At 47.2% G+C, this 60,948-nt stretch overlaps 2 protein-coding genes across 2 annotated transcripts; one reads left to right on the forward strand and one right to left on the reverse strand.

The window, feature by feature from the left end:
* Positions 1–34,366: 34,366 nt before the first annotated feature.
* Positions 34,367–43,153, reverse strand: LOC149361902 (uncharacterized). The gene is made up of 3 exons (XM_089568177.1): positions 42,752–43,153; positions 39,628–40,904; positions 34,367–34,721 (listed from the first exon to the last, which is right to left on the reverse strand). Exons 1-3 carry the CDS (start codon positions 43,142–43,144, stop codon positions 34,367–34,369), a joined length of 2,025 nt encoding a protein of 674 aa, XP_089424303.1. The 5' UTR covers positions 43,145–43,153.
* Positions 43,154–46,332: 3,179 nt separating this feature from the next.
* On the forward strand, positions 46,333–59,824 carry LOC149361903 (3-alpha-hydroxysteroid sulfotransferase-like). Its single transcript, XM_089569618.1, has 2 exons — positions 46,333–46,416; positions 58,732–59,824. The coding sequence occupies exon 2, from the start codon at positions 58,760–58,762 to the stop codon at positions 59,714–59,716; it is 957 nt and encodes a 318-aa protein (XP_089425744.1). The 5' UTR covers positions 46,333–46,416; positions 58,732–58,759; the 3' UTR covers positions 59,717–59,824.
* Positions 59,825–60,948: the final 1,124 nt, after the last annotated feature.

Raw genomic sequence — 60,948 nt, forward strand, 5'->3', positions numbered from 1 at the left:
ACCACCTATCCCGGCAACATGCCTTACTGGCTGAATATCATCCCTTCAGTGCTCAACTCTGCTGCATGGGCGATCATGACGCAGCCCTTGTACTTCGAGCGATTCATACGAGTGCAGACAAAAAAATATATCAACCAGCTGCATGTCGCCGGTTCCGTGATGCTGTCTGCGAAAACATCCAAACGAAAAGAAACGAAACTACAGGTGGCACCAAGGACATGCAGCAGACCTCGCCATCCGGCTCGGTGCTGCATCCATGAACAAGAATATACAAAATTATTATTGCACTCTTTTCCTGAGCTCCACATGGCAGCAATGACAGCGTGGTGCTCGCTACAAAGTTTATACAGCAGTACCTTTTGTCAGAATGCTGAATCACTGGCACGCCATTTTTCTTGAAGGGAACTGAAAGCTACATGCTACCCTTTCATTCAGCGCATGTTTGACTCTCGGGCCCGTCTTTGCGAATCAAAACTTTATCGGCAACAAGAGCTCTGAAAAGGGAATTCTTTATGGACGCACATATGCATTAGTAGAGGCAAATTACGGTTCGGAGTACCCCATAGCACATAATTACCACCGAACACCACAAGACTCAAGTTGAGCATTTTTTTCAGTTGGCGACAAATGTACCACAGTACTTTAAATGTCAAAGCACCTGAGAGGAAACCTAGGCAGTGGCTAAATGTCTTCTTTTGCAATGAAATATAGTCTTCTCACGCAACAAGCTCTCATCCACGGATGGAATTAGTGGAGCAGAAACAAAGACCGTGATGAGAAAACTCTTGCGGAAGTATCGCAAGCTGATTGAAGAAAGCTAGGATGCATCAAGAGCAAGACAGGAAAATTTTCCTTAAAGCCGACGCTCGTGCGAACTCCTTAGAGGCGCGAAATGTAGATTCGAAGAACAATTGAACAACTATTAAAAAGGGTGCAGTCACTGGTCATCATCACAACAATCGCAGTTTGTGAATACTGAACAATCGTGCACGTTTTCAGTAAACATGGAAATATTTGCTCCTGTTGTGATTACGTAAACTAGCCATTTGCTACATTTGAAGCAACACCCGTTGCCACGTGCGGGAGAAATCTTCGCTGTACTTGCTAGAGGCAAAGAAGAATTTTCGAAGAGTGGTTTAGGTTGGGCCTGACTACAGATATGACTTCCTGAAACTTAACTTCCTATACCCGAAATCAACACCAACTAAGGACTGTTCACCATGAACAGGTTGCATTTTGGGGCTTCATCCGCGCCTACAATTTTCAGAGAATGGTAAATACAACGCTGAAGTACCTGAAGGACGACGACTATTTTCTGGGAGGTATATTAGTGACTGGAAAGTCGACAGCACAGAACCTGCAGAATTTGGAAACAGTTCTGAAGCATTCGACTGAAAGAGAAATACGAGTGAAACGCTGAAAAGTGTCCATTTCCTCTGAGGGAATTTACTGTTTGGTGTCAAACTCAGTCCAACTGACATCCAGAATAGAGCAGAGAAAACAGAAGTTGTCATAGAGACGTTAGTTCCAGCCAATACTTCTTCGTTCCTGGGCACCATAAAGTACAACAGAAATGAAATAAAACAGCGCAAGGAACGGGACGAAACACGAGTAGCAAAGCTCTCAGAAAGCTCCTTCCCTGACTGTCGCAATTGGCATACCCGCTGCTTAAACCTCTCCCAGCAGGCGAGCCATTAGCATGAACCTGTACTTACCAGAGAACTCTTGCTAACATCGAGAGAATACTGCCTTTAAAATAGGTCATTTGACCCTATGACCCGAAAAAACTTCCATTTAAATCGTGATATATCACGGTGCACTGTTGCCGAAGTCCTTCCGCATGTATTTTTTCCGATGGCATCGCGCAGCTAATGGCATAAGTCTCAGAAAATTTCGAGATACGAAGCAAAGGTACACGAAAAAAAGCACTCCGGTTCATCTTCTCCGTTTTAAAATTCAACTCCTTAATACACGTGCGTTCTTTCACACTTATCATTGACCGCAAGTCGCTGCAGACCATACGGGAGCGAAAACCAGTATTCCAACTATAGGTGCGGCAAGGCCACAACGTTCGGCACTCAAAATTCCTGCGTGCACACATGCGCTGAAACTTTCTATTCCAAAAGTGTAACAGCAGATGCCGATTGTTTTTCGCGTTCGTCCTGCAGACGGTCGGCTCTAGTGAGGGTGATGAAAGTTCTACTCGCCTGAACGCAGAATTTACAAACGGCTTTCGATAACGTTTCGGACAAACGAACACTCCGCTCTGTGACAACTGTGGCTCGGTCGAAACTGCGGAGCATATCCAGCTTGAGTGTCCTGCGTATGCTGGCGAGCGTGCGCACTAAGAACAATGCATGGAGGGGATCTCTCCAGTGCCTCTAACATTGAACAGTGGTTAGGTGCCTTCGCAGGCCTTAGGCAACAAAGACATGCAATGAACTTTTTGTTTTCATATCTAAATTGCATTGGGTATCACGAATGGCTCGAATTTCAACCTGGATATTGTCGTCGCTCATTTTCAGGTAGGGAATTTTGTTGGCCTATTTTTCGGACTATGCACTTCATCATTAGATACGTAACATCATTAATCGCCGATGCACTATACTATGGTTTCAATGGCCGCACTTCATCTTCTCCCCTTTTTATTTTTTTTTAACCTTTTCTGCACTGCTCTCCTTCCGTCTTTGCCTCCCAAGATCCGTTCCTTATGCAGAGTAGCATGCCAGTGAATTTAAATAAGGCAGAACAGTGCAAGCTACACACGGACAAGAAGGTAGACGAGACACACACAGCGCTGTGTGTTTCTCGCTGTGTGTGTCTCGTCTACCTTCTTGTCCGTGTGTAGCTTGCGCTGTTCTGTCTTGTGATGAACTAACTAGCCGCGATGTGTTATTCAAGATTTTTAAACGCTGGCTAAATTCTCTGCTTTTCATTAAAGGGTTCTCTGCTTTTCATTAAAGGTTCTCTCTATATCTACGAATTGCCAATGCATCGATACCGTTAACTTTCGAAGACATTGCGCGAGCAAAGCCCGAAGATCCACTTCTATGCAGAGTCATGAAGCTTACGCGCACAGGTTGGCCCAGCTTTGTTTCCTATGTGGATCTGAAACTATTTTCCGGCAAACGCAACCAACTGACGCTCTATCATGAATTGTTCTCGTCGGTATGAGTGTTATCACCCCGCTCAAGCTGCGACGTGATGTTCTGCATGAGCTGCATGAACGACGCTGCGCTATAAAGGACGAAAGAGCTAGCCCGTAGTTATGTTGCAGAAATGCCTTTAGGGCAGCATGAAAGACATACCGAAGATGGTGCGACCAACGGGAACAAAGGAGATACACAAATGACAGGACCAGCGCCAACTGGCAACGGATTATATCTTGCCACAAACCTGCCATTTTATAACGCAAAATAGCGCTATGAGATATGCAATTTAAATGGGACCAATTTTCGTTTCAAGCAGTAAAAAACTACTCAACACTGACATGTGGAAACGTCAATCAAGTTCTGTGCAGAAGCTTTGGAAGAATAAACGGCTCAAGGTACAAGAAATACGCTTAAGTAATCCTATTGTTTAAGCTAGCTGGTTCATGATGAACGATATTCACCATCAAACGACATGCTGTCTTCGTTACACCAGTCACCATGAACCAGCTACCACAAACAAAAGTGCTACTGGCGCACCGTAGGTAAGCGGAAGGGTCGATTTTCCTACATCGTAAAGGTGAGAACATCTCAAAAGTATCTTCTCGCGGGCTAGTTGGTCTGAATCGTTCATAATTTAAAACTGCGCAAACAAAAACAAGGACCAAGCAACAACACAGTAACACACACAACCACAGACTTCCAACTTTTATTCGAAAAGATTGCCACAGTCTTTTTATACCCTCTGTGGATACCATCAGATAAGCGCACGTGTTTCAAATGTTACGGATGGGTTGGGGTGTGGTGATGATATCCACCGAGGGTATAAAAAGACTGCGGCAATCTTTTCGAATAAAAGTTGTAAGTCTGTGCTTGTGTGTATTACTGTGTTCTTGCTCGGTCCTTGTGTTTGTTCGCGCAGTTTTAAAATAGGAAGAACATCTCAAGCCGCCATGATGTGAGACCGAAACAAAAACACGTTCCTCCTGGCCCCGAACTTAATTTCAGTGCTCAAAAAACCCAGTGGGAGAGCCAAAAGTTCTAGGTGCAGCTGGGATGACCACTCGGTGTGCCCCAAACATGTGTAGTGCGAAACCGCATCCGAACCACACATCCGAACCATCTTCCAGACTGTTAAAAATGATAAAATACGAATTCTACCGGTGCGCTTGCGCTTAAATGTATGCCGTAGTAGCAGCCCCCGGAATAAATTGTCCACCTCACTTTTTTCAACATGCGCAGACATTGGACTACACAGTGCATTTTTTTAAGTGTTTTTGTCCTCACCCTGCTAGGTAAAGCCGGGCATCGCCGTGTGTGCAACATGACTGTGGCAGGTGGTGTCCAAAGAGCATCCTAGGAGTCAGGTTGGCCACCTAGGTCACGTGACCTTGCGGTATCATCACTACCCGCCCACCGAATAGTGGGCAAACTGCCCGCCATCGAAGCAGGCAGTTAAAGAAATGATTGCTCACTCGAGAAGATCAACCAGGGCTTCACAACACCTTCCACAGCATCGCTTAACCACGGCAGCTCCACTGCGTCAGGAGTGGTAAGAGGACTCTGAGGCATCTTTGAATGCAAAGTAGAGAATCACATTCTACATACGTGAGAATTAACTCATTACGCTTAAGGCGGAGCTTAAGGCGGCGCTTAAGTGTCCCTTTTTGCGCTCAGCCTACATGCAAACATGGCCGGCGCCGGCGGGATTACATCCGCGAACTATGCATCAGGTGCTTCATGCCGAAGCCACTGGGCCACCGCCGAGGCCGTTCTTCCAAACTCTCCTAAAGGGTTGGCGCATACTCAATTCGTTCGCTCAGTATCGCAAATAAAACCATAGGTTCTAGAGAAAGCTTCACTATTCTGCAGACGGTGTATTAACTATCACGAAGGACACATGTGAAGAAACGGTAAAATAGTTCAATATTATTACTTCAGTGCGTAACTGCGCTGCATAGGCAGTTACAACGCAGCCACTCCTGCTTCCAGCTGTGAGTACGAATGCAAGCATAACAAAAAAAAATTGAAAGTGCGGCTCACGGGCTGCGAGGTGACAGTCGATAAAAAAAAATCAAAACTAAAAAAAACCACAGGTGGCGTCAAGGACATGAAAGCGTCGGGCTCGGTGCAGCAACTGTTGCCAGGAACAAAAATATAAAAAAATATATTGCGCTCTTTTCCTAAGCTCCACATGGCAACAACGAGAAAGTGGTGCTTGTTGAACCGTTTATAAAGCAGTACCTTTTTCCACAACATTGACTCGGCAACAAATCATTTTCCTTAAAGGGAACTTAAAGATACACCACGGTCATCACGCCTGACTTTTCATTCACCTCTTGTTTGAATCTAGAGCAAGGCTTTGCGAATCAGTGCTTTCGGACAACAATTTTGCGCTCTAAGATTACTAAAATGAAGAAGTCAGTTTTGGATTAACAAGCAACAATGAGCATTACTGTGCTAGCATGTGAACCTCGAAACATCGCACCTGTATTTAGCAATTCTGCCACAGGCTCCAAATCGACACCATTTTTATGGACCGTATTTATGGATCATAGAGACGGTTTACGGATAGAAGTACTTAGCAGCAGAGACCTCCCATCTAGGCCGCAGGACTAAAGCTGGCTTTTTTGTTCAGTTACCGACAAATTCACCACTGTTGTGTAAAGGTCGGAGCACCTGAGAAAGAATTTAGGCAGTACCTTAAATATCTTCTTTTGGACTGGAATACTGTCTCCTCGTGCAACATTTTGTCAACAAACTTGAGTGTGCCCTTAATACAAAAAAGCCATGACACTAAATTCTAAACCTCCTTTCGCCGCGCACACAGGTCCATTATTTGAGGAACTAAAATTGTTAAAATGGCATCTCTGTATAACTACAGACATTCCCTACGGTAGAGACAATATATCATCAAGAAGGACTACACGCTAACATTATTAGCGGCGCTTCAACAAAGTGTTAATGCACATGACTTCCGAAATACAGAACGTTGTCATATTAGTGGCTGTCGCACACACTATGGAAAGCAGATGCTTCGCCACAGGCTTCCTGATTCACTCAATCAGCACTCCCGCAATAGTCGCAAGGATTTTATATCTGTTTCCGTACAACAATTTCGTGACATGTTTTCATGAACAGTTTGCCTATGTCCTCATTTAGTGCTTTGAACATAATGTACTTTGATTTCCTTTGTGCTTTAACTCAAATTGCGTTCAATTTTAATTTATTGATGTAAAAATTTAATCAGTTGATTTACCCTGCGCTATCAAATGCCGTCAGTAAGGGGGCAGTCGCCCCGTCAAGGTGCTCTCCGAAACAGCTTATTCTCGGTTGCTCCTTTGCTTGAAAAAGAGTAAAAATAAACGATCACTTTTCCTATTATTATTATTATTATTATTATTATTATTATTATTATTATTATTATTATTATTATTATTGTTGTTGTTTTTCCATATAAAATCAATTGTTCCTTTTCACATAAAAAAAAATATTGCGCATGCTCTGGTTTACAGCATTCTCCGATATGGAATTACTATTTTTGCTTTTTGCTCAGCCAGATGGCAAAACAGAGTTGACACTTTATTAAGAAACATACTGACAAATATAGCATATAACGCCCCCTTTTCTGTATCCGATAACATTTTCACAGCCCTTGGTCTTCCATGCTTTCGAACTCTCTTTCTACAGACTGTAGTAGTACGTCATTTCTGGGACAGCATTTTCAAAGTGCATCATGTAGCTTCCCGAAGCCTACGTAGTACCATTCGTTTTAAGGTACCGCGCTCCTCTACAAGGTATGGAGAAGCCAGGCGCTGTGTTTATGTTCCCCAAATTTTTAATGATTTGCCAGAGGAGGTGCTTTCCGCAACATCAAAAAAAGCGTTAAAAATCATGGTTCAGTCATTGTAACACGGTTCTTATTTGTCTAAATTTTCATGATCAGGCACGAAGTGTTAAATTACTATTGTGTTAACATAGGCTCTTGCAGTTTATTTTATCTCTTGTTGATGTCACTTACCTGAACAGTTACACCTTGATCACTACTCATTTCGTATTATTGTTTTGATATGTTGTGTTAATATTATGCTCATATTTCATGTTTGTATTGCACGTCCGCCTGCCGACTTTGCCGGGCCTAGTCCCTCAAGCCACTAGAGGCTTTGACAGGCCCGTTTCTTTATTATGTATTTACTATGTGCAATAAAAGATATTATTATTATTATTATTATTATTATTATCTACTAGCTGGCTTCATTCAGCGGGGCACCTGCACAAGTTGGCAGCTGTAGCGGTGCTGCGGCGTGACTTTGGTAACGGCAACTGCTTCGCCCGGTGTGCGCACCCACCCCTTCATTCTTTCGAGAGTTGTCCTGCACGCCGGTAACCCCTGGCTTACGTTGGTGCGCGTGAAAGCTGTGCGCTGCTAGCTACCTTCGAACGGAAAAGTTGCCTGCCCCGCCCCTGCTCGTCTTTTTCGTCACTACTAGCTGGCTTCATTCAGCGGGGCACCTGCACAAGTTGGCAGCTGTAGCGGTGCTGCGGCGTGACTTTGGTAACGGCAACTGCTTCGCCCGGTGTGCGCACCCACCCCTTCATTCTTTCGAGAGTTGTCCTGCACGCCGGTAACCCCTGGTTTACGTTGGTGCGTGTGAAAGCTGTGCGCTGCTAGCTACCTTCCAACGGAAAAGTTGCCTGCCCCGCCCCTGCTCGCCTTTTTGGTCACTACTAGCTGGCTTCATTCAGCGGGGCACCTGCACAAGTTGGCAGCTGTAGCGGTGCTGCGGCGTGACTTTGGTAACGGCAACCTCTTCCGCCCGCTGAGCACCCACCGCTTAACGAACACTGTTCCCCTGCATGTGTTTGTAAGAGATATTGTGTTTCGATTCCTTTGTTAATTTCCTTTTTCATGCCGCCGATTGCTGAGTGTTATTTCTGAACATTGCTGCGTTGATATGGGTGACAGCGAGGAATATATTGTCTGTCAGAAGACATTGCCGGATGACGGCCGTTTTATGAGATGCATGGATTGTAAAGAGCCGTATCACGGCCGCTCGATCTACCTCTCTTGGGGGCGGCCTGCCGAATGCGCCTCGCGGCCTGTGATGGCGGAAGTACCAGCTTGCGCCGCCGCGGCGGTCGTGGCGCTGGCTATCGGTGAAGGAGTAGAAGCGCTGGCGGGGCGGTGTGCGCATTTGTAACGGAATCGTTGCCTGCAGTTTTGCGGTGTATGGACTGCACCTCGCGGTATGCACTGGGCCTCGGAGCCCTGTGAGTTAGGGCTCCGAAATTTAATAAACTTTATATTTCGATCTACTGGTTCTTTATCCTATAGTATTCATAATGGTATAATGTAGGGAACGGGGTGGCCGGGTATAATTTCACACCTTTGGAAACGCAAATAAAATGAGCACGGTCACGTACGCGGATGCTTGTCGATATCCGCGTGGTCGGTAAATTTCGCAGCACAGAAAGCTATGCAGAACACGCAACTGAGATTGCCATAACGACTACTGACATTGTTTTGTCCACGCATGCTCAACTCATGCCCTTTGTTGACGGCACAGACGCACTTATTACTTTTTTCGAGGAGCGCCCTCAGAGAACAAGAAAATTTTTTTACTCAGTATTTTTGATGTATAAAAAAGACGGCGAGCAGTAACGATTCTCCGTACATTTCCGCTTATGCAGGCCATAAATACATGTTGTAACGTGACGGCGAGCCGAAGACAGGACTACACGGCGAATGGCCATGGCATGATTTAATGGAGGTGGTGGGCCTTGCGCAAGCGCTCCTGTGCTCGCCACTGCTCGCTCTGTAGTCTTGTAGTTGGCGACAATATTGTGAATTATGTCAAGGAGGAGGGGCTAAAGGTGAACCATGTGTCTCCTCACGAGAATTTCACATGTGTCTCCTCACGAGACGAGCACATCTGACAACAGCACGAGGATACTCGTGTACCTTTGATACAGTAATAAATATACGCAGCACACAAAAATGAAAGGGAATAGCTAGAAACACTTTAATAAGACCACTCGTCAAGCATGTGCTCTCTATAGACGCAAGACTTTTCGGGACAGAGGCTTCCGCGAAAGTTTCAGGATACTTTCCAGCGAGCTATTCACGTCTCCTGCCCAGTTGGCTAGGAGTGGCCTCAACAGCTTCTTCTGCAGCGTGCTTCGGCACGGTAGTTTCAGAAGCTTTCTTCCGCGCACCAAGTCGTATCCTTTGGAGGACGTTGCTTTCCATAATATACACTCTCTCAATGTTGGCTCGTCCCAAGCTGGTCCTGCTTTATCAAAGTTCATGACCTGTTCCAAGACAAATTTCGCAGTCTTGTCACCGTCTGCTGCAGCCTTGCATATGTTCACTGCGGCCTGCACAGCTCGGTCATCTTGGTAACGTTTCAATCGTTGGCGGACTTCGTCATAACTTTCTTGCAGCTTTTGCAGTCGCTCATTATGTCTTCAGGTTTTCATTTCGAAGCGATGAGCTCTTGTTTTAGTCTCGTCGAAAAAGCCCGCCAAATTGAATGACGTCTGACAATCTTCATCTTTACACTCCTTTATCCGACATACCTCTACACCAATGCAATCGTCCGAAGAACGGCTTTCTGCATCAGCTGACTGGACTCTGAAACTTTCGCTTCCGCCGTGTTCAGTGCTGAAATCTTAGTGTGCAGATTTCTCTTCCGCATTCATTCCTCTCGATTTACCTCCTAAAGTACCGGTCGTCTGAGATATGAGAACGTCAGGTTGCGCACAACAAAGCGTTCTTCGCTTCTTTGAAGTCACCGGCTGTTTGTATGTGGGATAGAAGGGAAACTTCGTCGGAACCGCCGTCAGCCTGAGCACTTGCGCTTCGTTCCTTGTCGATAATCCTCCTGATTTAAATGCAGTGAGCATACAACAGCTCTGGAGCTCGGTTGCCACTGGCTGCCCTTGTCGCCACCTTGCCGCGAGATGTTGTGTAACCACTCCTTCCGAAGGCTTGCATTGGACGGTAGCTCATGGAAACAAAGTTCCGGGTTTCTTGCAGCATTTGATAAGCAGCGCGGCACACAACAGTTTTTAGGCATTATCGAAAACCCCTTAGAGGATCTGGCAAAAAACGTAGCTTATACGCCATCGTGGTAGGAGCACGTGCAGCAGAGCTTACCGAGGAGCATTCTTTCGCTCGACGAAGGCATACGACAAGGCACCGCGTTTACGGTTATTCGCCAGTATTGTGCGCAGCTACACTCAGAAAAAGAGTTCACAATGTTTGTTTTCGACGCACGTACAGGCGCGGCCATAAGTAAACGGAGCACGCTATTGCGTTCGAAGTGCAATCACGCCTTCTCCATTGGTAATGAAGAAGCGTTGTCTGTCTACAAGAAAGCCTACCAACCTCCGCTACCAGCATGCGCGTACCACTGCTGGAAATTTCAATTAGGTGGCACGTGAAAAATATTCGAAGACAGTTGCGTGCTCCGTTTACTTTTGTCCGCGCCTGTACGTGAGCGTAGTGAAGTTCGAACTGGAACACCACGTAAACGCAAGAGAAAACACAGAAAGCCTCAGCTTCCGAGCCTCCGACCGCGCCGGCCTGCCGGGAGCGTTTCACCGATGCTTGGCGCCCCTAGCGGCCGAAATGGTAAGCAGCCGCATCACACTCTCCCCTTTGTCTGCTCCGCGACTCGGCAGGCCGCTCCCAAGGGAGGAGAGATCGAGCGGCCGTGGCCGTATCATTTGGGACAGAACTGCTCAGGTATCGCTCCAAATACGTTCAGTACGATGGGCCCGCAAAAAAGAGACGTTTGGGTGTGCAAAACCTGCCGTACTAGCAAAAAACGCAGTGGCTCGAATTCGCAGCAGCTGACACAAGCAGCGGACAGCTCTGACCTACTTGCAGCACTTATGGCAGAGATTAAAGACATTAAACGAAATGTCGAATCCATACCAGAGCTCCATGTAAAAGTGGATTCTTTGCTTCTGCTAAAAGCAGAATTCACTAAGCTTTGTACAACGGTTCATGAGGTGGAAGAATCGGTAAGCTTCCTTTCTGCCAAGTATGACGCAGTGGCCGAACAACTTAAAGCCGATAAGGAAGAAACCTCGGCTCGTAATGAAGAAATATGCCAACTGCAGGAAAAGGTGCACGCTCAGGAATCTTTGATTCAGCGACTGCAGAATGGGCTTAACGATTCTGAGCAGCATAGCAGGAACGCTAACATGGAAATTCATGGCTTGGAGATGGAAAGAGGTGAAAATCTGATTAAGTTCCTTGACGAGCTGGCTGAGAAACTTGAACTGCAAAAACCTTGTAATGGGGAAGTGGTGGCTGTCCACCGTCTTCCAAGCAAGAAATCATCGCCTCCGATCTTGGTACGATTCTCCTCTGTTGCTGTTCGAGAACGCTGGTTCGCAGCGAGGGGCAAGCTCCAGAACCTTTCTGGTCCGGAATCATCGGACCAGCTTTACTTCAATGAAAATTTGACAGAGGGCAGCAGGAGGTTGTTTTGGCTAGCAAGAACCAAAGGAAAGAAAGAACACTACAAATTTGTTTGGGTTAGAGGCGGCAAAATCTTCGCAAAGAAAGACGAAACCGCAGCTCCCATTCGAGTTACTTGTGACTCTGACATCGATAAGATAAAATGAATCACGGGTCCTTCACAAATTCACTCGAGTTTACAGACTTTGCTGCTTTTAAGGCAAACCTTGGCCGAAATGCAGGTCAGGAATTCACGTTGGTAAACTTCAATATTCGTAGTCTTCGCAAGTATTGGGAAGAATTCAAGATGTTAGCAGAGGAATCGGTAGGTTTTGTTGACATATTTGTTGTCACCGAGATAAATTCACCGGAATCCTGCGTACATTTGTTCGCCGTGAATGGTTACCGTGCTAGTTTTGCCACACGCGCGGCGCGCCGTGGTGGAGGCATTGCTGTCTTTGTGAACCAAAAGTACGATGTTTCTGTTGCCGACATCTCGTTTGCACATGCGGAATGTTTAGCCTTAAAGATAGATCTATTGCATGCGTCCCTTACATTATTGGCTGTGTATAGACCACCATGTGCTAGCATAACACGATCTGTCACTGAACTCGAAGAGATGCTTCTGAAGCACAAAGCAGATGACTTGTTCTGCGTTGCAGGTGACCTGAACATCGATATTTTATGCCCAAATAAGATTTCTGTTTCCGATTACCTGTCCTCTCTGTCGGCTTTTGGAATAGAAAACATGATCAGTGCCCCTACGCGTGAAGATCTCATGAACGGTCGACTGGTGAGGTCTTGCCTTGATCACATTGCTGTTCGTGCACTCCATCACACCTTGTCCGCATGTATTATTTCACAGCGGTTAGCAGATCATTATTTCACTGCCTGTCGTTTTTCGCCGAAATATAAGCTACCTGGAACCACTGCATCAAACGGCAGGGATGCTAATATGCTAACTGTCACAATTATAGATGACAGAAAATTGGATATGCTGATAGGGTCCTTTCGCTGGGCTGGATGGATGGATGGATGGATGGATGGATGGATGGATGGATGGATGGATGGATAGGAGCGCCCCCTTTGGAACGGGGTGGTGCCAATTTCCACCATGCTCAGCTTTTCTTTATTTATTATTCTTTTATTTACTGTGTTGGCAATTATCATTAAGATTCTCCATCACCTTTGCCTACGGTTTCCTACTATTCTAACCTTATGCCACATCTCTGCTTTTCAGCCACCAATCCTCCAATCGCTTTTTGCTGACTTCCACTGCAGATTTATTTACATGACCATTGTTATCTTTAAACCCTAGGGCCTCAGAAAGAGTGACTGTGCCTGCAACGACATCCGGATGGATACCATCACATTTTAGTACGAGGTGTTCATTTGTTTCCACAGATCTACCACACACTGCACATGTGTCATCTTCTTCGTTAAATTTCTTTTTGTAGCTGCGCGTTCTGAGACACCCTGATCTAGCTTCAAAAAGTAGGGCACTGCCTCTTGAGTTATCATAGAAAAATTCTTTCCTGATCTGCCTTTTCCAGAATCGATATAGTTCTACACTATGTTTCTTTTCCATTGAATTCATCCAATTTTTAACTTCCGCGTTTTTAACCTGTCGTTTAATGCTCTTTCTTTCTCCGTCCTCATGACCGGCATACTTACTGGTTAGTTTTCTAGTTCTTTTCCGCCACTGTGAGTCAACGTTCTTTCTGTATAAATATTTAAATACCTTAGCTGCCCATCTGTTATCGTCCAATTTCCTCAGGCGTTCTTCATATAGTATTTTACTCTTAGCTTCCCGTGCCTCGAACGATGTCCAGCCCATATCCCCTTGTACTGCCTCGTTTGTGGTTTTGCCGTGGGCACCTAGTGCTAATCTTCCAACAGCTCTCTGATTTACGTCTAATCTCGACTGAACTTCTGCCCTTAAGCACAGAACCGCATTGCCGAAAGTAAGTCCCGGCACCATTATTCCTTTCCAAATACCTCTTAGTACTTCATAATTGTTGTACCCCCATAATGCCCTATGTTTCATTATCCCGGCGTCTCTTCGTCCTTTTGCCCTAAGGGCCTGTTCATGCTTTTCCGTGTATATCTGCCCTTCGTTTAGCCATATCCCGAGGTATTTGTATTCGGCCACTTTGGGTATTTCGTGGCCTTGTATTGTAAGCACCTGATCAGTTGTATCGTTAAAAATCATCACCCCTGATTTAGTTGCGCTAAAACTGAATCCTAGAGCGTCTCCTTCGTCTCCAAAGCAATTAACCAAAGTTTGTAAATCTTCCTGGCTATCTGCTAACAGTACAATATCGTCCGCATACATTAAACCCGGGAGTCGCTGCTCAACTACATTTCCGCCTAATCTGTACGATAGATTATAACCCAGATTACTTTCTTCTAGCCTTCTTTCCATATTTATCACGTAAAGCATGAACAGCAGCGGTGAGAGAGGGCAACCTTGCCTTAATCCTTTGTGCACCCCCACCGTTGTGGTACTTTTTTTCCCTTCCCATGTAATTTCAACTTCATTATCTCGGTAGATTTCCTGTAGAAAATCAATTACCTCATCACCAATACCTAAATCTTTCAATATGCTCCACAGGAGTTCCCTGTTCACGTTATCGTATGCACCGCTTATGTCTAGAAAGGCTATAAACAGAGGTCTATTTTCCGCCTTAGCTATTTCTATGCATTGGGTAAGCACGAACAGGCTATCATCTAACCGCCTACCCCTTCTGAACCCATTCTGAAGTTCTCCGAGTATCCTATTCCCTTCTACCCATGACTGCATTTTTAATTTCACCGCCTGCATTGCCAGCCTGTACATAACAGATGTTATCGTAATCTGACGGAAGGATTTTATGTTCATCTTATCTCCTTTCCCTTTATAAATCAAATTCATTTTACTCTGTCTCCAGCTGTGCGGAATTTGCTGATTTGTTATGACTGCCTCCAATGCTTTTATCAGCGCGTCCTTGCTTCTTGGGCCAAGTTCATTAATCAGCTTAATTGGAATTTCATCTATCCCTGCGGATGTGGTTTTAGGAATATTCGCTTCCGCCTTTTCTCAGTTAAGACTAGTCAGTTCTAAGCTGTTCTCTTTTGTGCTGTCCTGTGTTGCCGCCTCACTTGGGGAGATTACCCCATTGGCGTCGCTAAAAGACGCAGCTATAAATGACGTAATGTAGTCCACAGCATCGTCTCCCTCTAAACATTCTCCCTCAGCATGTATATTCTGTGCCTGCTTTCTTTGATTTGTTTTTCCCAACCAGCTTATATGGTTCCAGAATTTTCTTGGCCCCCCTTTATTTGCCTCGCGAACTTCAGCCAGCCATTTATCAGAGGACTGCTTTATTTTAGCCTGGACTAGGACCTAAACTTGCTGTTTCTTTTGTCGATAAGATTCCCATTTTTTTCCTATTTCCTCTACAGATAACTGCGCCCTCTTTGCTTCTCTGTGTTCCCTTGAAGCCACCCGTCGTTGTTCGATGGCTTCCTTAATTTCCATATTCCACCAGCTTCGTGGCTTCCTCTTTCCTCTCCAGCGGTTAACTCCTTTCACTTGTTTCATTTTTGTAGCGATGAGCAGTTCCAACTGATTATAATCCCAATTTTCCATGTGGCGTTCCTCAATTACTTCTTCTATATCGGCTGATATTAGCGCTATTTGTTCATCATTTAATTTTGCGTTGGCTTTTGGACTTCGTTGCATTTCTTTTTTGACTAGGGCTCCCAACTGTAGACTAATACGTTTATGATCACTTCCTAGGCTGTCCTTCCCCTCTTCGTCTATTTCCATTATTGCGAGCTTGCTATAGATGCCCTGCGACATTAGACAGTAGTCAATGGTTGTTTGCCTGTTACGGGATTCCCACGTGATTTGTCCCTCACATTTAGTTTCTCTATTGACAATAACTAAGTTGTGCCGCTCACACAAGTCTAGCATTAACTTCCCGTTACAATCTGTGTATCCATCCAGATCCTCGATGTGGCCGTTCATGTCTCCAAGCAAAATAATATCGACACCGTCTCCAATCTGCTTTATATCGTCATTGAGGCACTTAACTAGAGCCTTGTTTTCACACACTTAACTGAAGGCGAACCGGTGGAGATAGTATACAGAAAGTTGTGTAATAAACTTGACCAGCTGAAAGAAACGTGTACTCGGAAACTAGTGCGTAAAAAAAGGCGGAATCACAACTGGTTAAACCCCGAAATTATGCGGGCAATCGCAAATCGTGATTGGCTTTGGAAACGCTCTAAACGTGTTCCTAAAAATAATGACCTTCGTTCTGAATACAGAACCGCCAGGAACAGGGTTGTGGCCCTTATTCGATCCGCACGACGGCTGTACTTTCAGCAGCAGTTCCAACGATCCTATAAAAATCCTGCAAAAATGTGCTATCTGATTAAACACCTTCAGGGAAATGATAGGAACCTTTCTTGTTCGGACGTTTTGGTAGACGAACTTGTGTCGAAAGGTGATGATTTGAATAAGTATTTCACGCTAGCGGCCGAAATGGCAGCAGCACGGCAAGGCTTGAAATGTACACTAAAAAATTATTTATCAGCTTCCGCATATCTTCCAAGGCTATCAAAGGACGATCTTGCCAGGCTAGTGTTTAGCTTCCGACGAAACAAGCCCGCCGGAATAGATGGTATATCGGCTGCGCTGGTACAGCGGAATTTTCACGCTCTTTCGGACATACTGCTCTTCTTGATTAACGGGTTTCTGGAAAACGCCGTAATACCTGAAGATTTGAAAACTGCTATCGTAAGGCCGCTGTTCAAGGGAGGACAAAAGAACGCTATCGAGAACTACAGACCGATTTCTATCCTGCCAATTTTATCACAGATTCTAGAGAAATTCCTATTTGAATGTATGACTTCCTTCTTACATAAATTCGATGTCATTTCAAACCGTCAATATGGATTCATTAAGGGAAGAGGTACTACATTATTGCTTGAGGAATTTGCTGATGAATTGTACGCTGCTTTCGATCAAAACACGTTTAGCTGTGCTCTTTTTCTAGACGTTAAGAAAGCGTTTGATACGGTTAATCATGCTATTTTATTACAAAAACTGTACCTTCTGGGTTTTCGAGGACATTTCTATGCTATTCTAAAGAATTTCTTAAGCGGACGTTCACAAGTGGTCAGAATTAACAGCCAAATGGAGCACAGTGCAAAGCTCCCTGTGAAAGCGGGTGTACCACAGGGATCTATTCTATCTCCATTGCTCTTTAATATATTCACAAATGATCTCAGCTCAGTAACATCCAAGTGCTTGATTTTTCAGTACGCGGACGACACAGTTCTGCTCACGAAGCATATTAACTACGAGACGGCAGTGAATGTGTTGCAGGAAAACATTAATTATGTCATGAAATGGTTTTCCGAGAATGGAATCTCGGTGAACATAAACAAAACCAAAATGATATGTTTCAGAAATCCTTTAAAGACGCTACTTATAGACAGACAAGTATTCTTGCATGATCATGATTCCCTTCCCTGTGGTTGCAAGCCAATAGAATATGTAAACTCTATCAAATATCTTGGTGTTGTTTTTGACAGCAGCTTATCTTGGCATGACCACTTGGCATATCTGTGTGCTAAGCTACTGAAGGTTACATGGTTACTCTTCAATATGAAGTCTTTGGCGCCGATGTCGGTGAAAAAAACTATAATTCATGCACTTGCGTACAGTGTTCTCAGATACGGCTTAACTGCATTTGAGCCATGTCCTTCACGCTGGCATTGTCGTATTGATAGTATACTAAAAAACATGTTGAAGAGCATTGTGTACAATTGTCACATGCCATCCGGCACGGACGTCTTTCAGTTCCTAGGTCTTCCATCATTTCATTCTCTTTTTGTGCAGACAGTTGTTCAGCGGCATTTTTGGAATTCAGAGTTTTTAATTATTAATACTCCTAAACGGAAATTAAGGAAAACAATTCGTTATTATGTACCGCGCAGTGTAACTAGATACGAAAAAGCAAGGCGCTGTGCTTATGTACCCGAAATCTTTAATGAATTACCGGATGAAATTTTTGCTGTAACTTCTATGCGTGACCTGAAGATGCATCTGAAAGCCCTGTGTTGATCTTGTTATTCTTCTGTTAGAGTGAAGTTATGCTTAAAATGTTCGTTATTTCATTTATTTTTATTTTTATTTTGACGTATACTCTGGGTTTATAGTTGAATTTCTGAATACTTGTGCTGTTAACCTGTGTTTTCCAATTTTTGTTTGTTTTTTTTTGCTCTCGTTTGGTTGTAACGAGAAGCGTTACTGTATCTATTGCCTTTTTTGTAGTTCTGGCCGTAACTGCCGGGCCTGAACCTTATTGTATTAGCTACAAAGTGGCAATAAACATTATTATTATTATTATTATTATTAATAATATTATTATTATTATTATTATTATTATTATTATTATTATTATTATTATTATTATTATTATTATTATTATTATTATTATTATTATTATTATTATTATTATTATTATTATTATGAAAATTTGACAGAGGGCAACAGGAGGTTGTTTTGGCTAGCAAGAACCAAAGGAAAGAAAAAACACTACAAATTTGTTTGGGTTAGACCCGGCAAAATCTTCGCAAAGAAAGACGAAACCGCAGCTCTCATTCGAGTTACCTGTGACTCTGACATCGATAAGATAAAATGAATCACGGGTCCTTCACAAATTCACTCGAGTTTACAGACTTTGCTGCTTTTAAGGCAAACCTTGGCCGAAATGCAGGTCAGGAATTCACGTTGGTAAACTTCAATATTCGTAGTCTTCGCAAGTATTGGGAAGAATTCAAGATGTTAGCAGAGGAATCGGTGGGTTTTGTTGACATATTTGTTGTCACCGAGACAAATTCACCTGAATCCTGTTTACATTTGTTCGCCGTGAATGGTTACCGTGCTAGTTTTGCCACACGCGCGGCGCGCCGTGGTGGAGGCATTGCTGTCTTTGTGAACCAAAAGTACGATGTTTCTGTTGTCGACATCTCGTTTGCACATGCGGAATGTTTATCCTTAAAGATAGATCTATTGCATGCGTCCCTTACATTATTGGCTGTGTATAGACCACCATGTGCTAGCATAACACGATTTGTCACTGAACTCGAAGAGACTTCTGAAGCACAAAGCAGATGACTTGTTCTGCGTTGCAGGGGACCTGAACATCGATATTTTATGCCCAAATAAGATTCCTGTTTCCGATTACCTGTCCTCTCTGTCGGCTTTTGGAATAGAAAACATGATCAATGCCCCTACGCGTGAAGATCTCATGAACGGTCGACTGGTGAGGTCTTGCCTTGATCACATTGCTGTTCGTACACTCCATCACACCTTGTCCGCATGTATTATATCACAGCGGTTAGCAGATCATTATTTCACTGCCTGTCGTTTTTCGCCGAAACATAAGCTACCTGGAACCACTGCAACAAACGGCAGGGATGCTAATATGCTAACTGTCACAATTATAGATGAAAGAAGATTGGATATGCTGATAGGGTCCTTTCGCTGGGCACACTTAACTGAAGGCGAACCGGTGGAGATAGTATACAGAAAGTTGTGTAATAAACTTGACCAGCTGAAAGAAACGTGTACTCGGAAACTAGTGCGTAAAAAAAGGCGGAATCACAACTGGTTAAACCCCGAAATTGTGCGGGCAATCGCAAATCGTGATTGGCTTTGGAAACGCTCTAAACGTGTTCCTAAAAATAATGACCTTCGTTCTGAATACAGAACCGCCAGGAACAGGGTTGTGGCCCTTATTCGATCCGCACGACGGCTGTACTTTCAGCAGCAGTTCCAACGATCCTATAAAAATCCTGCAAAAATGTGCTATCTGATTAAACACCTTCAGGGAAATGATAGGAACCTTTCTTGTTCGGACGTTTTGGTAGACGAACTTGTGTCGAAAGGTGATGATTTGAATAAGTATTTCACGCTAGCGGCCGAAATGGCAGCAGCACAGCAAGGCTTGAAATGTACACTAAAAAATTGTTCATCAGCTTCCGCATATCTTCCAAGGCTATCAAAGACGATCTTGCAAGGCTAGTGTTTAGCTTCCGACGAAACAAGCCCGCCGGAATAGATGGTATATCGGCTGCGCTGGTACAGCGGAATTTTCACGCTCTTTCGGACATACTGCTCTTCTTGATTAACGGGTTTCTGGAAAACGCCGTAATGCCTGAAGATTTGAAAACTGCTATCGTAAGGCCGCTGTCCAAGGGAGGACAAAAGAACGCTATCGAGAACTACAGACCGATTTCTATCCTGCCAATTTTATCACAGATTCTAGAGAAATTCCTATTTGAATGTATGACTTCCTTCTTAAATAAATTCGATGTCATTTCAAACCGTCAATATTGGTTCATTAAGGGAAGAAGTACTACATTATTGCTTGAGGAATTTGCTGATGAATTGTACGCTGCTTTCGATGAAAACACGTTTAGCTTTGCTCTTTTTCTAGACGTTAAGAAAGCGTTTGATACGGTTAATCATGCTATTCTATTACAAAAACTGTACCTTCTGGGTTTTCGAGGACCTTTCTATGCTATTCTAAAGAATTTCTTAAGCGGACGTTCACAAGTGGTCAGAATTAACAGCCAAATGGAGCACAGTGCAAAGCTCCCTGTGAAAGCGGGTGTTCCACAGGGATCTATTCTATCTCCATTACTCTTTAATATATTCACAAATGATCTCAGCTCAGTAACATCCAAGTGCTTGATTTTTCAGTACGCGGTCGACGCAGTTCTGCTCACGAAGCATATTAACTACGAGACGGCAGTGAATGTGTTGCAGGAAAACATTAATTATGTCATGAAATGGTTTTCCGAGAATGGAATCTCGGTGAACATAAACAAAACCAAAATGATATGTTTCAGAAATCCTTTAAAGACGCTACTTATCGACAGACAAGTATTCTTGCATGATCATGATTCCCTTCCCTGTCGTTGCAAGCCAATAGAATATGTAAACTCGATCAAATATCTTGGTGTTGTTTTTGACAGCAGCTTATCTTGGCATGACCACTTGGCATATCTGTGTGCTAAGCTACGGAAGGTTACATGGTTACTCTTCAATATGAAGTCTTTGGCGCCGATGTCAGTGAAAAAAACTATAATTCATGCACTTGCGTACAGTGTTCTCAGATACGGCTTAACTGCATTTGCGCCATGTCCTTCACGCTGGCATTGCCGTATTGATAGTATACTAAAAAACATGTTGAAGAGCATTGTGTACAATTGTCACATGCCATCCGGCACGGACGTCTTTCAGTTCCTAGGTCTTCCGTCATTTCACTCTCTTTTTGTGCAGACAGTTGTTCAGCGGCATTTTTGGAATTCAGACTTTTTAATTGTTAATACTCCTAAACGGAAATTAAGGAAAACATTTCGTTATTATGTACCGCGCAGTGTAACTAGATACGGAAAAGCAAGGCGCTGTGCTTATGTACCTGAAATCTTTAATGAATTACCGGATGAAATTTTTGCTGTAACTTCTATGCGTGACCTGAAGATGCATCTGAAAGCCCTGTGTTGATCTTGGTATTCTTCTGTTAGAGTGAAGTTATGCTTAAAATGTTCGTTATTTCATTTATTTTTATTTTTATTTTGACGTATACTCTGGGTTTAGAGTTGAATTTCTGAATACTTATGCTGTTAACCTGTGTTTTCCAATTTTTGTTTGTTTTTTTTTTGCTCTCGTTTGGGTGTAACGAGAAGCGTTACTGTATCTATTGCCTTTTTTGTAGTCCTGGCCGTAACTGCCGGGCCCAGTCACTCAAGCCTCTTGTTGCCTTTGACTGGCCTGAACCTTATTGCATTAGCTACAAAGTGGCAATAAACATTATTATTATTATTATTATTATTATTATTATTATTACTGACTGAAACCATGGCATGGTTTCAAGAAAACAAGATAAATGTAAACCCAACCAAGACACAACTGGTATGTTTTCATAATCCGTTGCGAACTATCAGTAAGCAAATACCTGTTTACCTTCATTCCCACAAATGCTCGTCCTGCGCATGCCCACCCGTTCAGTACACTGATTCAGTAAAATATCTGGGTGTCTACTTTGACTCCGACCTGGCTTGGAACAAACATATGTCCTTTATCTGTACTAGACTTCGACAGATTGCTTGCATGTTGTACCGATTGCAATCGCTTGTTCCTTTACGTGTAAAAAAAATGATCCTACACTCCTTAGCATGCTCTGTCATACGATATGGTATAGCCTGTTTTTTCAATTGTTCATTGTTTTGGAAAAATAAAATTAATGGGCTACTCAAGAACATTCTTAAAAGTATTGCTTATAACACCAACCCCCCTGCACCTGGTATTACATTGTTTAAATATCTAAAACTTCCAGACTTTGACACCCTTTTTCTCTCCATCATTGTTCCCAAGTACTTTTGGAATACTCACTTTCAAATCTACTCCACCTTGGGGGATTCCCCTAAAAATTTGACCAACACTGTTCCCCTTCGACTTATTGATCAATTCGATCTCGCCCTACCATAAGCTTGCCGTCCTGGTTAGCTCAATTGGTAGAGCGACTGCTCCGGTGTAGCGGTGGTCCTGGGTTCGGATCCCGGACCAGGACGAATTTTTCTTTAATTACGAAGTTTCTGAGAAAGCTGTATAGCTTTCGTTTGTAGCCGTATAATAATAATAATAATAATTTTTATTAGTCCTCATAGAATACATATGATAACTTGCCAGGCCTGCCGAAGCATCTACATGGCTTGTATGGCAGAGCCCGGCAGCGGGGCAGAATCTGAATTCAAAAACAAATGGTATGCGTTTGTTCGGATTAACAGACAGCCAAATATACAATTGGAGTACACACTGAAAACACATTTTATCTTATAAATACGTTAAAGGAATATTTTTTTTTAAGTTCAACACACTTTCAATGTATTAGCATAAATCAGTCAGACAAAATAAAAGAAAAGACAACCACAATGAGCAATGCCATTGCGCACATACACAGAAAGGAACAAAACTGTATCGGATGCTCCGAAACATCATAAAATACGGGCCAAAAACACTATGCACCACCTATTTTTGAAGTTTTATTAAAGCTCTTTTGATTCCGGATCGTGTAGTTTGTTGTAATACTGTCTCAGGAAGGTCATTAAAGGTCAGGGGAATGTAGTATTTTCTAAGGCTTTTTCCGTATCGTGTTCTTATAGGAGGTATCACAAAACCTGTATCGGCACGTAAAGCTTTACCGATGCTGCGTCGCTGATGAAAGTCATAAGGGAGTAATTACTCATTGGCATCCACCCGAGCGCAGCCATACGGCTACAAAGGAAAGCTACACAGCTTTCTCAGAAACTTCGTAGTTAAAGAAAAATTCGTCCTGGTCCGGGGTTCGAACCCAGGACCACCGCTACACCGGAGCAGTCGCTCTACCAATTGAGCTAACCAGGACGGCAAGCTTATGGTAGGGCGAGATCGAATTAATCAATAACTCGAAGGGGAACAGTGTTGGTCAAATGTTTAGGGGAATCCCCCAAGGTGGAGTAGATTTGTAATAAGGGAGTAATTACTCATTGGCATCCACCCGAGCGCAGCCATACGGCTACAAAGGAAAGCTATACAGCTTTCTCAGAAACTTCGTAGTTAAAGAAAAATTCGTCCTGGTCCGGGATCCGAACCCAGGACCACCGCTACACCGGAGCAGTCGCTCTACCAATTGAGCTAACCAGGACGGCAAGCTTATGGTAGGGCGAGATCGAATTGATCAATAACTCGAAGGGGAACAGTGTTGGTCAAATTTTTAGGGGAATCCCCCAAGGTGGAGTAGATTTGAAAGTAAGTATTCCAAAAGTACTTGGGAACAATGATGGAGAGAAAAAGGGTGTCAAAGTCTGGAAGTTTTAGATATTTAAACAATGCAATACCAGGTGCAGGGGGGTTGGTGTTATAAGCAATACTTTCGTTAAGCTTTCGTTAACGAAAGCTTAACGAAAGTATTTCGTTAAGAAAGTATTTCGTTAACGAAAAACTTGCTCGTCAATTTGGTTTAAATGTTTACTCTTTGCTATGACAACCTGCTTTGTGATAAAGAGAAGGGGGCGGGGGTACAGTCTCTTGAGCATGCGCGGAATACAAGTGTAAAAATCTGTGATGTGTGCATTAAAACGTCAGTTGAGGTCTAGCGTGCTGTCCCGTCGGTTCCTTTTGCCGCTGTCCTTTGTGCTTTCTACGCTAGTTGCAATGTCGCAGTCACTACCGAAACACTGAGTGCTCTGAAAAGAGAAGAGGCTGTAAAAAGTAAAGAAAAGCGACTGTGTCGATTTTCTTTTGTGGAATTTTTTTTTATTTGTGACCTCAAGAAGAGCAATTTTAGATAATTTCGTTTACTTTTGAGCTTTGGATGGAACAAAACTGACTTGATCTTTTTTTACCTGCGCCCTTTATATTTCCCCGCGCTAGTAAGCGGAACGTGAAATCGCGTTTCCTTAATTATCACCGCTTCGCGTGTTGTCTGTGGATGTGGAAGGGCGCCCTGCTTCATCAGGCATCAGCATGTCCTTTCACTAGCACTGCTAACCATCTCATCACCGAAGTGCCCGAACGAGCTCCAACGCCAACCAACCAACATCCGGGCGACCCCTTTGGGCCCGCGACGCGGCGCGCTGGATAATTGAATGGGTGCAATTCTCGCCCTCCAGAGCCACAGCCCCGCCGGGGCGTTAGCGAGGCGTCGTTCACAGTCCGTCGGGCAGCGATTCTCGCTGATGGAGCCCGGCACGGACCATTGGATTTGCATGCGGAACCGTGAATGGCCCGGCGCGCGAGTCGCGTATGCCGTAGGTCGTTAACGCGGCGAGACACTTCCTTTCACCCCCGCCGGGGAGAATGGTGGTGTGGCCGTCCTTTTATTGCTATGCTACGCGAACACGACTGCACAACGAACGTGGCGACGGACGAAATCCATTTCGAGCAATGCGCGAACATGAAAACAAAGAGAAAGGATGAAACAGGAGGGCTGCTGCTGCTTTCTTGCTTTTTTTTTAGCGGGTTACTACAGTGTGCTCTCGCTAGACGTATATTCGTATGCCGGTATACGTATCGACACACCGGTACAGTCTAGACTTATCTGGTATAGGTAGACACCAAGTGGCAGCTGCTCGCCTAAGTTAGTTGCGAGTACCGAGCATATCTTGTGCGTTTGCTGAGCTAAAACCTCCTTATTAGGGAGTTCCACTCCCTAATAGCATATTGCGTATTAGGGAGTGTGCTAAAACTCCCTAGCGGAGAGTTTTAATCCCTGATGCCACACTACCTATTATGGAGTGTGCTAAAACTCCCTAGAGGGAGTTTTACTCCCTAATAGCATACTCTCTATTAGGGTGCGTGTGCTAAAACTCTCTAACGGGGAGCTTTAGCACACTGCGGAGACTCAATAGTTTAGACCTTTATCGGACCGGGGCCGCCGCGGTGGCTCAGTGGTTATGGTGCTCGACTGCTGACCCGAAAGACGCGGGTTCGATCCCGGCCGCGGCGGTTGAATTTCTTTGGAGGAGAAATTCTAGAGGCCCGTGTACTGTTCGATGTCAGTGCACGTTAAAGAGCCCCAGGTGGTCGAAATTTCCGGAGCCCTCCACTACGGCGTCTCTCATAGCCTTAGTCTCTTTGGGACGTTAAATCCCATAAACCAAACCTATATCGGACCGGCCGGGCCCCTGCAGCGCACGCGCGATGGCTGATGCTCCTCTCCACCTGGAAACTGCGCGTGCGCGACAGGCAGCCGGCTAGTCTGCCAAGTCACCTGCGCTTTGATTAAACTCTGCGCTGTCGGTAAAACGCTTGGCGGAAAAAAAAAAGACAGGCACAAAGCACTCTGTAGGCATAACTGGTCGCGTAGGCAGGCCGGAATGTGAGTGCGGCTAGGACGATTACGGCGTTTATGACCTGTGCCCGTATCACGGAACTGTCAAATCAAAAACTCGTCAAAAACTTGTCAAAAAGCCCCGCCGTAGCCGCGCTCCTATTGGTCGGCCGTGGCCGGCGGCCATGTTGCTTTCTTGCGTCATGGCTGGCGTTTACGTCACGGACTGACAGAAGTGGTGACGTTGCACACCTAATTATGCAGGCGCATTTTGACGTTTTTTTTTGTTACGGCTTCGAGGCGGTCAAAATTGGACCGTTCCGTTTTTGACAGAAAATGGCGGCGGCGGCAGCGGCGTCGTATGGGGCTGAGGCGGCTGCGGCGACGCGAGCAACGGCGAAGGAGGGCGCACGAAGACGCGTTTGACTTGCCGGACGAGCTGTTTCGACGCCTTTTTCGATTGGAGAAGCAGACTGCGGTGTGGCTGTGCGACGAACTCGCCGATGAATTGGGAGGTTTGCGTGCGAGTGCGCTGTCGGTGCAGCGGCGGGTACTGTGTGCACAGCGGTTATTTGCGACCGGCGGCTGTCATGCAAGCTTCGGCAGCCGACGTCACCTCTGTGCCACAGCTACATATAAATGAAACATGCTTATGCTGGCAAAGAACTTTATTTTTCCCTGCAAATCGCGCTTCGTGGTCGTCTTCTGTTTACCGGTGAAGGAAAAAGAAACAGGTGACCACACATCACATACAACGCTTCACGCTTTGACACTTTTGTCATCGATCGTAAGAGCCGAACAACACAGACCTTAACAAGTTGGCTTCGTCGATTTTTCCGCACTTAGATCAACCGCACAGTACCGTGATTTTCGACGCCGCGTGAGAAAACAGTATCAGTGCGTGGAACAGCTGTTTCCGTGCAAAGCGGCTTGTTGACGTTTTACCGCCGTCTGCGAACCCCCGCGGCAGCAAAAGTTACCCACTAGCAAATTTAATAGCCTAACTTCTTGCGCTTCTTGTTTTTCTTGATATTTTTGACCTTTAAACATATTTTGTTTTTGCAAAATAAAATAATAATTATTTTTATCGTTGTACATTTCTTTACTCTTTCAGCAAAAATTTAGCAGACGGTCCCTCGTCGTGCAGACAAATGCTTCGGGGCGCCGCTCTGCTGTAATTGGCTGATTCCTCGTTGCGTCAATTTTGCGTCAACCGTCGACGTCACATCGTTTCGTCATTTTGACGTCACTGTCAATAACTTTTGACAGAATTTTGACAAAGTTCCGTAATACGGTCCCTGCTAATAGAATTCCAACGACACGGTAGTTTTACGGCGTGATTAGTGCACGTCTCGTCCATCATTGACAAAAGGCTGTTCAGGCTTTGAAAAATTACACAATGTTTACGCTAAGCTGTGCAAACAGCACACCTTAGAGGGAACATAGTAGCAGCAGCCTCTTGACGCTTTCGCTTGCAACGTTCTCGTTGCTGGGCGGCCCGCCCTACACGCACTTCGCGGTCTCGCATACCGCCGAGAATATACTCTGGCTTCGCAGCCCGCAGCGCCAAGCAGTGCGAACTTGCCTTCGGTCATGCCGCGCGGCCAAGAGCGGACGCTGCGAACTTCTTTTTTTTTTCACTACGTTATACCCTTTCTCGTCAGTGGTTAGGGCGCTCAGCTAATGAGCCGGTGTTCCCGGGTTCGAACCCGGCCGCGGCGGCCGCGTTTCGATGGAGGCGAAACACAAAAGGCGTCCGTGTGCTGTGCAATGTCAGGGAACGTTAAAGATCCCCAAGTGGTCGAAATCATTCCGGAGACCTCCACTACACCTCTTTCTCTCTTGCTTCTTTAACTCTTGCCTTCTTCCCTTCCCTTACGGCGAGGTTTAGGTGTCCACTGAGATGTGAGGGTTACTGCCTATTTCCTTTCCTCAAAAAACCACTAAGGCCACTGTGGTAAGGCGCTGGATGATAAAAATTAATTCAATGAAACACATCTTTTTCCCTTTATTTTTTAAGTTCCACTTTCCTCCCTTTCCTTACGGCGCGGTTCAGGTGTCCGCCGAGATATGGGACAGATACTGAGCCATTTTCTTTCCTCAAAAACCAATTTATTTATTCCATCTTGCCGCATAATCTTCTTAGAGCATGTGGGTGGACCACCTATAGCCCGGCAGCTCACTGGTTAAGGCCGATTCACTCGACGGTCCGTTCGCCCGCGGCCCGCGCACTACGTGTTCATGTGTCAGCACTTTGAGAGGCGCGCTGTCGGCCGCCATCCATCCATCCATCCATCCGTCCGTCCGTCCGTCCGTCCGTCCGTCCGTCCGTCCACACACACACACACACACACACACACACACACACACACACACACACACACACACACACACACACACACACACACACACACACACACACACACACACACACACACACACACACACACACACACACACACACACACACACACACACACACACACACACACACACACACACACACACACACACACACACACACACACACACACACACACACACACACACACACACACACACACATACATACATACATACATACATACATACATACATACATACATACATACAGTTGAGCGGTGCTGGCGCCTTGAGGTTCCGCTGCTCCAGCTCGATTCTCGCTTTGGTGGCGTGAATTGAATTCAAAACTGTAAAGAAATTTCTTGCTTGAAATTAAAATCAGTAGTGTGCCAGTCTGAAAACTTTGTATGAAATTATCTTGTGTAAAGCAGTTAATGATATGGACTCGTTCGAGCAGCACTCGGAGCCCATTCACGTTTCGCTTCCTCGCTCAGTTCCTGTTTGATTCGATTTACTCATAGATCTAAGCATAGTAAATGTAAGTGGGGGTCCTGGTACCATTTTCCGCTCGAAATGGTAGAAGATTGCCGCACCGGAAATTTTTTGCTTCACTCTCATCGGCCGCCGCGGTGGCTCAGTGGTTATGGTGCTCGGGTGCTGACCGGAAAGACGCGGGTTCGATCCCGGCCGCGGCGGTCGAATTTCTATGGAGTCGAAATTCTAGGGGCTCGTGTGCTGTGCGATGTCAGTGCACGTTAAAGGGCATAATTTTCATTAAGCTCCTTTCTACAGGAGGCTAAATGGCCCTTGAAAGACTCACGTGTGCAGGGGTCAGCGTTCAGCCAAGTATACTTCCGAAACTCACAATGAGGTGAAAAAATATGAGGAAATCATCATCTCAGATGTCTGGACTGTCCTGTACTCCCACAGTTTAAAACACAATGAAAAATTTCAGAACTTTATTAGACACCATATGCCCAGTGCAAACAATTACTGCATGTTCAAGATATAATCAGTATCACTGCGCGATAACAGCGGTTTTCGATGCAACCTAAACAGCAAATGTAGCAAAAAATGTGGCACATCGGAAAATATAAATGACAATTTCGGATAAAAGGAATTTTCTAGGTGGCTTCCGAGGTGGCTTTCTAGGTCTCTCTGGCCGCGTGAGATACTTGGCACAGTTCAGAAATAAGGTAGGAACTGCCTCTCTGTAAAGCACGGGCCTCTTTTCCGCGTCAAGTTGCACTCTTCCATCGAGCTCCGCGTAATATGCTCGGGATATCGCGTCCTCTGCAAAATGCTTGGCGCAGACATGGTCAGTGGGCACTAATTTCCGGTCTGCCCTAGGAATCGCACAGCGCCTCTTCTCCGAACGTTGTCGGAAGGAGCTTTGAATAATGTAACACGCTACGCGCATGTCCAGTAGCCCGAATTGCAGTTGGGCACGAAGCACTTTCTTCCCATTGCGCAGAACTCGTCACATGTGGGCTACTCTGCCGACGATAGCCAAACATACGGTGTTGCTGCAAAATAAAAGAACGCGTTTAAAACAGCATAGAAGTGCAGCCGCACACTCAGAAATGTGGCAGAAACACATGCACAGTGCCGCGCCACGCCGGACCGAGCCGCCGAGCGTGGGCCCGCCTTTCGCAGCACCCTCTAAGTTAGCGACCGGTTGCCATGGCAACACCCCTTCCATCCCCCGAACATATTGTGGCCGCGAGCAGGCAGCGCGCTCGCGCGCGGCGGGAGGAGAGTGTCAACACCTCAGTATATTATTCTTACACCGTGCTTCCGACGGGCACTGTATTAATCGGCGAGAGGGGGAAAGAGGCTCCTGGCGCCGTAGGCGTCTAGCTGAACAGTATGTATGTATGTATGTATGTATGTATGTGTGTGTGTGTGTGTGTGTGTGTGTGTGTGTGTGTGTGTGTGTGTGTGTGTGTGTGTGTGTGTGTGTGTGTGTGTGTGTGTATGTATGTATGTATGTATGTATGTATGTATGTATGTATGTATGTATGTATGTATGTATGTATTTGAATAGCCTGCGAGCAGCAGTCAGGCCATCCGCTTATTTTTTTTGGTGCAGGACGGCTTTTAATGTCTTTCTTTGTCCTTTGTGGCCTTTGTCCAGCAACATAAGGGGTTTTGTTGCGGAAGCAACACTACATTAGGTGTGAGTGATTTCACGGAACCCCGGAGAGCCATAACTGCCCATGCCCGAGGAGCGAGTGAGGTCAGAGCAGCGCGGAGCCGCCGCCGGCACCTCCGCTGCGCGGGTGACTCAGAGGTGCCGTCGCCCCTGCGCCAGCAGTGCATTCTCCAGGAGGAGTGACGTCACAAGGGTGCACAGCTGCGGCGCTGGGGCCCCCGCCGACTCCACCGCTACGCGGGCGACTCAAAGGTGCCGCTGCCGCTGCGATTGTCTCGCCGTTGCTTCCGCAATTCTACTCGAGATGGTCATTGGTAAACCATAGCCAATTTTTTAAGCTAAGGAATCCATCCAATGGCTACACGGAAATAAAATCTGAATCTGAATCCCAACTATTCGGTATAGACGCGAGCACACGCAAATCAGTGGACCGAGTGGGCCGAGAAATTTGGTAGAAAACTATAGACCAGTGTCTCTAACAAGTATAGCTAGCAAGACAATGGAGCATGTAATTTATAGTTCTATCATGTCGCACCAAGCTACACATATATTACTTAGCCCTACTCAGCACGGATTTCGCCAAGGTTTGTCCTGCTCTACACAGGTGGTTGAGTTTACATATGATATCGCAGTTGCTAACAATAAACAGAAAGTTATTGATTGTATTTTTTTTACTTCCAGAAGGCATTTATGTTGTTGCACATGATCTCCTTGCTTCTAAATTACGCAGCCATGATCTTCTTTGTATCAACTTGTCTTTTTTTCTTTCTTATGTATGCCACTACCAAACTGCCTCTGTAGGGTGCGTCGGCCTCGTCAAGCCTCACTCATCACTGGCTTTTTGCCGGTGCACCCAACATCCATGTTGAATAAAGTATTGATTGATTGATTGGTTGATTGATTGAATGAAAAAGTCATTGTATGGATTTCTGAATACCTATCCCTACGGCAGCAGTGTGTAGTTGTTGGTAGTCGCTCCTCGAACTTTGGTCCTGTAGCTTCGGGCGTCCCCCAGGGCTCTGTTCTGGGCGGCTTCTTTTTTTGTTATATATAAATGATATTAATGCTGATGTTACTTCTTTGTTTAGAATGTTCGCAGACGACCGCGTGATTTATAGATTTATAGGTAGTTGACTTGATGTGCAAAGCCTGCAAGATGACTTAGATAAGATAGCCGTGTGGTGTAATAATTGGGACATGACTTTGAATACTAAAAAGTGTATACACGTCACCTTTTCGAGGAAGTGCTCCCACCCTTCTTATATATACACTGTAAACCATGCGGCCTTGAAAAACAACAGAATTATAAATACTTAGGCGTTTATCTTACTGCTGACCTCAGGTGGTCAAAGCATGTTAATACGTAGTAAAGAAAGCTACTGGTATATTAGGTTTGCTAAGCAATTTCAGCCACTTTCTACAGCATCTCAAAGAACAGCTATATTTTACTCGTATCCGCACGGTACTGGAATATGCATCAGTGTGCTGAGGCCCGCACACACAAGAACTTATTGATAAATTGGAAAAAAATTCAAAATAGGGCAGTTCACTTTGTGCTTCGAAATCATGCCAGGACACTCAGTATCTCAGAAAGCAACATAAATCTTCAGTGGAAAGAACTTAAAATTCGAAGAAATCTCAGGTTAAAATTTTTACATAACATTTCCTATTCCAAGACTGGTATAGACGGAACCAAATATCTGAAGCCGCTTTTCTACGTCTCGAAGCGAAGGGACCACAGTTTAAAGCTTTATGAATTCCATTTTGAAGGTGACGTACTCCGTTGTTGTTTTTTTTGTGCGAACAGTTTGCGAATAAAATGCTTTGCCGCCACTTATTGTTAATATTTTACCTAATGAAGCCTTTTATTGCGAAAGCAATACTACGCTAGGTTTTGAGCCCTCAGCGTGGTCCCGGCGGTAACCACGTTTGACCTTTAGACGACCCACGTAGTGACGTCACACCGAGCGGAGGAAAAACTGGAGACCAGCTCGGCTGTCGGCGCGGTCCCAGGGTAACCACGCCGCGCCGCGTACCTGTGCTGCGCGCCGCAGCCGCAGAGAAGGCGCTCGCTGTGGTGACGTCACACCAAGCGGAGAGAAAACTGGAGACCAGCCCGGCTCGTCGCCGCAGTCCCAGGGTAACCACGCCGCTGCTGTTTCTCTCTCTCCTTCACTTCCTCTCTCCGAGAGAAGATTACGTGTGGATGTGTGTTATTGCGAAAGCAATACTACGCTATGTTTTGAGCCTTCAGCGTGGTCCCGGCGGTAGTCACGTTTGACCTTTAGACGGCCTCCAGTTTGATGACGCGTGGAGGCGCTCGCGTTTGTGACGTCATACCGAGGTGAAATCTGAGCTACCAAGTCGGTTTATCGGCGGTGGTGGTGGTGGTGAAAAACTTTTATACTCAAAGAGAGTTTAAGGGTCAGGAAACCCTGCTGCATGGTTGGTATCCTTAGTCCGGGACACCGCACGACGAGCCCCGTCTCGCAGCCGCTTTAATAGAGCCCTTTGGGACTCCAGTGTGGAGCAGTTGAGGAGGGCAGTCTCCCATGCCTCTCGGGTGGGGGTGGGGGAAGGGGGAAGGCGAGGATTCTTAGTACATGCCCACACCATGTGAAAGATATCGCAGATCTCTCCACAGTGCGGGCAGCGCCCATCTGTGTTCGGATCCAAGTGTTTTGCTATGGCAAGGCAGAGAAGAGTTCCTGTCTGCAGGCGCCGCAGAGTTCGCTCCTCCGGCCGGGTAGATACGGTGGCTGTCGCAATAATGAATTAGGATTTCGCGGAACCGCAGAAGCGGTTTATGAGCTTCTGAGCCAGGAGAGCTAGGATGAGGAGCCCGGTGTGCGGTTTCAGCGGTAGCCACGGAGCGCCGCAGATCCCAGGCAGTAAGAGAGGGAACTACGTTCATTTCGAGGAAAGGAAAGGCGTCTTACCAACACTCTGATTTAGTGTACATTCAATAACACTGAGCTAATTCCGGCGTTCATTGGTGCGCTCTGACATAGACAGCGTTGTAGTCTGCGTTGATTTGGAGGAAAGGAAATGCTGGTTTAGTTGGCTGGTTTATTGGGGTTTAACGTCCCAAAGCGACTGAGGCTATGAGAGACGCCGTAGTGAAGGGCTCCGGAAATTTCGACCACCTGGGGCTCTTTAACGTGCACTGACATCGCACAGCACACGGGCCTCTAGGATTTCGCCTTCAAGAAATTCAGCCGCCGCGGCCGGGATCGAACCCGCGTCTTTTGCGTCACCAGCCGAGCGCCGTAACCACTGAGCCGCCGCGGAGGGGGAGGAAAGGAAAGGCGCCTTACCAACTCTGTGGTTTAGCGAACACCTCAATAGCACTTTAAGCTAATGCCGGCGTTCCGTGCAGCACTCAGGCTTTCGCCTTTCACTACTTTAGTCGCTAAAGTTGCTCGTAATTTGCTTTCGCAACCTTCCGGGCTTAACCAAGCTAAGCCTCTGCAAATTTTTTCACGCGTTAAGTGGATTATTTGTCTGTGAATGTGAAATTACCCTCCTGCTGTAATGCCGAAAGGCGATGCAGGTACCAAATAAATAAATAAAATAACCTCTTCAGTGCACGCAACTCGCCGAAAAGCAAAAGTTTGTTGGGACACAGCACCGAGGGTAACTGGGTTTTCTAAATTCTACAAACCCATATAGAATTACGGAAGGTGGGCTATACGCCGCTGAGTAAATAAGGAGACAAATATTAATATGTTAATTAATCAGTATTAACAGCCTAATAGTCTGCACGTCTTGACTGTATTCTGACTAGCGACACCACTGATACTGTTATGCCTGAAAAAGCGCTTTTTTCACTCAGAAAACCTATCTATAAAAATCGCAGAACATCTAAAGTGAAACAGCAGGTATAAAATGCTTGCCGGATAGCGTGTTTATTCGTTTACGTGTGCTGACGCTGACAAATGAATAAAGCGATCGCTTCTCCGTTTCGAAAAGGGCAGAAATCGTGGTGGCTTTTTATTTTTACAATTTCAGTTAGTCTTAAAAGAAAATAGGATGAACGTTGGTGGTAGATGTGCATGCAGCCACATAGATTGAAAATAAAATTGTGTGCTGAGGCAGGTGGGGTGCCTATAAGAGAAATATAACGCAGTACCGGCACTTTCAACCAAGCACGCTCAATTGGTCTGATTTTGTCACCAACGGCTGGAGAATGAGAAGATAGCAGTTTTGTTCACATTTCACAGAAGATTGTATCTTTCAAAATTCGAACACAATCGTAACGTAACAACAATGGCGCTGTCCGTCGCTAAGCCTGAGCGAACAAAACAAGAGAAAAATCGCGAAATCAGTACTACAGTGACGCATACAGAGTAAACAAAAACAACAGTAGTCACTGCCTGATGTTCACGCACGCGGTAATGTTGACCAGGTCCTGCGCCTCACACTGGAATGCGGCGCCAAAGTCCGCGCTGCGCCTCAGAGGCTCGTTCACCAGAAACCTGGAGTCCCTGTCTGCGCTACACTGGAAGTAGGCATAGCGAGCGTAAAAGAACTGCGCCTTGGACATCCGGTAGAGGCTCCAGATTATCCTCATGTCCAGCCAGTCCGTCGCTGTCGGAGAGCTCGAGGAAGGAACGACGCTCCCCGAAGCCGCCACAGCGGCGGCAATTTGCACGGCTACAGTGGATTCCAAGAGATCGTCGGCTAGCCCCTTATATGCCGTCAGGGACTCCAGGACGCACTCCCTACGTGTGAAAATCTAGTTAAGATACGATGAAATGGCATTTTTTGGCTTAGTCTGCCAGCAACAAGACTTTAAAAGGCATACCAACGACAACTTCTTCGTGTTATTGTTCTTATACAAACTGAGTCTGCGGCTCTTTTGATAATGCCAGAAATATCTCAGTAGTGCTAATCAGTCTGCTGTCGAGCGCGAAAAGAAATGGGACCTGTAGTATGTGGAAGTTTGTCCGTGAGCAAAGGACGCATTCATCGCGGACAAAAAATACATTTAAATATCTTCAGTGCAGTCAATTTAAACACGTGTCATCCTTACCGAAAAGGAGAAGTTGCCAATGTTTTGGAGTGTACGACGGTGTACAAGAGATTCCGGAATCAACGCAAAAAAATTGGTGTCGACGGAGAAATTTGACTTGCGAAATCGGCTGCTAATTGTGGCAGCAGTATTTTGATTTGATTTTTTGTCTTGCGTAGCTTTCAAAAGCTCCGCTTTCAGTTCAAATGGTCGCCTTGAAAATAGAACGCGGTACACTATTGATAGAAGCCAACTTGAATTGGTTCTCAATATCCCTTTAAAGGCGGTAATAGCGCGCACGCATGATACATTAAAAATGTTTCGCAGTTTCCTTATAAAAATGATCTATAGATTGTGTGAGGAGTTCTTATAGATTCTACTGTCATCAAATGGTTTATTGTGGTTTATAGTCAATAAGCACTCAGGCTGTGAGGGACTCCTTAGTGAAGGCCTTCGGAAATTTCGACCACCTGAGTGCTTTAAGTTGCCCTGACATAGAACAGTACGCGGGCCTCTAGAATTTCGCCTCCGTCGAAATTCGACCACCGCGGCAGGGATCGAACCCGCACCTTCGGGTTAGCAGCCGAGGGCCATAACCACTGAGCCATCGCAATGGACGTTTTCTTTCGAAAATTAACGATCTCCGTTTATCCACCTAAGTATAAAAAAAAATCCCAGTTTCCTTTTGTCCACACAAAGGCTGTAGACTGTCTTTCGACTAGTCTATGAAATTCCTCATTTCGTTTTGTCTGTGAACATTTGTCATCATCATCATCAGCCTGACAGCAAGTGCCTCTCCTGTATCTATCGGATTGTCCCTGCCCTCTGCCAGCAGCTTAACCCCATCCGCCCACCTAACTTTCTGCCGCCTTCTTCTTGCGTGGATTCTTGGATGGATTCTTGCATGCAAGAATCCACCTGTTTTGTGTGCTTATTTGTAATCTCAAATCATTCCTCGCCATCTGTAGCGTACCGCGCGAGTAGCCGCCGATTTCGGTCCAGAACAGAAACGTGCGGTAGTTTTCCGTTACTCGTTTCCGTTAATCGCTCTGCAAATATCATCTTTGTTTTCGACTCGTCATGATGTCGTCGTGTGCAGGAAAAAAACGAAGCACCGAACGCCGAAAATTTTTTATGCGTACGTTCCACTTTCTATGTCTTCTCGCCGAAAAGTTCGCACAGAGTGGGAAATAAGACGGCACTCCCCGGTAAGCGTGATGGTTCGAATAGTTTGGCGCTCGAAAAAAAAAAGAAGACCGCTACCACAGTCACGTTTTCCGATTTCTTCCATCCAGGTTTTCAGAAATTTCTTTTTTAATCACTAATGCAATGTCCCATGGTCGTGCTGTGATCATGGGTTTATTTTGCTGGCGGGCCGTTATTGAGAATCGAACTTCTCGTAGAGTTCAGGAGTGCAAACTGCTGGGCTAGTTGGTTCATATTGCATAGAAAGGGAACCAGCGAAAATAGACGCAAGACAAGAACAAAGGAGGCACACACCACAACGCTCGTAGAGCTTTCGGCATTATCTCCAGCTGATGTTACGTTGCTGTAGTTTATGCTTGCCTTCCACGAGTAAGCCATTCGGCTAACACTACAGAGCGCTCGAACGGCTGACAGTTGACAGTGCCTCTCTCATGATGGCCGTGCGTCAAAGCGACGGTGCACGCGGAATTGGGCCGACATAATTGAGGACAACAGGCTGTGAGGTGATTACGAGGATAACATAATTTGCACATTAGTAGAGTTGACATTTCCAGCCTTCGCCTTTGTCTCGTTTCCGCAACATAGCCCTCATGAGCGAAGGAGTGAAGCATCGGTCTCGTTCTTGCGAAGAATCAAGGCGTTTTCGAAAGCTTTGCTCACACGGCGCTGAACGAGCGCGCTGTAGCCACGTGTATGTCTGACTCGCTTTTAGATATGGCAACGCTTTTCTTATTCGTGCATCATGTTAATGCCGGAAGTCCGTAGTGAACAGTTCGTGCTCTACAGAGAAGATTTCACAGGGCCTGTCCCCTTTCAAGGATCGGAGCACCGCATCGTGCGCAGCAAAGCTTTGAAAACGCTTCTTTTATACCAGGCATAAGAATAAGATTTACTTTGAATATTCCAATTTTATAGATCTTTATTAAAGTGTTATATGTACGTCACTTAGATTTGGTCATATATGCTAAAACCATTGGCGATTGGCTTCTTAGAATGAGGTTTGTGATGCAATAACCGCATAAGGGCATCATCATAGAATATCATACAATTTTTATGATATATCATACAGTTTGTATGATATTCTATGCCATCTCTATGATGACTATAATTTTGCAGAAATGAATGACATTTATATGACAATTTTTTATGATTTGTATGATAAGTCTATGATATTTGTATGACATACTGTATGTTTTTATTGCATCATACAACTTTTTTCAGCAGGCAAGGAATGCCTAGCGTGCAGAGGTGTATAATATGCACTCGCAGAGGAAGTTTCAGTTATACCTTATTAAAATATTTTTTTCTTTGCGCAGTAAGTAGCTTCAAGACGTCCAATATGATCCACAGCAGTGTAGCCACAGCGTGATGGAATGATTGTGAGGAAACTAACAAACGCTTTTCATTTTGATGCGACAGCATTAAAATCCTCAACTGTCTGGAAGAGAGTGACGTTACCAGATCGGCGAATGCCCATTACCTGATTAACCGAAGGGAAATGACGTCACCATACCGAAAGTGACGTCATTTCTGGTAAATGCATCAAAAGATGCTAATGCTCTCGCACTGCAAACACATAACGGAGATCGGTTTCCCTGTGAAATTTTCATTGAATAAAGAAGTGCATTTCTTACCATTGCATTTGCCCGGTCTGAGTAACTGTCAAATAAAAACTCGAAATGATCGTGTGAGCACGTACAGCGTGATTTTTTTGTAAAGTTTGCGGGTTTTTATTTTAAAAACTGCGAGAGATGTCCCGGTACGCTCTCTACAGGTGGATTGTGCAACAATGCGGACATTTGACTCCAAGTGAACTAGAATTATCGCTTCAACATTTTGATTTTGCCTTTCAGGGGTAATATTATACTGCGGCGTTGAAGACCGCAAACATCGAAGGTGAGCCTGCAGTTTTTGAATCATCGGCAATGTGGTCCGAAGTATCGAACATGAAATTTGCTCATTTTAAAGTTCGTTCTTTTGGCTTTCCCGCGTTGTATATTTGTTAAATGGCGTCGCTGCACTCTTTATCTTCGACGAGAGCACGCTAACTGCTTCTACGTCATAAAATACACAAAGGGCTTCTCTATATGCAGTACGAGAAATGCAAGCGACAATATTTTATAAGCGTGTAATAAATGAAAGCTCTATCGACGAGCTTTCAAATGCGTATTGTTCCCGTTTGATATTTCGAACACATTAGCCATTAACAAGAGTTAAAAAGCTTGGTGCACCTTCAATGTTGACTCCCGTCAATTTAATAATATACGTTCCCACCCTAAAATAAAAAATAGGCACGTTTTTGTTAATTTATATAAGTTCCGACACTTACATTAAAAATGGGTACGTTTATCGTTAATTTTGCACAATTCATAGTATAATTGTAGAGCTTTATCACCTGCATCATGTCTGTCTTGCTGTACAACTACCTGCACAGATCACATCGAAGTATCGCTCACAGTTTCAAATAAGAACTTTAGTGCCAAAATATCGTCCGGTATATTGAACATGTTATCTTTGACAGCTCTGTGCGGACGAATGTTGTTCCGTGGCTACAGACGACTTCCTTCTAGAGGCCTAATAGGCCCAGGTTTATTACTTAAAGTACAAGGCCATATTTCTATAGTGTGTCTATAGACAATCTATAGATTCGCGTCCATGAGACCTCCATTAGACTTACCCATTGATAAGAGTCTGCTCAAATTATGGGGGCGTAAGTGTATAGCATGTTTACATTATAGATCTCTGCATTAGATTCAAGTAGACTACTACTGTTTATTGAAAAAGCCTGCAGAATGCGTTAGTTCAAAATGCCACAGATTTTATATAGACTGTATAAAGGACTTGTCTATAAACAGCATGCAGTCTTAATGTGCTGAAGTATATATAAAACCAAATGAATCTCTCAGAAAACTTTTTTAAGGATTCGGTCGGCCTTGCTTTTGTATAATGTTTGTTCTCTAAAGCTAAAAACAGTACATAAAGCTCTTTCGGTAAATGTTCTCCGCTATTGATCAGGCTCCGCCTGACATTAGGTTTGCGGAAGGTAAAGCGCATTAATATGCAGGCCCTCGGCACCACAGGACAATGTTATAACTTAAAAATTTTATGCGTAGTTTGTCATTGAAACTCAGTAAGTATGGTGCCGTCTGGCTGGAGGTAAAAGCTACTAGGAATCTAAAAAAAAATACTGTTCAAATTTCATTCATAGTCTGGAATGGACTAGCATAGCTTAAAATGCCATAACGATTTTTGTGCTAGGTGGCGTCTACTGGTGCTGAAGTAGCACAAGTTCGCCATGATCAGTCAGGTGTGCTCGTGCCCCCAGCGTAAGAAGATTCTATGCGAGGGTTGGTTATTCACTCTCGCTACAGCTATGAATTGCTTTTTCTGACAAGAAATGTGGTAGTCACCTGTACGACTTGATAGCAGCAAGCGTCTGGGAGTTCCAGTGATTGTGCAGCATGACGCTGCTCCATATCAGGCTCGCCATGTCGCTCGCAATCACGGGTGCGTCGGCGAGCAGAGGATCTTTGCTGTTGGCCGCAAGCGTACTGTACGCCGTTGGTGGCACGTAGAGGCGCGTCTCGTTGTAGCGCTGCATGCGATAGCTCCCGTCATCATCATGCTCGGGGGAGGGTATGCCTCGCCGTAGCTTCTCCAGCTTGACTTCGAACTCGAAGCTCAGCGCCCGGAAGTAGTTGCGCACGAAGCCGTGAGGGGGCATGTCGGGCACAGCCACTTGCCCAAGGACGAGATCGCCGGGAAGCAGGACGGACATGTTGCCGAGGAGAGCGTCCAAGTGCGCCGTCTGGTTGCCGGCTGCCACGATTCTACGGAGCGGCGCGTAGTTCGCCGCGGCCTCTCGGGTCGCCTCGAAGATGGCGCGCATTCGGCGGTCCTTGGCGGGACTCGTGAGGGCCGCAACGTACGTGGCGTGCCACAGTTCGTCGTACTTGTAGCCGTGGGCGTCGCATATACTCCACGTGCGCGGCGTCGGAGAGTCCAGCACTCTGTCCTCTTGGATGCGGCTCATTGCGTCCATCACGACAGTCGTCAGCATGTAGACCAGCGACAGGGGTTGATTCGAGACGTTCCAGAGGATACGGGTTTCATCGAGCAGGCTTTCCTTGGAGATCGCGTATGTGGACGTCGATAAATGAAAGGAGGGGAAGAACTCTTTTAAAATGGCTTCCAACAATGACATGTTCACTTTCCCTAAGGCGCCAAGAACTTCTTCCATCGCCAATTGCTTGGTCTCCCTCTCTTCGTCGACATCTGGCAGCAGTTTCTCCAAGGCGGAAAAGTCGTCCCTAGTATAGTTGGTGTGCAGGCGTGCGTTGACGGCCGAGAGCGCGACGGGGAAACAGTCGTCCTCGCAGAAATTCTCGTAGTTTTCGCTACGAAGGTATATTCGTTCGAAAAGGGTGAATGATCGGTGGAAATAAATGATGAAGAAAAAATTGAACTGGTAACGATGCTGTGTGAACAGGGCGAAGCGAAGCATTTCGGCGTGTCCCATAGCTTTGTCTGCTTTTACCTCGTCGAGAAAAACAGAGGCGATCTCTCTTAGGCGCCTTTCACGCTGCCATATCTCGTTCAGGCAAGACGTGTAGAAGCCGTGAAGAGCGGCGGCTGCTGGTGATCCATAGCGGTCGCTTCCTCTGATGATATTACCCTTGATCTTGTTCTGTGAGGCAATCGAGAAATTCGAAGTTGTACCATAATAGCTCGAATTGTTCCATCGAGTTCGAAAAATTCAAGAGGAACCTCCTCAGCCATTTGGTTTTTTGTACCGCTCAAGAAAGCGGTCCTGTCGCAGTCGTTTTTCGATTAGCAAAGCAAGAAAGTTGCCTTTTCATTGAGAAACCCGGTGTTCAACAAACTGTTCGCCGTTTACCGACAGGGCGGTTGAATTCCGACGTCGAGCACACCGCCGCAAAACCGCACTTCATGACTGGGTCAGACTTCTATGATGACATCAGCTCAGCCTTTTTCTTCTCATTTTTAATCCTTTTTATTCATTGCACTTAGTCGCTTATACATAACGTGAAGAGATCACCTTAAGACACAGAGTATCTTCTGCTTTTAGAGCCGCTTATTCTCAGAAAAAGTTTGAGAGACGCAGCTGCGGAAGTTTCAAGCCTCGAGTGCAGTCACGAATGATACACCCATTGTTCGAGAGCCCGCGAAATAAAAATGGTCTACACTAAGCAACATATTAGAAAAAAATAAATGCATCAAAACTACAAAGGGACTACAATATGCCCGGACATATTAAAGTCTGAAGTTTTAGAAGTCAATGCATGATGCGCAAACTTTCCTCTATAGTCTTGATCAGAACACTGTAAACGTATCGGGTACAAGAAAAGAAGACAGTTATCGCAATGGTTTTAAAGGGAAACATATCGGGTGCAAGATAAGAGGGCAGTAATTGCAAAGGTTTTAACCTCACTTGAACAGGTACTAGTCTTGTTAAGCACGTTGTTAAATTTTACACTGACGGCATAAGCGTTGTGTCCAAACTTGCCCGTATGGGCCCCCATGACAAGTGGCACTGCCCGTTTCGAACCTTTAAATAGTTATATTTGGGGAGGATTCAATGCGGGAGGTGAAAGGGTATAGGGGGCGGTAGTCCATGCTAAATGCTGTTGTGTTGACGAGAAAGGTCCAAGAGATACATGGTTCGAATGGACCCCCTTCCCCCCCTTGCCTCCCCCTCAAGCTCTTCCTTTGAGGTAAATCTACGTGTATAGTTTTAGTGCACAGAAAGCCCGAACTTGTAGGAGCCACTTGCGAGAGGCGCACTGCTGCGCGACCTATTCTCCAGGCTGCTTCTTCTCAACGTGTGCATGGAACATCCAGTAGCGCCCTCGTTTCCGCTTCCCCCTTTAATGAGGGAGGAAGTGAGGCCGATACTCCTCTTTCCTTTGAAATACCCAGTAATGGACAAGGGCAAGGGGATACCGATGCCATAAGAAAAAATTGGCTGAAGGCTTAGCTTGGTTAAGCCTGGAAGATTGCGAAAGCAATACCCTTGGCTGCGCCTTGGTTCGGCTGGTGTTGTCGCCATTGTTACCCTTGGTTAAACGTATGGCTATACATTGTTTCGCTTGGCTGCATAATATGCACGTCGTTTAGCCAAACGTTCTTCCCGCTCTTCATGTGTTTCTTCAGCGCGCCGGCGTTTCCTGGCTACTGCATTTCGTTACAGCTTTGCCTTATACACATCATCCGACATACCGAGGTAGCTCCACCACGGCAACTGGGAGCAACCGAGCTGCTCCCCCACCTTTATCCCTGACGTCATAGCAACGCGCGCCCTCTCACGGCAGCTGCGCAGTGCGCCGTGGCAGCTCCGCCGCGCCCATGCTAACCGCGCGAGCTGCGGCCCTGTCTCTCTCGGTCTGGCGTGACTACACCACAGGGGTCAGCTAAACGTCAATGGTAGAAGCGCCACGACCACGCTAGTGGCTCGAAAGTGAGAGCAATATTGTTTTCGCAATACAAGAAAATGTTTGTCGGCGTAGGGCTCACCAGTATGTCCCGGCTGACGCTTTCATGGATGAAGCCTTGCTTGATGGCGTTGTAGCAGACGTACTCGAAGAAGTCGTTGCAGGGTAAAGCACTTCGGCTGATGACGGCGAACAGCTGGGCGGCTTCGTCAGGGCAGCAGAAAGGCGCGTTAGTGGCGTTCACGCTGGCAATCCAGGAATGTTGCGTGAGGAGCACCCAGAGTAGTGCGCCAGTGGCCACCACCACGAAGGACAGCAAACACGCGGTGCAAACGACGGCGCCGGCCACCTTGTTTCGCTCGAACCGTAGGGTTGAGGGTCGAGTAGCAGGCGAGCGGCCGAAAATGGACGATCCTGCGCCAACGTTCGGACTCTGCGGTTCCATCATCTCCGTCTTCTTCGTCTTCTGCTTCATCCTTCCTACCTGTACGTCAGAACGAAATCAGGTTTGGCAGGGGATCTAAGAAAAGGTCACTATTTATTCATTAATTTACCCTCAGGGACCAAGGGAATTACAGAAGAGAGGGGGGGGGGGTGAAAAATTGAAAGTAAACACAATACAGCACGAAATTAACACAAAACTAAATGGTCATTATAGAATAAATGTTAACGACTGCGCAACAAGATATAAAATGCAAAGTCAAAACAGCAGCAACACACAAAAAAGAAACCTGTTGAAGTAGAGTGGTGCTACAAACTGGAAACTGTTCGGCATGGCGGCCACAGCTGTTCCTAGTTTAAAGCAGTGGAAACTGCACCGGATTATAGCACTGTCAAACATCACCCCACGAGGGCATTTTTATTAATGCGAAAGCATTGCATGTCCCATTCGCACAAACGGCGGCGTCCGTCGTCGTACATGGAACGAAATTCCTTAGTGACGTCACCATTCTCTCGCATGACGTCAGCAGTAAACCATAAGGCTGTGATATTTACAGGAAAAAATATATTGCCGAACACGTAGGGAATAGAACAATGTACACCTACAGATAGCGAGGTAAGCACGTAATCCATAGGCCACAGAGAGAGAGAGAGAAAGAGACTCTTTAATGAAGAGCAGAGAATTTAGCCGGCGTTTAAAAATCGCTGGCATGCTACTCTGCGTAGGGAGGGGAATTTGGGAGATAAAGACAGAAGGAGAGCAGAGTGGAAGAGGTAAAAAAAAAACGAAGATAAAATGCGGCCATAAATGCATAGACAAAGAGCTGGAAGGCAACAACAACAACAACAAATGGGTACTAAGAATGCAATGGCGAGTATTGATGTAACCTATGGAATGATGGAGTGCATAGTCCGTCAAATGGGCTGACGAAGTTGAAAACCGTGTTATTTGAAGGCGAATAACGGTGAAATTATTGTATTCTACTGTATAGTATTATACCGAAAAATTATATTTCACATTAGTGTCTTCCAGCTCTTTGTCTATGCATTTATGACGCAAATAATGAACATCAACGATGATAACCGACAACATTGCCGTAATCCTATCAGTACTTCAAGTTTGCACAGGGATCCAGCAGGCTCTCCCAACCTTCCGCATGACTAAGGAACCCACGTCCCGACCTCGAGTCTCTTCTTCTCGGTTGAATATAACGACATAAGACCAATCCCAGTCGACCCACGATACTTTTTACTCCGAGCAGAGAAACATTATCCTTTCCCGCTTCGAAAAATTTGAAATCTCTAGAAGTGGTTTGAACAGAGACACCTTGAAAGCATGCACACGACACTGAAAACAAGGTTGAAATACAAGCGACGAGTTACCATTTATCGGTGTGTGCTCTCACATTTTCAAGGTGTTTTTTGGCAATGGAAAGCGACAACTGATTCTTGTACTACTATTTTGAACGACAACAGGAAGCAGCATCTTGGAAGCAACCGCGTGACAAGCGCGTCCTCCATGCCGGGAAGATGTTTGCCTCGCCGCCGCCCGACATGTGCCGGATGCTCTTTGGATGCCTCGATACAGCGTTTTTTCCGCAGGCTGGCGACGCCTATCGTTGGATCGGTGCTGACCATTTGTAATCAGAAGGATGGTGCGAAACCCTGCATTGGGCAGAAGACCATTAAAATCTAATCTGTAATAGCGCTTCGATGTCTGCAAGCAGCACTGGAAACTCTCAGGGGTCAAATACGCGAAAATGCAGATTTCCATTAAAGTATATTTGCGTAGATAAATAAAGCCGCCTTCAAGATAGCGGATATATCACCAGCCTGCCAAAGGAACTTTATCATGATACGCTGCTCGGCTCACCATTGCAAAAGTGAACTCGCAGCGGAGAGCAGTTTTTTAGGGACTGGGAAAAGTAAGGCAAGTGATGACGTTAAATTACGTCTCAAAGGACGTAGACCATAATATGTAGTACGTATCTTTAGCTTCTGCAGATGAATTATTTGAAGTCTGGCAACGAAACACGAATGCCACTGTATGAACGCCGGGATTTTGCCGGGACAGTATGAAAGAATAGCTTGGCAGCAGTAGTAGTGATTTATAAGTAAAAAAAATAAAAAAGAAGCAAAAGTCGTTGCCAGTCGCGGCAAATTCTATCTGATATCTTAAGCACCCGAACTGCGGCCCGCGGAAATAAAGGAACAGCGAGAGGATAGCAAGGAGGAGAACAAAGACGAGCTACAGCGAGAAAGGACAGGGGAGAGTGTTATACACTGTACATAACAATTGGAAAATATAAAAATATAAACAAGTTCATGTTGCGCGAGTGTCCAGGTACTCTCCAAATTTTAACCACGTGCGAGCAACGATTGCACATATTTACAACATAGAGATAACGTATATGCAAAGCCGCGCACACGTAGTATCCTGTGGCGTCGCTACTATTTACCCTATTTACTCAATTTTAAGCCCGCCTTGTTTTTCGCGATCGCGATGCCTAAAGTACGGTGGGGGGCAGTGCTTTGATTCGAAAAGTATAGGCTCCCCATCTCCCTTTAACATTCAACAGCAGTAACATTTTGTTTGCGAAATAACATATCGAACAAACTCGCTGTTTCCTTGAACTTCAAGCTATAGGTCGAACTCATGAACACTTCCATTAGGGCTGTCAAAGATATGAGGCTAATTATAGCCATGGCGTACCAGCCAAATCTAATCGCGTCGAGCGCCGCCAATACTAAGCCCACGTGACAACGCGCTGATATTGTTATTGTAGCCACCTTAAATGCGTTTTCGGCCGGTTTGTGGTCTTCTGTGTCGTGATCTACCCTGTCTTGGCTCCGCCCTCGCGCTCTCCCCCCCCCCCCCCCCCAACCCCACGAAGAAAAAAATAGAAGAGGAGGTACTTAAATTCGCATACAGACCTTTTCCAAATAATTTAACCAAAGCAGTCGGGTGGCGGTGCTTAGTTTAGCGAAAGTGTACTATATTGGGTTTAAGGCCTCAAACGCAACAAATGTGCCCTCATGGACCCGTTGGATCTTCATAGCGGCAGCTGCAGACATACATTTCTGCTTCAAGTGTCGCGTTGTTGATAACGCGAACTGTTATCGAGTCTCCACGGCTGTTATCATGCGCTAAATGCGATGCCAGGCTAGCACCACTTAAATCTGTGCGCTTGTCCTGTTTGTTCATAGAGATAAAGCTAAGTGCTACCACACAATGGACACAGCCATGGCCTGTGTGCGCACGTACATAGCGGGGATCGCACAAGCGACGACTGCGTAAGGTACCAGGTGGGACAGCTTTTATAAATTTATTGAACTTTTGATTCTTTAGAGATACTATCTGTGTTATTTTTTCATACAGTTTGAGGCGAACTACAAAAAATTTTACTTGGGTTTGAATCCCTCTGACAGCGCCGGCCATGTCCTAAATCTAATCGCGACAATGTTCCGCGCTTGTTACAAGCGTAATATGGCAGTGTTTAAAAAGTTTAGAAATAGGCAATGCGTGCACCTATCGACGCGTCTTACAGTTTGGCACCTCACCCGATATGACATAAGTACGGGAACGCGAAAATCTATCCCGAAGCCGGGCCATTATGAAGTGACCGGACTACGGACAGTGTGAAGTCAATGGCTGGAGGCTGCAATGCGATTCAGGAGGACTAGGATTGGTACTGCGGAGAAGGTTTTACAAATTTCAGGTGCGGTGACTGAGCCAAAACGCTATGTAGTGGTCGGGGGCCCTACCGTGCACGCTGGGACAGAACGCGCAGGATGCATACGTCTGCGAAGTACGGCAAACAGCGAGCGATGCGCTGCATGCTGCGATTTCTTTTCTTTCAAGTGACATTCTGGTGGGGTCTTTGCCTAGTTTGGCCACTATTAATGGAAAGCCCTCATGGGCTGCAACTATTGCGGCCGAAAAATTGCTTTTCCGAAAGCTGTACTGGGAGCCCTATCCCTGGTTTGTGAATGCTGGAATCAAGTCCAACATTTTCGGGAGAAAAATTTTGAAACTTGGAAAATTTTACCCACCGCGGCGGCTCAGTGGTTAAGGCGCTCGTCTACCGAGCCGGAGTACCCGGGTTCGTACCCGACCGCGGCGGCCGCATTTCGATGGAGGCGAAACGCAAGAGGCGCCCGTGTGCTGTGCGATGTCAGTGCACGTTAAAGATACCCAGGTGGTCGAAATTATTCAAGACCTCCACTACGGCACCTCTTGCGCTCTTTTGCTTCCAACTTCCTGGGGGCGCTGTGAGCGCGCGGAGCGAGAGGACGTCAGTGCATCGGCTCCGCCAAGTTTTGGCTGGAGCCACGGATCTTCGTCCGCAACCCCGTCAACACAGCCGCGTCTGGCTTCCCGAAGACGACAGCTACCTGTGCATACCTCTCGCACACAGGTGGGGCAAAATTTAGGCCATATAGGGCCGATCTTCACTTGGGTATCGTGGCGGCGGCGCTAGGCCTAACGTCTACGCCGGCGCCCGGCCGTGAGTGAGTCGCCCACCCGCGGCAAGATGGCTTCGCCAAGCTTACAACGTGGCTACGACCCGGACGCCATGGCCTGGTCCGAGGTTCCAGCAAATCCAGCGCCTGATAGCCCGGACTCTGCGCCCATCGAGAACCTGAAGTTATTCAAGCTAGTGGAACGCCGCTCCCGCAAGCGGAACGCTAACTCCAAGAAAGCGGACGCCTCGTCGCCAGGCCGCTCAACACGGCACAGCGCTGCTGCGCGCGCTGCAGCGCTTCACGGTGGGCCCCAGGGACCTGCTTGGAAACCAAAGCGGCTTCCGCGGCTTCATCCCGAAGACATCGTTATCATCTTGAAGCCCCGGGTGACCGTCGCTCTGAAGGATGTCTTTCAACATGGTGAGCTGGGAGCAGCGTTCGCGGCCTACCTGGGCGCCAAGGCCGCAGCATCGCTCAGCCTGCTCCCCACATGGGAGCAAAACCTGATCATGGCAGGCACCCGAGAGCCGCACGTCGCAGACAAGCTATTGCGGGACTTCGAACTAACAACACCGAAAGGTCAGCTCTCTATGTACGGCCAGTTGAAGCTCACTGGTGACGTGTGCCGCGGCGTCATCACCGTGGCCAAGCACGAGACCAGTGAGTCTCTGCAAAACAAGATCCAGTGGCGTGCTGGAGAGCTTGCCGATATCCGCAAGCTTGGAAAATCAGACGTCGCGGCGCTCACCTTTGTGGGCAAAGTGGTGCCGCGATACGTTCATTACAACTCAGAAGTCACCCTCGTGTGTGTCTATAAGAAAACGATCCCGGCCTGCGTGCGGTGCGGTACCGTGGGACACCGAGCGGACACATGCCCCTGCCCGGATCAAAAGTGTGGCCTTTGTGGCAGTGCGGTGTCGACCGTCGACGGGGTGGAGACACCGCATGAGTGCACTCCGTCCTGTGCAGTCTGTGGGCAAGCCCACGCCACCAACTCCCGGGACTGCACGGGGAAATTCAGGCAGCTCAAGGTACCCGGCCGCAAGGCTAGGCGCTCCGAGTTCCCTGGAAAACAGCGACCTGGCCGGCAGCCCAGTCATCCCAATTCAGGTGCCGGTGGCGGAACGCCGCGTGGGGCTGACGGCATCGCCAACAAAACGCCATCATCATCATCCTCGGTGAAGTCACCGCCCGGGAACAAGACTACGCCCCCACCGCCACCGCCCAGCGGCAGGGACGCTGGCCACTTCCCTGCGCTCAAGACAAATGGCGCTGCCGGCGCCCGGGCATCAGCGTCTCAACACGGCAAACAGGTGAGCAGCTGGGCTGAGATCGCCTCCTCCTCCTCCCATTCCCTCGCCTCCCCAGTTACCGTCTCCGCACTCGACGCGGAATACAAAAAACAGATCGACGTGCTCCGGGCACAGAATGAGCTTTTGCTCAACAAAATTCAAAATTTATAATCAAAATTGGCGTCCGCCGCTCCGAGCCCGCAGAACTCGGACGCAATGGAGAGCGACGCGGAGATCTCGCCTGCCCTCGTGACAGCCATCTCCGCGATGGAGGAGCGCTTAACCTCTAAATTACGATCTATGATCGAGACCGCCATGGACCAAATCTTGACCAAGGTCAAATCTGCCGTCCCCGCGGTAGTATCAAAACACATCTTGGACAACCCCCGCCTCCTCCGTCGGACGGGGCCCATTAGGGACGTATCCGGCCGTCCTTCAAAATTCAACCGTCTGATTATTGATTCGGACAATGAGGACAGCTGCCCCGCTCCTTCCATCACCCCCTTGATGGCGCAAGTAGCTGGCTCTGAGGCAGCCAATCCCTCCTCCTCCCCCCCAAGAATTTTAAATCATGGCGAGACACCTTAATCAAAGGAGTTCCGCCATCTCCAATTCGGCCATGTCAACTTCAATAACACAGTGGAACTGTAGAGGCTTTAAGGACCGCACTAAGCGGGCCAATTTCCGCCTCTACATTGAAAGTCTCGGGTCCTTACCAGCCGTGGTTGCCCTCCAAGAGCCAGGCCTGGGCGCCACAATTTCAAATTACACGACGTTCCAACAGGACCCCGCGTCTTGTCTTCTCGTTCACAAAGACTACACAGCCAACCTAGTGGATCTCGACCTCAAGCTCGAGTATTCCTATGTAATGGTGACTATCCTACCACTCCGCCGCAGGGACCCGCCGTTGCATATACTCAACGTGTACTGCGCTCCCAAACTCAAGCGAGTGACTTTTGCGGACCTCTTTAGCCGCGCGCTAAGAGTAGCGGGCCGCGATCCCCTGCTGATTGTGGGCGACTTTAATGCTCCCAGTCAGCTGTGGGGGTATCGCAAGGAGGAGTCGCGCGGACGTAGGCTGGCGGAGCTTGCGTCCACGTTGGGCCTCACCCTCCACACGGACCCCGTCCACCCAACACGGCTAGGAAACTCCGTGACACGGGATACGTGCCCGGACTTAACCTTCACTCGCAACATACAACACGCAGACTGGCTCAACACCGAGGAGACCCTCGGTAGCGACCACTGCATCATTAACACTACACTACGCACACGCCCTCTCAAGCGTCCTAGAACACAAGCCCGTATCCCAGATTGGACGAAATTCAGGCAAAATTTTAACTCACTTGATAATACACCCATTTCCGCGCAAGCCTACACAGCATGGTCCCAACAGCTGCTGGCACACCTTTCCTCGCACGAAACACACATCCAGCTCTCAGAGGCGGTCACGGACGTGGATAACCACCTTCTACACCTCTGGGAAGCCCGTCGCAGCCTCGTCCGCCGTTGGCGACGCCAGAAACACAATAGAAAGCTTAAAGCTAGAATTGCCGAGCTTACCCAGAAAGCGGCAGAGTACGCGGCCCAACTCGCCGACTCCAACTGGGTAGATAGATGCAACACGGCCGCGCGACAAATGTCCAGCCGAAACACGTGGCGTCTCTTTCGAGCCCTAATCGACCCAGCCCAAACATGAACCGAAACACAAAAACATTTGCAGCGAGCCATGTACGCTTTCCCTGGCAACACGACTCAACTGGCACAGAAACTTCGGGACCAGTATCTGTGTACAGCCCAAGACCCCCGTGGATCTGCGTACTCTTATGCAGGCAGAGAGAACACGGAGCTGGATCAACCTTTCCAGCTCCATGATCTGCGGGCGGCTCTCGCCAAAATGAAACGGGGCACTGCGCCAGGACGGGATAAGGTCACCGTCAAGCTTTTGACGAACCTGCCCGACTTGGCATACCAGTCCCTCCTGGAATACGTCATTGCGATTTGGCGCGGGGACACCCCCCTGCCAATCGAATGGAAAACGGCTTTGGTCACTTTTATTCCTAAAGCTGGCAAACCAATTGACACAGATAACCTCCGCCCCATCTCTCTCACCTCATGTGTGGGCAAACTAATGGAGACGATGGTGCGGGATCGGTTATCTACATATCTTGAATACAAACATGTCTTTGTGAGCACCATGTTCGGATTCCGCCCACACAGATCCGCACAGGATGTCCTCCTGCAACTCAATCGGGAAGTCCTTGACCCCCTCGAATGCCCCCATAATGACCGGGTCGTACTCGCCTTGGATCTTAAAGGGGCATTTGATAATGTAACACATGATATCATACTCACTAACCTAAGTTACACCGACTGTGGCCTCAACACATTCCGATACATAAGCCAATTTTTAATGGATCGTCAATCCTACATTCGAATTCAAGATAGAGACCATGGTCCTTACCTACTCGGCACGCGGGGAACCCCTCAAGGCGCGGTACTTTCCCCGCTGCTCTTCAATCTGGCCATGATGCATCTGCCGGCCCAGCTGAGTGGTGTCGCCGGCGTGCAGCACGCCCTGTACGCCGGTGACATCACTCTGTGGGCCACGCAGGGCAGCACAGGGGATATTGAAACCAGCCTGCAAACAGCGGCGACGATAGTAGACCGCTACGCCCGCCGCTGCGGTCTTCAATGTTCCCCTCAAAAATCGGAATTTGTGCACCTCCGCCCCTCACAGAAGTGCACAACTAAAATATCTCTTTCTCTCGAGAGTGGTCCCATACGCGAAAGTGATGAGATACGGGTACTCGGACTCTACATCCACAAACACAGGCGGCCAGACACTACATTGGCCAAACTCCGTAAGGTGGGGGACCAGGTGGGCCGCATGGTCCGCCGGGTTTCCAACAAACGCGGAGGGTTACGAAGTAAGGATGCCTTGCGGCTGGCAAACGCCTTCGTAACTAGTCGAATTCTCTATTCGACTCCTTATCTCCACCTACGGAAACAAGAGGAGGATGCCCTTGAGGTCATCCTTCGCAAAATTGTTAAACGTGCCCTTGACCTCCCCATCACTACTTCGAACAGCCGGCTTATGGCTCTTGGGGTGGTGAATACTTTCCGGGAGCTCCGGGAGGCGCACCTTACAAACCAGTACACGCGTTTGTCGCTAACGGAGTCGGGTCGCCGCCTTCTTGCTCGACTCCATATACAACACACCCCTCCAATGGAAGACAGGTTTCGCATCCCGGAACTGTGGAGACGTGCCCTCCACGTGCGGCCTCTTCCAGCAAACATGCCACATGAAGACCATAATGGTCGGCGCCTGGCACGAGCGGAAGCGCTAGCCCGATATTATGGCAACAAAACAGGTGTATACTACGTGGACGCCTCCGGCCCTCACCACGGGGGATGGTACACGGCCGCGGTAGTTCACAACAGCAACACAGTTAACGGCCTCACTTTCAAAGCCCGCAGTGCAACACAAGCAGAAGAGGTCGCGATTGCTCTCGCGGCCTCACATTCCAATTCAAAATACATAATTACCGACTCGCGAGGGGCCTGTCGGAACGTCGAACAAGGCAGCACTCCCTTCCTAGCCTATCGAATATACCAAAATTGCATACGGGATACGGACCCCGCACACCGTTGGCAGGGTTGGCAGGAAACGAGGCAGCAGACGCAGCCGCCCGCGCGCTCTCTCACCGGGCTGTTTTCTCCTCCCCACCTGATCAGGAACCCGATTTTAATCCGGTTTATACGTTCAAAAATATCGCAACCTACTTTCAAGATAGCCATCGCCTTTACCCCAGCCCATGTAAAGGCCTCAAGAAGGCGGATGAGCGGCTTCTTCTCCGCCTCTTCACCAATACATTGCTGTGCCCGGCAGCACTAAAACATTTTGACCCCTCCTTTAGCGGCAACTGCCCGCACTGTGGTGCGGTGTCTTCGGACACCTATCACATGGTGTGGGCCTGCCCCTCCAACCCGGCCATTCCCCCTATCCCCAACCCAACCCGGGAGGACTGGGAGGCGACCCTGCTCGGCTGCCACGACTTACAGGCCCAACAAGCCTTAGTCGGGCGCGCCCGGGCGGCGGCTACCGCCACTGGGGTCCCAAACTAGGGACCTCCACCTAGTGTTTGTAAGGATCGGTCCCTTACGGGCCGATCCAAACACCTCCTGTTCTGAATAAATGTTTTCACCACCACCACCACCAACTTCCTCCCTTCCTTTAGGGCGCGGTTCAGGCGCAGACCGAGATATGTGAGTCAGATACTGCGCCATTTCCTTTCCTCAAAAAACCAATTTGTTATTATTATTGTTAAAATTGTAGTATGGATGGATTGAAACAACTTTATTAAACACACACAAAAAAATCTTCCAGGGTGGTCCCCTGCTGGTCCAGGAGTCCACAGGCTTGTGCTTCACGTGAAGCCCGATCCACTAGCCATTTCTGGCCGGCGGGCTGAACGGTCCGGAAAGCAGCCTCCCAGGAAGAATGAGTGGGATTGGGGATGGGGGGTACTGCCTTTGGGGAAGGACATTCCCAGAGGTAGTGGAAAAGTGCGGATCTGGGCACGCCACAGGTGGTACATTCAGTAGTAAAGGTGGGGTGAAAGCATGAGAGACGGTGGGGGGAAATAAAACAGCCTGTCTGTAATTGTCGCCATGTTTCAAGAAATGCTTATTCTACGTTTTGTCCTTGTCTGCCGCGCCGAAGCATTTCTTGAAATATGTATGACCAACTGGCCTACAAAACAACCCTTGTCGCCATGTGGCGCTGGATGAGGGTGACAAGGTACTGTGGGGTGGTGGCAGTGTCATGCGGCTGAGTTTGTAAAATGTGGTGATTTGGTGGTATGTAGAGAGGATCGATGGGGCTTCTTGCACAGGGTTGGGTGACTGATCATCCGGGGTCCGGGAGGAGAGTTCTCGGGCCAGCGCATGGACGCACTCATTACCGGGGATCGAGGCATACCCAGGGACCCACGACAGAGTAACCGTTCGGTCGAGAGAGGTGACTGCGGCAAGAATACGATGTGTTGCCGGCGTCGCCGCGCCCTTTAGGTAGTGGCGGTACGCGGCCTGGGAGTCTGTACAAATTACGGTTACGTTTTTTTTAATGGTGGAGTGGGCCAGAGCAAGTGCGATGGCGGCTCCTTCCGCTTCTGCAGGCGAATTAGTCCGGATAGTGGCGGCGGCCCCCACTGTGCCGTCTTCATAGGCTGCGACTGCCGCGAAATACAGGTACCCTGGTTTAGAATTTTCTGCCGCGTCGCCATAAAGGATATCGGAGCGGTTGCTGTATATTTTCGTGTAATAGCTCGCTCGTGCCTGCCGCCTACCCTGATGGAGACTAGCGCTCATATTGCGCGGTAGGGGCTTCTGATATATGTGATCCTGAGTGCGCAGAGAAATCATGTAAGGTGTAGGACTTGTTGGGTAGGAATGGGTGGATTGAGACGTAGCTGTTGCAGTAGGCGTTGACCTCTTTCTGTGCGACTCAGGCGGACTGATTGGTTGGTGCGTTGAGCCGCTATTAATTGGATCACTGTATTGTGGGTACCAGTGGCCAGGAGACGTTTCGTGCTAACCGTCCGTGAAAGACGTAGGGCGGAGGTGACAGTCGTGCGTATTAGGATGTCTGCCTGTTGTATTTGCCGCTGAGTGAGTATGCGGTATGGGAGGTGGTATGTAATGCGGCTAATGATTAGTGCATTTGTCATATTGAGGGTCTCGCGTTCAGACAGCCCATGATTGCGTGCTGGCACCCGCCTGATAAGTGCAGCGACCTGTTTGGTCTGTCTTTGCAAGAGCTGAAGGGTGGCGGTTGCATCGAGTGTGTTGTTAATGAGAAGGCCGAGAATCTTTACCTGAGGCACAATGGGCACTGGATTCCCGTACATGTTCAGTTCAATCTGGGGGTCACTCGGGAGGGGCTTCAGCTGCAGAAGTTCCGATTTATTTGGAGAGCAACGGAGGCCTGTGTTTGCTAAATGAGTGGTGGTGATGTCTGTGGCAGATTGCAGGACACCCTGAGCTGTTCCAAGGGATCCTCCCGTTGTCGAGAGGGTTATATCATCTGCGTATATGGCTGCGTGTAGCCCTGGGATAGCAGCAAGGGCCTTTGCCAGTGGCGCTAGGGCAATGTTAAAAAGTAAAAAGTAAAGGTAACAGAACCGCCCCTTGTGGGGTACCCCGGTTAGGCACGGGGAAAGGCTGGGAGGCAATATCCCCAAGGTGGAGTTCTGCCGTGCGTCCCTGAAGGAAGGCCCGGATATATTCCCATATGCGGGTGCCGCATCCCATGTTGGCTAATGTCGTGAGGATATGGTCATGGCTTATGGTGTCGAAATCCTTATGAATATCCAGGGCCAGTATGGCTCGCGTACTGGCTGTAAGGCGCTTGGTGCAAAAGAGGGATTCTTTAAGGGCAAGAAGTACGTCTTGCGCCGAGATGTTTGGGCGGAAGCCGAATTGAACGTCGGAGAGAAAGCCTGTTGTTTCTAGAAACGGTTGCAGGCGATTGAGAATGACATGCACAAAGAGCTTGCCGACACAGCTCGTTAAGGAGATGGGGCGCAAACTTTGAAGGGTGAGCGGTTTAACAGGTGTGGGCATAAATCGCATCCTGGAATGGGTCCAGGATGCCCGGAATAACTCGGCCTTCATCTTTAGGATTGCTGCATATGTTAAGAATAGTGAGGCCATATGTGTGTCCCGGTAAGCTGAGCTCTATCGCGGTATATTGAGTGCCCTGGCTGTCGGGCATGTTTGTCGGTGTGTGGTCTAGCACCTGCATGGATGCGAGTGTCAGGATTGCTGTACGTGGAGTAAGGGCTGCCGTGTGATAACCGCGGATATGAATGCGATTTGCTTCCGTCTCTTGCAGAGCAATGGCATGGGGGGGATTTGGGGAGTTTGCTATATATGCGGCTAGTTGTGCTTGTTTTCGGCGTATGCTGCGACATTCCATTGCCGTATAATTGTTTCTGTTGGTGTAGTGGATTGGCGTCGCCGCCGACCTTTTCGCGTGCTATTGTTCTGTGCCATGTTGCTGGTCTGTAGATACTGGATGAGGACAGGCAGCGGGTTGAACTGCGCGCTGCTTGCGAGGCAATTCCTGATGAGGTACAAGTTCGAAAAGCTGCCGGCTTCATGTTTTTCCAATCGTGTGTTAATTGTAGCTTCTATCCTGTCAGTCATGGTCTGTATCAACTGTGCCTGGGCTAGTATGAGTTTTTGCTGCATCGCTCCGAGTTGTTCAGCAGCTATAGTGTTGATTATGCTAGTGATTTCTGAGCGAAATTCAGCGGAGCGTATGTACTGCTTTACCGCCTCTTGAGGTGTAATGGGGGGTCAGTGGTTGGATAAGAGGTAGGAGTGGAGGCTGCTTGGACGGACAACTCACCCTGTTCAGCAGGGCCGGCTCCTTTCTCGGGTGTAGCGTTCCGGAGTGACTGCGGTACCCTTATTGAAGTACTCAAGGCAATGGTCCCTGCTTATATATAGCAAAATATATTTTCGAAAGTCTATTCATTGAACGCATCAATAGTTACGAATGCCAATGGGGAACGCCAATGGGGAACGCATTTGGCAATAGCAAAAACGTTCATCGAAAAAAAAAAAGCAAAGCTTCCGTGGGGTGATTTGCGAATATATTGATTGTTACAATGAAATCTTACATTATATGAAAAACAATGCGTTCTTAAATGGTTTCCCGTTCAAAAGTGCGTTTCTCTAATGTTGTTGGGTATGAAGGCATGAGACTCAAAACAAAAATTCTGCGGCAGATGTAGTTAAGGCTGCGTGCGTGTGGCACGCAGCATGATCTATCTGTCCTCTCTTCGGCGAGCGCGGCTTCGGCCGCTTATCTGTTTTTTCAGCAGCGTCCGCTCCGGCGGACGCAGTTGTTGCTTCGACGGGCGTCTTTTCCTTCCTTTTTCTCTTTGATCTCTTAACTCTCCTCTATCTGCACGTGGCAGTGGTGGTGGCTTGGCTCAAGCCAGTAGGCAGGCCCGTGCAATTTCCTTTTCATCCTTCTCTCAGTCACAACAACAAGAACAACACGCAGCGTTACTATACCTGGGTGCATTGACAGCCACCCAAACAGACGCGCCAGCGTATGGCGCCACCCAGAATGCTTTACGACGGAAGTTTGCACCAAAATTTTGATATGGAAATTGGTTTTTGAGGAAGGCAATGGCGAAGTAACTGTCTCTCATCTCGGTGGATACCTTATCCGGACCTTAATGTAAGGGGTAGAGAGTATGGGAAGGCATACAATTGAAGGCGCATCAGTCGGCGATTAGAATCCCTGTTGCAAGCTGGCCTCCAGCTTCACTAGCACATGTAAACTATATGCTACCAGAAATCTTATGACAGCATTCAGAACGCTGTACGACAAACAGTTGCGTCACAGTTTTGTCACGAATGTAGTCGGAGAAACTGGCGCTATATTGAGGTCGGCCTGTATGGAATATATATACTATAGAAGAACAACATGTTTAGGATCGTCTAAAGTGGCAATGTTCGGCTCGTCGCGGGCGCCATACGGCCGCTTGTTGACGTCAGCCTAGGTTTCTTTCCATCCGTGGGATTTTATGTACTATTTGCGAGTACACGCCCTAACACACGCCGCCAACTTTTCTCGTAATGTGAGTGCAGTAATATTGGCTTTCCCATTAAAACTGGTCTCCGTTCCCTGCATTTCGTCCGCAGGGCGGTAAATTCATGCGATCGGCGCTCACGGCCTCACAGTGCTCGACTGGAATGCGTGTGCGCTCGCTACGTCTTCTACGGGCAGCAGCGAGTCGCCGATATGCTTCAACTACGGCGCCCGAATAGTTCCTTGTGTTCCCGTTTTGACATCACTTCTGGCACTTGGGACTGGCCGCCCTATTTTTATTTTCGGTTGCAAAACGACGAATTTAGCGAGCGAATCCTGATGCAGTCAAGTCGATTACGAATTGCATCTTTTATTGTTACTGCTCCTCCTTGAGATACCATTCTTAACAATTCTTTTGTCGGGCGAAAATTTCTTTCCGCTTTAAGGCGCCTTTATCTGATCTACTGACACGACTATAGAACATAAGGTACTACAGCATAAGATAAGGATACAGCATAATATCTACACGAGACAGAAATAGCAACCTCTTAATCGTTTCGTGCATGCTGCTGCATGCTGTAAATGTTGTGTTCTGCATGTTGTGCTTCTCCGCGCTGCTACGTGTAGCACTGCTGTAGCACTACGTGCAGCAAAGCTGCACTTTAGCAGCTTTTATCTCGGCCTCTTCCATTATGTAAAACGGAAATCAATAAAAGAAAGAAAGGGGCCTGCTAAAGCATCGCCAGTGAATATAACAACCTCATCGAAAGTCGCAAGATAATTAATTCGATCATTGCAAGTTACGTCTTCAATTACACCGTCGTGCAGCGCTTACATAGTGCCGTTTAGCCGCTGCTCCCGCGTGCGCCCTGTGTCGTGTCCCCTCGCACGACAGCCCGCAAGTCCGCGTTCAGCAGATAGCGTCACAGCGCTTTCAAAATGCGGGCGTTCAATTTTGTTTCGCGCTCTGGTCTATAATGAAAGGAGTAAAGCTGCACCCCGGAACCGATGCTGTTCCCCCAAAACACGAGTAGCTCAACAACCATGCTGATTTAAGAAAATAAAGGAACATAGCGAAACGAGTGAGGTAACCAGATCGAAATTTCTCTTTGCCTGCAAATGTTGCAGAAAATGTTGCAAAAAGTTGTTTATTTTTAAGCACAGAATTTGTGCCAACTTCGGAACATGTTTCAATGCATTAAAATTATATGCCAAACACCGCTGATTGTATATTTCGTGCCTTTGCAGGATATCCACTGAAGAGAAATTTGCAACCATGCCGGGTCGGAGGCCCTACCGCCAAGTCATCGACGGCGTGCCCAGGTGTCCTTGGCTCGACCCCGAAATCTTCAGGAAAAATTACTCCTTCCGTGCCGCTAACGGCGACATCGTTCAAAGCACGTATCCCAAAAGTGGCACAAACTGGATGCTGTACATCACGCAGCTCATCGTCAGGGGTGGCGAGCAGATTAACTATGCAGAATTCACTCGCGACGTCCGCGCAGTCGAGTACACGGACTGCGCCGACTGGAAGCCGACTCTGCCCGTGAGATTGTTCATAACCCACCTTCCACTGCGCCGTGAGACGATGAACGAAGAGGCCAAGTACATCTACGTGGCCCGAAACCCGTGGGACGTGTGCGTCTCAATGTTCCGCATGCTGTCAGATGTAAGCATCTACCGCTTTCAGGACGGCAAGTTCGAAGATCTCTTTGAAGCTTTCATCGAAAGTGACCTGGGATACGGGGACTACTTCGACCACGTGGCATCCGGGTACGCGCTGAAGGATGAACCAAACGTGTTCTTTACCACCTACGACGAGCTCAAGATGGACACCCGAAGCACGGTGCTTAGACTCGCCCATTTTTTGGGCGAGAAATATGGCATGGCTTTAGAAGAGGACGAACAGATGCTGCAGAACGTACTAGAATACTCGAAAGCAGAAAATATGCGGAAGGTTGTTGTGACTGAACTCGCAGGTAACGAGATTCCAGAATGGAATGATATGATGACCAGAAACAAGGTGACCAGCAAGCATGGCTATATGGGAGATCAGAACAAGTTCGCCATTGTCAAAGAAGCCAGGATAGGGAGTTGGAAGGATTATTTCACGACTGACATGCTAGTTCGTTTTGAAAGGAAGATACAAGAAAAAGGGCATAAAGCATCATTTATGGAGTTGTGGGGGAACATCCACGAAGAGGCCATCGCACTGTCCCGCATGCCGGCCTAGAACCAGTTTCATTTCGCGTAGTAGACTGCGCGCGTTTTTGTTGCCATGAGGATTGAAAAATACCTAAGAAGCTAGAAAGGAATAAATTTTGTTCATGTATTTGTCGCCTATGCGCAGCCAGTGGTCAACTTCCTTGCGTGATTGGCTAAAATGTGCTTCTTCACCGTACCTGATCTGTAGGGGCCCGCCTATCAACATGGACGGATGGATGAAAGTTATGAGCGGCTTCTTTCAATGGGGTGGTGGCAGTTGCCACCATGCTCGGCACAAGCGCGCTCAATTTATGGGTTCCATCTGCCGGTAAAACCCCCTGTGAGCGAGTATTTGATTAACTGGCCAACAAAAAAGACTACAGGAAGTGGCTCGCGAGCATATCTTCCTTCAAACTTGCTGCAAATCCGTGCTATGCGTGGACCACCCTACCGCAGGAACGCAGGCGTACTGCGCGGGTTTTTTTCTCATGCAGAGACACCGAGCCTGGTCAGGAAGCTAACCTGTATGCAATTGTCTTCTTGCAACTGTCTTGTGTGCCGATGCCGAGGATGGCTGCCAATTTTTAACCGTCAGATCCGAACCTCGTTCCTCAGCAAAACTGCCTCGCCACCGACTGTCGAGGGTGTCATGAAGGTATGGTTGCTGTCCACGCTGCTGGAGACGCCACTGTATTAGAGTTGCTCGCTTCTATTTTCGCGGCTCGCGTTTGCAAATGTGACCCTGCTCGTGCTACGGTTCGTTTCTTTGTCGATTATGTGCGCTGCCTTTCTGCAATCAAGCTGCTGTACAGCACGCTTAGCACCAACTTTCGGCAGCGTGTCTTGAACGGATGCCAGCGCCGCAAAGTGTTGGCAGCTGGAACCGAGATAATGCTCGGTATGTTTGCTGCGGCTGAGGACAGCTGGGGCGAAAATTCGATTTGTGTTGTCGTTCGCCCGTGTCTAACAGAAAGGCAGCGAGCATGATTTCGATAGGCCCGTTTCGCCGCGTTCCGCTCATGGCTTCGATCTCACGAACGCGCAGAAATAGAGTTTTCAATACTTTTTTGTCTTGAGGGAACGAAATGCCCCAGTAACTGCCTCACACATCGCGGTGGACACCAAAGCCGCGCAAGAAGGAGAGGAAGTAAGGTGGGTGCGATAAAAGAAGGTGAGTAAGAGGTACCGTATAGTGGAGAGCCCGAGAATGATTTCGACCACTACTTTGTATTTCACCTCCACCGAAACGCGGTCGCCACC

This window comes from Amblyomma mixtum, chromosome 2, assembly GCF_055824585.1.
Source record: "Amblyomma mixtum isolate Tamu chromosome 2, ASM5582458v1, whole genome shotgun sequence".
Taxonomy (NCBI): domain Eukaryota; kingdom Metazoa; phylum Arthropoda; class Arachnida; order Ixodida; family Ixodidae; genus Amblyomma; species Amblyomma mixtum.

What these genes read in the sequence shown, in the direction of transcription:
- LOC149361902 (XM_089568177.1), bottom strand. Translation starts at nt 43,144, where the DNA reads ATGAAGCAGAAGACGAAGAAGACGGAGATGATGGAACCGCAGAGTCCG. An exon ending in GCGTCAGCCGGGACATACTG is followed by an intron (nt 40,905 to 42,751) that starts GTGAGCCCTACG and finishes ATTGCCTCACAG; the next exon opens with AACAAGATCAAGGGTAATAT. An exon ending in GCTGCTATCAAGTCGTACAG is followed by an intron (nt 34,722 to 39,627) that starts GTGACTACCACA and finishes TTTCACACGTAG; the next exon opens with GGAGTGCGTCCTGGAGTCCC.
- LOC149361903 (XM_089569618.1), top strand. Translation starts at nt 58,760, where the DNA reads ATGCCGGGTCGGAGGCCCTACCGCCAAGTCATCGACGGCGTGCCCAGG.